The 72,089-nt window shown below is 35.7% G+C and overlaps 3 protein-coding genes across 3 annotated transcripts; all 3 read left to right on the top strand.

Moving 5' to 3' along the window:
- The first annotated feature begins 36,012 nt into the window (after positions 1 to 36,012).
- On the top strand, positions 36,013 to 37,746 carry LOC136025481 (uncharacterized). Its single transcript, XM_065701514.1, has one exon. It carries the CDS (start codon positions 36,013 to 36,015, stop codon positions 37,744 to 37,746), a length of 1,734 nt encoding a protein of 577 aa, XP_065557586.1.
- Positions 37,747 to 39,889: 2,143 nt separating this feature from the next.
- On the top strand, positions 39,890 to 40,702 carry LOC136025480 (uncharacterized). Its single transcript, XM_065701513.1, has one exon. The coding sequence runs from the start codon at positions 39,890 to 39,892 to the stop codon at positions 40,700 to 40,702; it is 813 nt and encodes a 270-aa protein (XP_065557585.1).
- A 5,593-nt stretch (positions 40,703 to 46,295) lies between these two features.
- LOC136024626 (uncharacterized) lies at positions 46,296 to 53,457 on the top strand. The gene is made up of 3 exons (XM_065700056.1): positions 46,296 to 46,526; positions 49,786 to 49,902; positions 53,254 to 53,457. Exons 1-3 carry the CDS (start codon positions 46,438 to 46,440, stop codon positions 53,351 to 53,353), a joined length of 306 nt encoding a protein of 101 aa, XP_065556128.1. The 5' UTR covers positions 46,296 to 46,437; the 3' UTR covers positions 53,354 to 53,457.
- Positions 53,458 to 72,089: the final 18,632 nt, after the last annotated feature.

The following is a 72,089-nucleotide window of genomic DNA, read 5'->3' as shown; positions in this document are numbered from 1 at the left end:
TAACGAAAATCACACCATCAGATTCAGCGTATCAGAGAACCCTATTGTAGAAGTTTCAAGCTCCTATCTACAAAAATGTGGAATTTTGTATTTTTTGACAGAAGGCAGATCACGGATGCGTGTTTATCTTTTTTTATTTATTTTTTCCCCAGGGGTGATCGTATCGACCCAGTTGTCCTAGAATGTTGCAAGAGGGCTCATTCTAACGGAAATGAAAAGTTCTAGTGCCCTTTTTAAGTGACCAAAAAATTGGAGGGCACCTAGGCCCCCTCCCACGCTAATTTTTGTAGCAAAGTCAACGGATCAAAATTCTGAGATAGCCATTATATTCAGCGTAGTCGAAAAAACCTTATAACTATGTCTTTGGGGACGACTTACTCCCCCACAGTCCCCGTGGGAGGGGCAACAAGTTACAAACTTTGACCTGTGCTTACATATAGTAATGGTTATTGGGAAGTGTACAGGTGTTTTCAGGAGGATTTTTTTGGTTGGGGGGAGGGGTTGAGAAGAGGGGGATATGCTGGGGGAACTTTCCATCGATAATTTTTCATGGGGGAAGAAAATCTTCATGAAGGGAGCGCAGGACTTACTAGCATTATTTAAAAAAAAACAATGAAAAAATAAATATGAAAAAGTTCTTTCAGCTGGAAGTAAGGAACAGCATTAAAACTTAAAACAAACAGAAATTATTACCAATATGAGGGGCTCACCTCCTCCTAATACTTCGTCTTTACGCTAAAGCATTTTTAGTAATTTCAACTATTTATTCTACGGCTTTTGTGATTCTGGGGTCATTCTTAATGAATTGGGACAAAATTTAAGCTCTAGTGTAAAGAGCGAGGATCTGACAAGGGGGCGAAACCCCTCATATATGTAATAAAAATATGAGAATACAAAAGTTCTTTACGTAAGCTAATTTATAAGTTACGTAAATCTTTTACTAATAAAAATATTCGTAAAAATTAAAAGTTCTAGTTGCCTTTTTAATTAACCAAAAAATCGGAGGGCAACTAGGCTTCATTCCCCACTCTTTTTTCCTCAAAATTATTTGATCAAAATTATGAGAAAGCCATTTAGCCAAAAAAAATATGCAAATTTCGTTTTAATTATTCCTCTGCGGAGAGCCAAAATCAAAACATGCATTAATTCAAAAACGTTCAGAAATTAAATAAAAAAACAAGTTTTTTAACTGAAAGTAAGGAGCGACATTAAAACTTAAAACGAACAGAAATTACTTCGTATATGAAAGAGGCTGCTTCCTCATCAACACCCCGCTCTTTACGCTAAAGTTTTTTACTGTTTTAAAAAGAAGAATTGAGAGAAAGAGTCAAACTTTAGCGTAAAGAGCGGGGCGTTGATGAGGAAGCAGCCTACCAAAAAAAAAAAAATTCCAATCATGAAAATCCGCATAATTAATCAGATGTTCCCTAAGACAAAAGTCTAAAAGAGACTTTTGCAGAGGATTTGCCGAGGCCAAGCCACCCAAAATCCCAAATTTTCCTGAATTTGAAAGTGTCTGAATTGAAAGTGTCTGCTTATGGTAGTTTTGCAACTTATAACAAGGTTTTTTTTTTGGCTAACTCTATCAATTCATATTTTATATTTTTTTTTCAAGACTATGCTTTTAATTTTCTCATAGTATTCAACACATGGAATAAGAGGTACACTGAACCGAAGAAGATCACTGAACCGAGACCGTAATTTGTTGCATTCATTTGTATGTCCTTAGTTTTCAAAAATGTATTAAAATAGCATTGCAATTATGGTGCATGATTTCAATAATTTTCTCAGATAGTGCGTGGCACCTCATTATAAGCCAAGAATGATCCTTGTCAATAGTAACCAATCACACAAAGATATTACCATATGCAAAAAAAGAATATTCATCTCATTGGGATTTTAAGTAACTACGGCTCATTAGAAGGATTCACCCTTCACAAGACTGAGAGCTGGAGGGAAGTCATTCATCCCCATGAGCATGTGTTTTTTTGCGGACTTGTCTACTGAAAGAATGTTTTTCTTCCTTTTTTTTGTCTCATCGGACTCAACGAAGTCATAGACTCATAAGACTCTCTTCCATTGGACAATACGAAGAACTCTACTTCACCCCTCCTGTAAGATCAGTGTAGGGTTGGATGAGGAAATTCCCTCATTTTTGAGGAAATCATTATTTCGAAGAGAATGGTCGGTAAAGATGGATTCAACTGCCATCGAGTTGAAAATGAGCTTTTAGATCTTGGAAAAAAATTTGAAAGACAGTTGGGTATCAAAACCGCTTTGGAAATCCTCTAAACATCTGATTTCTCCAACTACGGTACCTCTGCAAAATGAGATATTTTCAGAGAACTGGACTTTCTATATTGAACAAAAAATAGGTTTTTACTCCTGAAGTGATTTTGAAAGAAATTCTAGCATTTGAAGAGCTTTTATTAAAATGATAAAGTTGGAAAATCTACCCCAGCCTAAAAAAATATTTTGTATATTTGGTCATCTCTGATAAAACGGCATGGCATCCATAAACGTAATCCTATGGATTATTTATTCTAAAATCAATTGAACAATTTGTATGTACCTAGGCTACATACTCTACGAGTTTGGTGACTTGACTGGGTTAAGGATAAAAGATTGAAGCTAGATTTTCGCAAATTGCTCAATTCATGTCACCAAGTACGAATGAACGAGTCGCCACTTTTAAGAAGAAGTTTGGCTTTTAATCTGTTAGATCAGACCTAGCGACATCTGGGTTTGATCTAGGCCTGGGTTGGGCGGACATCGTTTCTTTGTCTTCTAAAGAACGGACTTCGCGTTTCTAATTGTTTAGTCTTTATTTGTTTTGTTTTTTTTTATAAGAAGAAGAGAGTATGCCTTTTTACCTTCTTTAAAAATTATTTGACGGTTTGTTCTTTGGATGGACTTTCTGCCTCTTTCTGGAAGATTTACGGACTTCAAACTCAACGACACTATTGTAAATATGGGTGGCCAAGGTAAATATAATTCTTTAAAGAATTGGAAAGATGTGGCTATTAAGGAATGTAAAGATAGAAAAAGATCCATCTGCTTCTATAATAAGAATCTATATCTGCACACACTGCGGAGCACACAATGAAATTGTCCTGCAGTTACAATACAGTTTGCACACAGTTGTACAGGCTCTATGTATGTGCATCTACTGTTAAGTGAGGTAGTGCATATATTTGTGTGGGATGGTGTGCCTGAAGCCTCTTTAGCGTAAAGAGCGGGGCGTTGAGGAGGATAGGCCTTTTCATATACGGAGTAATTTTTGTTCGTTTTAAGTTTTAATGTCGCTCCTTACTTTAATTTTAAAAAACTTGTTTTTTTTGTTTAATCTGGGTATTAAGCCAAGTCAGTTTGCTCCAATGTATACTAGTTTTAGCGGTTACCGCGCAACTGAAACCTCGTTTATCTGAACCCGTATATCTGAACTTCCGGTTAACACAATCCCTGTTTAATTTAATCCCCATTTAACTAAACCCCTGCACAACTGAACCGTCGTATACCCTAATCCCCTGTGTAATGGAGCCTTGGTGCAACTCAACCCCTTGTTTGAGAGAACAATTATTCAACTTAATTCCCGTGCAATTTAACCATTATTTCATTCAACCTTCTTGCAACACAACCCCCATTTAACCCAACCTTTTTTTACTCCCACCCATTCAGTTCAACTCTCCTAATATTAAAAATATAATTAGAAAGAGTAATTCAACCCGTTTTGTAGGAAGTGATAAAATCTGACGCGAATAGAGTGGTCTTCATTCATTGGTTAATTCTTATATAAGTGTTTTTAGGCTACTTCTATACAAAACTATTCCTCTGCCCTCTAAAAAACAATAATTTTTCCGTCTGTCTTATATATACGAAAATTTGCAGAACTATCCGGCGGAATCACGAATTCGGTTGAATATTTATTGTGGTGAGCTTGTGCACGCATTACGTCTCGCTGAACAGTCAGCTGTACCATTTAGACGGGTGTGGCCTGGTACCGAAGTACCAGGCTGGTCTGCAAATGTTAATCTTCAAAACGTGTGTAGTTCGGCAAAATTCTGGCTTTCGGTTTGGCGTGAGGCTGGATGTCCTCGAGACGGGTGGGTGAATAAGCTTCGAATTCATAATAAACGTGAATTCGCGAAAGAACTTTCACTACACCGTAGTGCAATTATTCGTTCTTCATCTCAGGCTATCCTTACCCACCCAAATAAACTTTGGTCTTCATTGTTTAAAGAAAGATCTCATGTAACAATGACCTCAATATCTTGAGATAATTGGGTTCAACATTATAGAAATGAATTTTCGGCTCCTGATATCAAGCTACAAAAAAGCTTCGGTGTGAAACTGGATGATTTCTTCTCACGAAAGCGAGAAGAAAACAGTCCGGGTGTTAAAATTACGAGGTGTTCTATCCGTTCTGCTATTAGAAAACTAAAAAAAAAGAAATCGCGTGGTTGTGATGGTATATCAATTCAGCACCTGCTGTTTTGCAGCGAGCTGTTCCTTGAGCACCTTGCCCTGCTTTTTCAAATAATTTTTAACCTGGGTATAGTGCCTGATTCTTTTTCAATAGGAATATTAACAACTGTGCCTAAAAAGGGAAAGCCACTTAGCCAGTGCTCGTCTTTCCGACCTATAACTGTGGCTACAGTTTTTTGTAAGTTATTTGAGGCACTTATTGTCGATGAACTGCGGTCGAAATGCACAGTCCCAGACCATCAATTCGGTTTTCAGCCTAGTCTTGGTTGTGGCCACGCTCTTTCCGCTCTTGTTTCGGCTCTGATAGATGCTGAGAAAAGCGGTGAGAGTATAGCTCTCGCTGCACTTGATGTCAGAAAGGCCTTTGATTCACTAATTCATGAGCAGATTATTTTAGATATGGGCCTAATAGGTGTTGATCCAATTATGTTAAACCCTTTATATGATATGTATAAAAATTTAAAAGCTAGGCTTAAGCTACCAATAACACCAAACCTGACAAATAACCCGGTACTCCCCGTTGAAAAAGGTGTAAGGCAGGGTGCATTGACATCACCTACCGCATTTAATAACAGTATCGTTAAACCACAATCTAAGTCAAATCTGACATACATTCTGAGAGGAATTGATCTATCGTTAATAAGCTATGCAGACGATGTACTTAATTTGAGCCGCCTCCTTCACGGTTTAGAGGAGAATTTTATCCAGCTTCAAGTAGAATATGGAAAAATAGGCCTTCAGTTTAACGAAAAGAAATCTGATGTGTTGTTATTTAATGCTAAGCAAGGGTCTGCTGTTGATGTTAGGCTGGGTGGTGCTACTGTTCAGCTTGCCGAACACATAGTTTATTTGGGGATCCCTATTGGTCGGTCTATGCTTGAAACACGTCATCTTCTGCAGAGTCATCTGCAGAAGCGGATCTCTTTAGCGTATAGCCATGTTGTATTTTATAAGCGTCAGTTTGATCGGCGGATTTTGGCCCATCTATATAATGCAATGGCACTACCTCATTATCTGTATCTAAGTCCCTTTTGGAGGATTTTCCAAAAGGAAGATAAGAAAAAATTGCGGTCTACATATTATAAATATGCAAAGTACCTCTTACGGCTTCCACCATGGACAAGTAACCGTATTGTGACAAGTCGGTATGGGATCATTAACCCTAATGAAGCAATATTAGCCCAGATCGCCAGATATAACTCTAATATTGTTACTCATCCTTGGGCAATTATTTTGAGGCAATAGGTATTTGTTTTTTGTAGTTAGATACTCATGTGTTCTTTATTTTTCTTGTGTGTTGTGTATTCTTTTGTAGTGAGTTTTTTTTTTTTTTTTTTTTTTTTTTTTTTTTTTTTTTTTATGGGAAATAAATATGCATGTATGTATGTATGTATTCCTGTACAGTGATATTTAAAGTTGTATGTATGCAAAAGCGGTTCAGTGCTTCATCGAATGTTCTTTATAAACTATTCCATTGTTGTGATGTTTCTTTTTTTTTTTTCTCATATTCCTTTTTTTTCTCATATTCCTTTTTTTTTTTGTCGTTTTGTCTGTATACTCCGTCTCTCTTTACTTTGTATTGTATGATGGGTTAGAAATAAAATAAAATAAATAAATATCATGGTTGAGGCAATGGCTGCAAACTAGCTCAAAGAAAACCAAGGCTCATAACAGCCAAGAGCTTAAAAACATGCTTAGAAAAATCTCTCTGTTGTAGGATAAATTGACGGTAATGCTGATTCAGGAATGATCGATATTATTTATATTCATCTTAGTAATATCAGTTGATTTACATGGGGTTGAATTGAATGGGGATACACCTGAGCGAAGGTTCAGTAGGGTCCCTCTCATCCACTGTGGTTATACCCATGTCACATATGGTAAGTTCACATTAGGACAAATTAGAAAAAAGAATTGTGACTTGAACTATGATTTTATTTCTGAAACTGCGAGCTGGTTGTCTGCTGGTTCAGGTTCATCTGATTTACCTCCTGGAAATCAGGTAAGGCCCCTTTCTCTGCTACCTTATAAAAGGTTTTAATTATATTCTTCTTTTTTAATTGCAGCCTGAGATCTACATACACTTCCACCACGCTCGCTCCAATTAATTTTTGTTGAAGCCCAATTATTTAGTATTGTACAGTAAAATTAAATATTCAAAATCTTGATTAAGTATTTAATATTCTCAATACTAATCCAATGAACTACCTCCGAGGCCTATACAACCACCTTTTCTATTCAAAAAACCTTATATGTCCCCAGGGCATAACTAACAGGCCTTGCTTTGAGAGCTGTGGTGAGGAAGGGGAGTTATCGTTCTCAAATACATATTAAATAAAAAAAAACAAGTTTTTTTTAGCTGAAAGCACGGAGCATTATTAAAACTTAAAACAAACAGAAATTACTTTGTATATGAAAGGGGCTGCTTCCTCATCAACACCCCCTCTTTACGCTAAAGTTTGACTCTTTGTCTCAACTCTGCTTTTTAAAACAGTAAAAAACTTTAGCGTAAAGATTTTTGAATCAATACTTGTTTTGATTTTGGCTCTCCGCAGAGGAATAATTAACACGAAACTCACAACTTTATTTATATAGGGCCTAGTCGCCCTGCGATTTTATGGCTACTTAAAAGTCAACTAGAACTTTTAATTTTTTACGAATGTTTTTCAAACAGTTCGTGGTAACGAAGTTTAGTAAGGAGCGACCCGGCTCAATAGTAGCCAAAACTCTAAAAAATGGAATTTTGATACCAATACCTACATCAAAAGAATCGTATTTTAATGCTGATTTTAAATATATAAGTTTCATCAAGTTTAGTCTTACTCATCAAAAGTTACGAGTTACTGAGAAAAAGTTACCTGAGAAAATTTGCGTTATTTTAGAAAATAGGGGGAAACGCCCCCAAGAAGTCATAGAATCTTAACAAAAATCACACCATCAATTTCAACGTATCAGAAAACCCTACTGTAGAAGTTTCAAGCTCCTATCTACAAAAATGTGGAATTTTGTACTTTTTGCCAGAAGGCAGATCGCGGATGCGTGTTTATTTGTTTTTTTGTTGTTTTTTTCCCAGGGGTGATCGTATCGACCCAGTTGTCCTAAAATGTTGCAAGAGGGCTCATTCTAACAGAAATGAAAAGTTCTAGTGCCCTTTTTAAGTGAAATTGGAGGGCACCTAGGCCCCCTCCCACGCTGATTATTTTACCAAAGTCAACGGATCAAAATTCTGAGATAGCCATTTTATTTTAAGATAGTCGAAAAACCTTATAACTATGTCTTTGGGGACGACTTACTCCCCCACAGTCCCCGTGAGAGGGGCAAGAAGTTACAAACTTTGACCAGTGCTTACATATAGCAATGGTTATTGGGAAGTGTACAGGCGTTTTCAGGAGGATTTTTTTGGTTGGGGGGAGGGGTTGAGAAGAGGAGGATATTCTGGGGAACTTTCCATCGATAATTTTTCATGGGGAAAAAATCTCCATGAAGGGAGCGCAGGATTTACTAGCACTATTAAAAAAAACAATGAAAAAATAAATATGAAAAAGTTCTTTCAGCTGGAAGTAAGGAACAGCATTAAAACTTAAAACAAACAGAAATTATTACCCATATGAGGGGCTCAGCTCCTCCTAATACCTCGCTCTTTACGCTAAAATATTTTTAGTAATTTCAACTATTTATTCTACGGCTTTGGTGATTCAGGTCATTCTTAATGAATTGGGACAAAATTTAAGCTTTAGTGTAAAGAGTGAGGTACTGACGAGGGGGCGAACCCCCTAATATATGTAATAAAATATGAAAATACAAAAGTTCTTTACATAAGCTAATTTATAAGTTACGTAAATCTTTTACTAGTAAAAAGATTCGTAAAAAATTAAAAGTTCTAGTTGCCTTTTTAATTAAAACATAAAACGAACAGAAATTACTTCGTATATGAAAGAGGCTGCTTCCTCATCAACGCCCCGCTCTTTACGCTAAAGTTTTTTACTGTTTTAAAAAGCAGAGTTGAGAGAAACAAACTTTAGCGTAAAGAGCGGGGCGTTGATGAGGAAGCAGCCTCTTTCATATACGAAGTAATTTCTGTTCGTTTTATGTTTTAATGTCGCTCCTTACTTTCAGTTAAAAAAACTTGTTTTTTTTATTTAATATTAGTAAAAGATAAACGTAATTTGTAAATTAGCTTACGTAACGAACTTTTATGATCTCATGTATTTATTACATATATGATGGGTTCATCCCCTCGACAGTACCTCTCTCTTTACACTAAAGATTAAATTTTGTCCCAATTCATTAAGAATGACCTCTGAATCACAAAAACCATAGAATAAACTGAGACTTACAGTTTATTCTACTGTAAGAGACTGTGGGGGAGTAAGTCGTCCCCAAAGACATAGTTATAAGGTTTTACGAATACGCTGAATAAAATGGCAATCTCAGAATTTCGATCAGTTGACTCTGGGAAAATAATTAGCGTGGGAAGGGGCCTAGTTGCCCTCCAGTTTTTTGCTCACTGAAAATGGCTCTAGAACTTTTCATTTCCGTTAGAATGAGCCATCTCGCAAGATTCTAGGACCACTGGGTCGATACGATCACCCCTGGGAAAAAAAACAACTAATAAAGACGCATCTGTGATCTGCCTTTTGGCAAAAAATGCAAAATTCCACATTTTTGTAGATAGGAGCTTGAAACTTCTACATTAGGGTTTTTCTGATACGCTGAATCTGATGGTTTGATTTTTGGTGCCTTAGAAACTGGAAAGAATTTAAAATTTAGCGTGAAGAGTGATATGAGCGCCTTTTTTTTTTTAGGGCACTTCGTAACAAATGAGTTTTCGTATAAACTTCAAGGCGCATTTGGTTGGATATTGATAGGGCTTGTACTTTTTTTTATGGCACTTGGTATTAACCAAGTGATATATAGCAATCACCAATTCTGTCGGTCTGTCTGTCGGTCGGTCTGTCTGTCGGTCCCGGTTTTGTTACTTTAGGCACTTCCAGGTAAGCTAGGACGATGAAATTTGGCACGCGTATCAGGGACGGAACCAGCTTAAATTAGAAATAGTTTTTTCCAATTTGACAATCTGGGGGGGGGAGGCCGGCTAATTCGGAAAAAATAGAAAAAATGAAGTATTTTTAACTTATAAATGGGTGATGGGATCTTAATGAAATTTGATTTTTGGAATGATATTGTATCTCAGAGCTCTTATTTTGAATCCCGACCGGATCTGATGACATTGGGGGGGAGTTGGAGGGGGGGGACCTAAAATCTTGGAAAACACTTTCCAAGAGTGTAGGGATCGGGATGAAACTTGATGGAAAAAATAAGCACAACTCCCAGATACATGATTGACATAATTGGAACGGATCCGGTCTCTTTGGAGTAGTTGGGGGGGGGGGGGTAATTCTGAAAAATTAGAAGAAATGAGGTATTTTTAACTTACGAACGGGTGATCGGATCTCAATGAAATTTGATATTTAGAAGGATATCGTGTCTTAGAGCTCTTATTTTAAATCCCGATCGGATCTGGTGACATTGGGGGGGAGTTGGGAGGGGGAACCTAAAACTTGGAAAACACTTAGAGTGGAGGGATCGGGATGAAACTTGGTGGGAAAAATAAACACGAGTGCTAGATACATGATTGAAATAAATGGAACGGATCCGCTCTCTTTGGGATAGTTGGGGGGAGGGTTATTTCTGAAAAGTTAGAAAAAATGAGGTATTTTTAACTTACGAACAGGTGATCGGATATCAATGAAATTTGATATTTAGAAGGATATCGTGGCTCAGAGCTCTTATTTTAAACCCGACCAGATCTGGTGACATTGGGGGGGGAGTTGGGAGGGGGAAACCTAAAACTTGAAAAACACTTAGATTGGAGGGATCGGGATGAAACTTGGTGGAAAAAATAATCATGAGTCCTAGATACATGATTGACATAACCGGAACGGATCCGCTCTCTTTGGGGTAGTTGGGGGAGGGGTTAATTCTGAAAAATTAGAAAAAATGAGGTATTTTTAACTTACGAAGGGGTTATCGGATCTGAATGAAATTTGATATTTAGAAGGATATCGTATCTCAAAGCTCTTATTTTAAATTCTGACTGGATCTGGTGACGTTGGGGAAAGTTTGGGGTGGGGAACCTAAAATCTTGGAAAACACTTAGAGTGGAGGGATCGGGATGAAACTTGATGGGAAAAATAAGCACAAGTCCCGGATACATGATTGACATAATTAGAACGGATCCGCTCTCTTTGGGGTAGTTGGGGGGGGGGAATTCTGAAAAATGAGGTATTTTTAACTTACGAACGGGTGATCGGATCTCAATAAAATTTAATATTTAGAAAGATATCGTGTCTTAGAGCTCTTATTTTAAATCCCGACCGGATCTGGTGACATTGGAGGGAGTTGGGAGGGGGAAACCTAAAACTTGGAAAACACTTAGAGTGGAGGGATCGGGATGAAACTTGGTGGGAAAAATAAACACGAGTGCTAATTACATGATTGACATAAACGGAACGGATCCGCTCTCTTTGGGATAGTTGGGGGGGGTCTTACATACGTTATTTACATAATTGGAACGGATCCGATCTATTGGGGGGGGGGCGTTAATTCTGAAAAATAAGAAAAAATGACGTATTTTTAACTTACGAAGGAGTGATCGGATCTTCATGAGATTTCATATTTAGTAGGACCTCGTAACTCAGATCTGTTATTTTAAATCTTAACCGGATCAAGCGTAATTGGGGGGGGGGCAGTTGGGGGGGGGGGACCGGAAATCTTAGAAAATACTTAAAACGGTGAGATCAGGATGAAACTGGATGGGAAGAATAAAAACCTGTCTAAAATACGTGACTGACATAACCGGACCGGATCTGCTCTCTTTGGTGGAGTTGGAGGAGGGTAATTTTGAAAATTGAGGTATTTTTAGCTTACGAAAGGGTGACCAGATCTTAATGAAATTTGATATTTAGAAGGATCTTGTGCTTTAAAGTTCCGACAAGATCCTTTGACGTTGGGGGGAGTTGGAGGGGGAAACTGGAATTCTTGGAAAACGTGAAAATTGGGGTATTTTTATCTTACGAATAGCTGATTGGATCTTAATGAAATTTGATTTTTAGAAAGAATTCATGTCTAAGAGTTCTTATTTCAAATCCCGACCAGATCGTTTGACATTGGGGGGGTTGGAGGGGCAAATCTTGGAAAAACACTTGGAGTGTAGGAATCGGGATGAAGCTTGGTGGATAGAATAAACAAATAAGTTTGATACGTGATTGACGTAACCGTACTGGATACGCTCTTTTTGGGGGAGTTGGGGGAGGGGTTCAGTCATTTGGCGAGTTTGGTGCTTCTGGACGTGCTAGGACGATGAAAATTGATAGGCGTGTCAGGGAGCTGCACAATTTGACTTGATAAAGTCGTTTTCCCTGATTGGACCATCTGAGGGGCTAAAGGGAGAGGAAAAATTAGAAAAATTTAGGTATTTATAACTTACGAGTGGGTAATCAGATCTTAATGAATTTTGATATTTAGAAGGACATCGTGACTCAGAGCTCCTATTTTAAATCCTGACCGGCATTAAGCCTCTAATTTTCCTTTTTAAATCAATCTATTGATTCATAGAATTTTGTTAGAGCTCATACCATATGATCTCTTGGCTCTTAGCTCTTCTCGCCTCGTCACAAGTGCCATATGAGCTCTTAGCTCTTTTTCAATAGTTAAAGGTGATTGGAGGACAACCAACCCCCCTTCCACACCCATCTTGTCTCCAAACACTTCCAGTCAAAATTTCTAGACAACCATTTTGTTCAGTGTGGTTGAAAGATCTCGATGATCAAAAAGTTCGTGGTAACGAATTGTAGTAAGGAGCGATCCCGCTCAATAGCAACCAAAACTCGAAAAAATGAAATTTTGATACCAATAGCTACATCAAAAGAATCACATTGTAATGCTGATTTTAAATATATAAGTTTAATCAAGTTCAATTTTACCCATCAAAAGTTACGAGCCTGAGAAAATTGCCTTATTTTAGAAAAAAGGACAAAACATCCCCTAAAAGTCATTGAATCTTAACAAAAATCAAACCATCAAATTCAGCGTATCAGAGAACCCTAATGTAGAAGTTTCAAGCTCTTATCTACAAAAATGTGGAATTTTGCGTTTTTTGCCAAAAGGCAGATCACAGATGCGTGTTTATTAGTTTTTTTTTCCAGGGGTGATCGTATCGACCCAGTGGTCCTAGAATCTTGCGAGATGGCTTATTCTAACGGAAATGAAAAGTTCTAGTGCCATTTTCAGTGACCAAGAAAACTGGAGGGCAACTAGGCCCCTTCCCACGCTAATTATTTTCCCAAAGTTAACTGATCGAAATTCTGAGATAGCTATTTTATTCAGCGTATTCGTAAAATCTTATAACTATGTCTTTGGGGACGACTTACTCTCCCACAGTCCCTTACAGTAGAATAAACTGTAAGTCTCAGTTTATTCTATGGTTTTTGTGATTCAGATGTCATTCTTAATGAATTGGGACAAAATTTAATCTTTAGTGTAAAGAGCGAGGTACTGTCGAGGGAATGAACCCATCTTATATGTAATAAATACATGACATCATAAAAGTTCGTTACGTAAGCGAATTTACAAGTTACGTTTATGTTTTACTGATAAAAACATTCGTAAAAAATTAAAAGTTCTAGTTGCCTTTTAAGTAACCAAAAAATCGCAGGGCAACTAGGCTTCCTCCACCGTTCCCTTTTTTCTGAAAATCATTCGATCAAAACTATGAGAAAGCCATTTAGCAAAAAAAAAAATATATATAAATAAAGTTGCGAATTTCGTGTTAATTATTCCTCTACGGAGAGCCAAAATTAAAACATGCATTGATTCAAAAATATTTACGCTAAAGTTTTTTACTGTTTTAAAAAGCAGAGTTGAGAGAAAGAGTCAAACTTTAGCGTAAAGAGGGGGGCGTTGACGAGGAAGCAGCCCCTTTCATATACGAAGTAATTTCTGTTTGTTTTAAGTTTTAATAATGCTCCGTGCTTTCAGCTAAAAAAACTTGTTTTTTTTATATAATATGTAATTGAGAACGACAACTCCCCTTCCTCACCGCAGCTCTCAAAGCAAGGCCTGTAAGTTATGCCCTGGGGACATATAAGGTTGTTTGAATAGAAAAGGTGGTCGTATAGGCCTCGGAGGTAGTTTGTTGGATTAGTAATGATAATATTAAATACTTAATCAAGGTTTTGAATATTTAATTTTACTGTACAATACTAAATAATTGGGCTTCAACAAAAATTAATTGGAGAGAGCGTGGTGGAAGTGTATGTAGATCACAGCCTGCAATTAAAAAAGAAGAATATAATTAAAACCTTTTATAAGGTAGCAGAGAAAAGGGCCTTACCTGATTTCCAGGAGGTAAATCAGATGAACCTGAACCAGCTCGCAGTTTCAGAAATAAAATCATAATTCAAGTCACAGTTCTCTTTTCTATATTGTCCTAATGTGAACTTACTACATGTGACATGGGTATAACCAAAGTGGATGAGAGGGACCCTACTGAACCTTCGCTCAGGTGTATCCCCATTTAATTCAACCCCATGTAAATCAACTTATATTACTAAGATGAATATAAATAATATCGATCATTCCTGAATCAGCATAACCGTCAATTTATCCTAGAACAGAAGATTTTTCTAAGCATGTTTTTAAGCTCATGGCTGTTATGAGCCTTGGTTTTCTTTGTGGTAGTTTGCAGCTATTGCCACAACCATGAGATTCAAGACGGGCATGGAAAGTTCTGCAAATTTTCGTATATATAAGACAGACGGAAAAATTATTGTTTTTTAGTGGGCAGAGGAATAGTTTTGTATAGAAGTAGCCTAAAAACACTTACATAACAATTAACCAATGAATGAAGACCACTCTATTCGCGTCAGATTTTATCACCTCCTACAAAACGGGTTGAATTACTCTTTCTAATTATATTTTTAATTTTAGGAGAGTTGAATTGAATGGGGTGGGAGTAAAAAAAGGTTGGGTTAAATGGGGGTTGAGTTGCATGAAGGTTGAATGAAATAATAGTTAAATTGCACGGGAATTAAGTTGAATAATTGTTCTCTTAAACAAGCGGTTGAGTTGCTCCAAGGCTCCATTACACAGGGGGATAGGGTACACGATGGTTCAGTTGTGCAGGGGTTTAGTTAAATGGGGATTAAATTAAACAGGGATTGTGTTAAATGGAAGTTCAGATATACGGATTCAGATAAACGAGGTTTCAGTTGTACGGTAACCGCTAAAACTAGTATAAATCGGAGCAAACTGACTTGGCTTAATACCCAGATTAAACAAAAAAAAGTTTTTTAAAATGAAAGTACGGAGCGACATTAAAACTTAAAACGAACAAAAACTACTCCGTATATGAAAAGGGCTTATCCTCCTCAACGCCCCGCTCTTTACGCCAAAGAAGCTTCAGGCACACCATCCCACACAAATATATGCACTACCTCACTTAACAGTAGATGCACATACATAGAGCCTGTACAACTGTGTGCAAACTGTATTGTAACTGCAGGACAATTTCATTGTGTGCTTCGCAGTGTGTGCAGATTTAGATTCTTATTATAGAAGCAGATGGATCTTTTTCTATCTTTACATTCCTTAATAACCACATCTTTCCAATTCTTTAAAGAATTATATTTACCTTGGCCACCCATATTTACAATAGTGTCGTTGAGTTTGAAGTCCGTAAATCTTCCAGAAAGAGGCAGAAAGTCCATCCAAAGAACAACCCGTCAAATAATTTTTAAAGAAGGTAAAAAGGCATACTCTCTTCTTCTTAAAAAAAAAACTAAACAAATAAAGACTAAACAATTAGAAACGCGAAGTTCGTTCTTTAGAAGACAAACAAACGATGTCCGCCCAACCCAGGCCTATATCAAACCCAGATGTCGCTAGGTCTGATCTAACAGATTAAAAGCCAAACTTCTTCTTAAAAGTGGCGACTCGTTCATTCGTACTTGGTGACATGAATTGAGCAATTTGCGAAAATCTAGCTTCAATCTTTTTTCCTTAACCCAGTCAAATCACCAAACTCGTAGAGTATGCAGCCTAGGTACATACAAATTGTTCAATTGATTTTAGAATAAATAATCCATAGGATTACGTTTATGGGTGCCATGCCGTTTTATCAGAGATGATCAAATATACCGAATTTTTTCAGGCTGGGGTAGGTTTTCCAACTTTATCATTTTAATAAAAGCTCTTCAAATGCTAGAATTTCTTTCAAAATCACTTCAGGAGTAAAAACCTATTTTTCTGTTCAATATAGAAAGTCTAGTTCTCTGAAAATATCTCATTTTGCAGAGGTACAGTAGTTTGAGAAATCAGATGGTTAGAGGATTTCCAAAGCGGTTTTGATACCCAACTATTTTTCAAATTTTGTTCCAAGATCTAAAAGCTCATTTTCAACTCAATGGCAGTTGAATCCATCTTTACCGACCAGTCTCTTCGAAATAATGATTTTCTCAAAAATGAGGTAATTTCCTCATCCAACCCTACACTGATCTTACTGGAGGGGTGAAGTAGAGTTCTTCGTATTGTCCAATGGAAGAGAGTCTTATGAGTCTATGACTTCGGTGAGTCCGATGAGAGAAAAAAAGGAAGAAAAACATTCTTTCGGTAGACCAGTCTGCAAAAAAACACATGCTCATGGGGATGAATAACTTCCCTCCAGCTCTCAGTCTCGTGAAGGGTGAATCCTTCTATTGAGCCGTAGTTACTTAAAATCCCAATAAGATGAATATTCTCTTTTTGCATATGGTAATATCTTTTTGTGACTGGTTACTATTGACACGGATCATTCTTGGCTTATAATGAGGTACCATGCACTATTTGAGAAAATGATTGAAATTATGCAACACAATTCGTTGAGTCCGATGAGAGAAAAAAAGGAAGAAAAACATTCTTTCGGTAGACAAGTCCACAAAAAAAACACATGCTCATGGGGATGAATGACTTCCCTCCAGCTCTCAGTCTCGTGAAGGGTGAATCCTTCTAATGAGCCGTAGTTACTTAAAATCCCAATAAGATGAATATTCTCTTTTTGCATATGGTAATATTTTTTTGTGATTGGTTACTATTGACACGGATCATTCTTGGCTTATAATGAGGTACCATGCACTATTTGCAAAAATGATTGAAATCATGCACCACAATTGCATTGCTATTTTAATACATTTTTGAAAACTAAGGACATACAAATGAATGCAACAAAGTACGGTCTCGGTTCAGTGATCTTCTTCGGTTCAGTGTATCTTTTATTCCATTTGTTGAATGGTATGAGAAAATTAAAAGCATAGTCTTGAAAAAAAAATATAAAAAAATGAATTGATAGAGTTAGCCAAAAAAACCTTGTTATAAGTTGAAAAACTACCATAAGCAGACACTTTCAAAGCATTTTTTCTGGGGTAGGGGTAATAATAAAAACATTTAAAATTTTATTATAGTATATGTACCCACTGAAAGTACTAAGAAATTCAGGAAACTTTGGGATTTTGGGTGGCTTGGCCTCGGCAATTCCTCTGCAAAAGTCTCTTTTTGACCTTCCCCCTGTCTTAGGGAACATCTGATTAATTATGCAGTTTTTCGAGATTTGAAATTAACTTTTTTTATTGTTAGGTTGATTCAGACCACCTTTGGAGAACAGAGGGACAAATTCCAGAAAGTTACCATTTTTAAAGTAATTTTTCAGGAATAAAATCCGCCAATAAAAAAAACTTAGGGGGTGTTTGAAAACCTCAAACTTCCCCCATTCCCCCTTCAAAGGACTTTCGCAATCTGTCTTTGCATGGTCTTCAAGCCTTACAATTAAAGAATAACTTAAAACGTACCAAACTTAAAGCGAACATATGTTAACATAAGCAATAGAAGGGTATGGGAGACAATCAGAGTCAAAATTGAAGTTGATCTAAAAGAAAAGAAACAAAAAACCAAGTCATCCTTAAGCTAGGAAAATCTAAAGTCCGTTTATTCTTATTCCGTTTTAATATGCAGTAAAAGCAAAATTGCTGCTTCTGCGGCCTTTTTAATGGGGACATGCTCTTTTGATGATTTTTGACTTTTGCTTATTGTGCTTTTGATGGGATAGAGATTTTACCATGGTAATTTTGAAACCAATCATGTCTTAAAAAGGCTGGGTTATTTGTCTTCCCAGAAATAAGAGACAACGTGGCTAGCTTACGAAAATACTTCACAAACGTGTACCAATGAAAGTAAAACACTCTTCAGCTATATATGAAAATAATCACTCTTTATCTCGTTGGCTAAACTGTCTATGTGGGCAGTATTGCTTTATACCTATTAAAGCCTCAAATATTCGATAAAATATAATTTCTTTTTTGGCTTGATCTGCCCTCATCCTCGATCTGCAGATCCTTAATGCCTGATTTGCCTTATCTGAAGATGGTATATTAAATCAAAAAGGGGTGGTCAAATGAAACTTAGAAGAGGCACATTTGACTGGAAATGTATAGTTCTAGTTCCCTTATAAGAGTCAAAAGTGATAAAGAGCAAATAACCCCCCCCCCCTTCACTGACATACTCTTTTCCTGAAATGCATTCAATTAATGCATGGTGGAGCATTAATGATCTGATGGAGCTCATCTGAATGGAAGTAAGAAGTCTTTGTGTCCTCGTTTACGAGTCGTCGGATGGTCAGAATGAATGGAGGGCAATCAGTCTCCCCCCAAGCCAATCATTTCCTAAAATACATCCGATCAAAGTTTTAAGTGCGTCTTTATATACAGACCGGGACACTGGGACACAAATGACGACCGGGACACCGGGACACAAGGAATATAAATGACGCCCGGGACACTCAAAGAGAAATCACAGACTGGGACACCGGGACACAAATGACGACCGGGACACAGGGAATATAAATGACGACCGAGACACAGGGACACAACTACAACGGGGACGCCGGGGGTCACATGGGGATATATAAATGACGACGGCAACAAAGGGAATGGTCAATTAGCAATCACCATCAAAATCATCAGGTATAGATCTGAATACGGATTGTTTTCCCATGGACCATAATATGTTGCATGTTCAAGAGTCGGTAAACCTGGCAATCTATTTATATGCAGAGACAATGGGACAGCAAAGAATGTTGTATATTTGCAAGTTTTACGTAGTTAAAAACACACACACACACATATATATATATATATATATATATATATATATATATATATATATATATATATATATATATATATATATATATATATATATATATATATATATATATATATATATATATATATATCTATATTCACAGGTGGGACATAGGGATACAACTACAATGGCACGTGACTAGTATGGCGCGTAACGACTTACGCGCGCAGGGGGGCTTGGGGGGGTGCGAAGCGCCATCCCAACAGCCAGTTAAAATATATATCTCTATTCACAGGTGGGACACAGCGACTCAACTACAATGGCGCGTAACTAATATGTTGCGTTACGACTTACGCGCGAGGGGGTCTTTGGGGATGGCGCGAAGCGCCACCCCAACAGCTAGTATATATATATATATATATAAATAAGTTGTATGTGTGTCTGTCGAGTGACGTCATGTCATCATATCATGTCGTCATGAAGTTAGTTGTCGTCATGTTTGTTATGACGATGACGTCATTAAAGGTATTTAGGACATTCGTTCACGGAAAAATGTTTAATTGTAAAATGACTGAAGAACCTACAATGGCAACAGCTTCGGAAGCTGCTCAAAGAGTCTATGCCAAAAAACTTGCTGCTGATATAGAAAGTAAGAAAAGAAAGCGTGCCGAGGAATCACAAGAACAGCAAGAAAATAGGCTTGCGGCTGATAGAGAAAGTAAGAACAGAAAGCATGCCGAGGAACTACCAGAGCAACGCGAAACCAGACTTGCTGCTAAAAGAGAAAGTGAAAAAAGAAGGTTTGCCGAGGAATCACAAGAACATCAAGAAAACAGGCTTGTGGCTTATAGAGAAAGTAAGAAAAGAAAGCGTGACGAGGAATCACAACAACAGCTTGAAATTAGACTTGCGTCTCAAAGAAAAATCACCAAAAGAAAGCGTGCCGAGAAATCACAAGAGCAACCCGAAAATTTTCGCCTAGCATTCAGGTACAGCCCACTCGATGAGGCTGTTTGGCGAATTCTTGCATTTCCGATACATGAACGTAGTCCAGCTGTTGTTCACTTAGCGGTACATTTACGGAATGGTCAACGTGTTTATTTTTCGGAATCCAACGTGCAACAAAGAGCCCTGAATTCACCGGATACAAAGTTAACTGCTTTCTTTTCGATATGAAAATATGACTCTTTTGCAAAAAAACTGCTGTATACTGAAGTGCCTTCCTATTGCACGTGGAATACTAAAAATAAAGTATTTGAACCTTGAAAAGAGGGTAAGTCAGTCGACGGCCAACCTATCATCTTCAAAGATACCACGATAGGAAGACTCTACACCGTTCGACCCAATCAACATTAATGCTTCTTTCTGTGCCTGCTTTTGGTGAATGTACCCGGTCCGACGTCCTTTGAGTATTTGAGAACTGTAAACGGTACTATACATGACATTTACCGTAGTGCATGCCAAGCTCTGAATTTATTGGAGAATGACCAACACTGGGATAACACTGGGATAGCTCCTACAGAGTTATGGGGAAAATATAAATTGAAAATGTCAGAAGGTAAAGACATTTATGATACAATAATGCATTATGTCGATAACAACGCTGGAGAAATTTCGTTTTGGATGCGCCAGGAGGTACTGGTAAAATGTTTGTGATAAAACTGATTCTGGCATCAGTTCGATCAAAAAATAATATAGCGTTGGCAATTGTGTCGTTCGGAATTCTGCAACATTGCTGCCTGGTGGAAGAACTGCTAATTCCGCTTTGAAATTTCCTCTGAATTTGCATTCTACAGAAACTCCCACGTGCAATATTTCTGAATCATCTGGGATGGGTAAGGTATTGCAGCAATGCAAACTTATTATTTGGGACGAGTGCAAAATGGCACACAAAAAATTGCTCGAGGCTCTGGATCAATGTTTGAAAGATTTGCGAGGGAATTCGTACCCTTTGGCATCACATTAATATTGCTTGCAGGAGATTTCAGGCAAACATTACCTATAATACCTAGATCAACCCCTGCAGACGAAATGAATGCTTGCCTGAAAAATTCTAATTTATGGGCACACGTAAAAACATTAAATTACCTACAAATATGCGTGTCCGATTGCAAAACGATGATTCTGGTCAAACATTTTCAGATCAATTCCTGGCAATTGGAAACGGAAAGCTCCCAGTAAACTCAATTTCAGGACGTGTACAATTACTTGCTGAATTCTGTAATTTACTGACGTCCAAAAATGAATTGATTGAAAAAGTATTCCCGAATATTCTAGATAATTTTAAAAATAATAAAAGGCTAAGCGAACGAGGGATTCTTGCACCCAAAAATATATATGTCCACGAAATCAACAATATTGTTTTGACCAAGATTCGAGACCAGGCAGTCCTTCACAAGTCAGTCGACACAGTTTTGGAACCAAATGAGGCGGTTAATTATCCATCTGGATTTTTAAATTCCGTGGATATTTCAGGGTTTCCACCACACGAGCTACAACTAAAAATAGGCGTACCAATAATACTGTTAAGAAATATCAATCCACCAAAGCTTTGGAATGGCACGCGACTCGCCGTAAAAAAAAAATGAAGAACGTAATAGAGGCCACAATCTTGACAGGGCCTTTTGAGGGTGAGACTGTTCTTATTCCTCGCATTCCCATGATTCCAGCGGATATGCCTTTTCAATTTAAAAGATTGCAATTCCCAATTCGATTAGCATTTGCAATCACCATCAACAAAGCTCAAGGTTAATCATTAGAAAAATGTGGTATAGATCTTAAGACTGATTGTTTTTCCCATGGATAATTGTACGTTGCATGTTCGAGGGTCGGTAAACCTGACAATCCATTTATATACAGTGGCAATTGAACAGCGAAGAATGTTGTATATTCGCAAGTGTTACGGGGGTTTTATTGAAATAAGGAGTTTGGTGGGAAGTTTTGCTTAAGGGGGGTTTTAGCCGTGAGGTGCTTGGGACTTTTCTAAATCTTGGTAGCTTAATGTGGATAAGGGATGGTGGAGCTAAATTACTAGCAGAACAAAAAGGCCTTGTAGATAATCCCCAGTAACCTGGGAGACAGAATCATCTCGTGATGTTCGAGGTCTCCTGAAATAATATAGATTCCCTTGGGATCGTACCTGAAGACTAAAGGAACTGTACCTGATGCCCTAGTACATAGAAAAAGATAATTAAGAACAATTAGATTTTATTTACTTACAGCATACAACTCTGGGTAAAACAATTCCAACAATTTATAGCATTAAAGGGTGCACATGAGCACTTGAACTTCACTATCATAAGATTTTCATAAAACTGTACTACCAATTGCCTGGGTCGAGCTAATATACCTCCAAGACTTAAACCAGAACTTTGGGGACGATTTCTGCATCTGACCTCTCCTACGGATGTCGCAATACGACTGGTATTCCCACTTGTGAAACAACCAGTTTCTACTCTCCAGAGATAAAATAGGAATGTTTTCTTTTTGAGTTCAAAGTGACATATGAATCATTGATAGACTTGATTTCGATTGGTGGAAAAAAGAAACATTTCTACTCTTTGTTTGACTTGTGTTTAAAGGCACGTAGCCCATAAGGCATTGCATAACTGCTACAGCATCAGAATCATGTGACTAGTCTCAGCTCCCTGAAGTTGTTTTCGTAACAAGGATTTCCCTTCTGGTTTAGAGTTGAAAGTGCAAAGGCTAAATAAACCAGTTTGTTGGTTTCATAAGGAACATTCGACTTGTGTCTAAAGGCACGTAGTCCACAAAGTATTGAATAACTGCTAAATTCTATAAGATTTTATTTTAAATCTTTTTCTAATTTGAAATTTATTAAACGGGTATGACTGAGAATTTTTGTCCTGAACTTAAGAATTTCTGGAAGAGTATGGATGAGAGATTTGGTCCTGTATTTGAGAATTTCTAAGGGTGTATGAACGAGAGATTTGGTCCCGAATTTTATAGAGGGGGGGGGGGGCTGGTCTATATGTTACATATCCCCCTTCCCGTTGTGGATTGATGTCCCCATCAATCAGTCTAATCCCTTTCTTTAAACATTGCATTTAATCCTTATTGTCTATAAACATTTTATTATAATTCCATAACCTTATAATGATGATTTAAAATTTTAGAAATATTTTCCTTCACCTTTTATATATTTATATCCTGCACCTAGCACTAAAAAAATTTACATAACAGCACTTAACATTAACTGTTATTACACATGAATACCTGGTTCCAATTGTTTGTTTTTATTTGAAGTACAAACAATTTATTTAACTGTTATATTTAATCCTCAATTGATCCCAGGCATTTTAACAATAAAGTGTAAAATATACAACAATATACAAAAAGATTACCACTGGTACTTTTATTTAATTTAAATTATTAATTCACTATTTGGCACTTTTAATTGTTTATCACTTATTATTTTAGAATATTATTTTCACACCAATCACAATTTTCGTGTTCTTGCCCTATTTACTGATTGAACAATATAATGTTATTTTCTAATCTATCACCTTTAAGTGTTTTTGCTGCTTAAAAATTTAACGATTGTAAAGACTGTCTTGTTTTTACGCTTTTATAAAATGGGAAGCGCGGGACCCGGAATCACCTATCCCCAGCAGTTTAAGTACAAAAGTACCGCCGGTACTACGTCTCTTCCGTCCCGTTCCCGCTCTCTTCTGCATTTTAAGCGTTATCTTTGTTGATTTTAATTCAATCGACTGAGGTAGTATCTAAAACCTTACTTTGTAGTTGATTTCAAAGTCTTTAAAACTAGGATTTAGGATGTTCTGTTCTAAATCTTCATCTAGGTCTGTGACGTTGCTGATATGGGTTTCCATATTGAATCAGGAAAACATCTATGGTGTCTTTGTGGGAATATTGTGGTTGTCCTCGCTGGCTGGATGTTATGTCTTCTCTAGTACACGGCGTTCAGTCAGAAAGATGAATATGATTCCAGTAAATAGTTGGTGCTATTTGGGATTTCACTTTGGTGATAGCATGTTTGGTTGAATCAGATGTGTTTTTCGGGCATTCTTCGGCGGTTGATAAATCATGATAGGTGCTAATCCAGTCTTTGACCATGACGTTCGTTGGCCAATGTCAAGAATATGCCAAATTCTGTAATAAAAATTTTCCAAGCAGAATCATGTTGTCAACATATAAAATGATACTAGTGATACGATAACATGAAGCACTGTTGTAACATAAAATTGCATAATAATAACATATAATTGCATAACAGTAATATTGTTTTTAAAATTCAAAGGGAAATTGAATGTACAATTTCTTGTAAGAAATTTTAAATTCTAATAGTTTTCAGGTACATTCGAAGTAACGTGAGGTATATGAGTTTATATAGTAATTAAGGATATTTTTATGGTTATTACACTATTACTATATTATTATGATGACATATAAATATGAATAAACTGAACAAAAGAGGGTGGTTGAATATAAGATTACATAGAGGTCTTAATTTATTCTGGATCATACTTTAATCCAAAAGAAATTTGAACTTCCAATGCGTGATTAGTCGAAAAGTAATATATATTGCATCATAGCCTTTCAATCATCACGCCTTGGAATATTTTTAGTTTGAAAATTGAGTAGTAAAATTACAAAAGACGACCTCTTAAATCTCTTGCACATAAGAAAAGAAAGGAACGAATTTTTCGTACTTAATGGAGGTGTATATTTACATAAGATTTTCTGCCAAGAGTATTTCTGATTTATATGCCAAAAAATAATACAATATGTTGTATCATAGCCTTTTAGTTGTTAAACACCAATAATATTTCCTACAGTAGGGAAAAGATATTAACGTACGAGAAAATACCTCTCAATTTTCCCGGATTATTACATCTTCCCTGTTAAAATGGCTTAAATATCATCAGGAGCAGTAGGGTTCAATTGATGCATCTCTTGTACTTCAATTGCATCATTATTTATCCTTTTTCGCTTCAGGAGTTTCCCATAGTTAATTGTTAGTAGCGCTCTTATTGTTAGTGAAATAAGAAATACCATGAATATAGTGATTATAATATTATACCATGAGTTTGGTGAGAACAACCTGTATTGGCTCTCCACATATTTCAACCTTTGGTCTTCGTCAGTGAATAAGGGTATTTGCATATATAACGCTTCCTTTATTTTTGATAATTACATTGTACCTTTAATCTTTTCTATTTTTGGCCATATGAATGTTTTAGATTCCTCATCATTTATATTCGGAATCGTAAAGGAAAAGTTTATTCCTTGAAAATTTATTTTTTTGGGCTCATGACGTTAGTGCTGGTTGTGATTAGAGGTGTTTGGACAGTTGTTTCTTTAGTTACGAGTCTGCAACCTTGTTTGATTGTAATAGTTCCAACATCTTGTAACAATATTTCGGTTCGATAGCTGGGGTCAATTTTTTTTGTATTGTTATAGCAGGATAGGGTTCCTACCGTCTTTTTAGGTACTGTAAATAACCATAAATCGATCCGTAAATTAATGAAAGTTTCTCTTTTGGTATTTCCTATTAAGGCTTCACAAGAATCTGGGATATTTTGTTGCTGTGATTCCTTTAGGAACAGATCTAGCATACAAGATCCCATCTTTACGTTATATATATAGGTAATGTTAGTTGGCAGACCAAATTTTTAAATGACACGCACTCTTTTAATTCTTCGGCATTTGCTAGTGCGTATTTTCTTCTGTCCTGATCTATTAACATATACTCAGCTTCTGGAATGATGCTCATGAGGGAGTTTGTCTCTTTAATGTTGATGGGGAAGGTAGATATTTTGTACAGGTCATATATGGATTGTTGATTAATTAATGTAATTGTGACTACTGCAAACAGTTGTTCATTGATCTCGGTGATATGCACCTGTAGTTTGGTATAATATAAAAACAAGTTAGCTACTTCTGGTTCTACCGGTAAGTGGAGACCAAATGTTAAGTGAGTTTTTATTTCGCTTAGGATGTTCTTAACGTCCGACGGATCTACTAAGTCGTAAGAAAGGGATCCTCCTGTTAATTCAAATAACGCGAATTCAAATTTACTGACATCAGTTGCCAAGTTCAACAATGACATAATAACTATGTCAAGTGACACCATTGTTAGGCTTGAATCAGAGATTACTCTATCTACTTCATTTTTTAAGTAATTCATTGTGCTGACCGTTCTTGAGATTTTCTTGGATATGGCCTCAATTTTGTCTTTTTGATAATTGGCGATACTTGCTTGTATTTTTTGTACATGTAGTGTTGTATTCATGGCTGTGTTAAGCCTTTTAACATTATCTCTTAATATGTTTAAATCTTCTTCGGTCGACAAACCGAATAGTCGAGAATCAAGCTCCCTTACTATTGGGATTAAACTTTTTGATCTTTTATATTTACTCCTCCGGAAAAATACTTCAAATATACGTGTTGTGCTTTGTTTAAGTTTTTGTATTTCTGTATTGAATAGTTCAAATAACGATTCCAACCTTTGTCTATATAATATAAGGTGTGCCTGATGAGTTGATATTTTATGAGCATTTTCCATAGTTAATTCCGGGAGGGGTTCTAATTCATTCTTTGCTGGTTCGTCAGCCATGGCCAGTCGTGCACAAGTTTTTTTACCGTCTATAGTCCAAAATTCTCTTCTGTGATACTGATCTTGGCATATTTTGTCTCCATTTATGCATTGAGTTCTACCATAGTAAGCGTCAACAAAAGGGATTTGCCATCTAACTTGTATTCTTCCTTTCTTCGTTGACGTCCATACCCAGCTAGTTGATCGATATGTTTGCCTCACTGTTATTAAAATTTCATCGTGGTTATTTGGCATTAGTATACCAGGGATAGTTTCTGTAGTAATTTCTGACATTGAGGTGTCTAACTCAATTTGTTGTGGGTCAGTAGTTGTGGGGTTTGACGCGGGGAATGTTTCTTCCACTTCTGTTACTGGGGTATGTTCAGTTTCGATTGTAGTTGGAGTAAATTCAGTTTCTGCTGTGGTTTCCTCGTTCTGAGTATCATACTTCCAGAAGGTAGTCGTTTCATATTTTTTTGAGGTGCTTTTGGAGATTTCCATTAATTCGTTTGTGTTTTCTTCGGTATTAGAAGTAAGATGTGGAATATGAGGGGTCGTATTGATTTTAGTAGCTTCTGTTGTAACGTTTATTATTCTACAAAAGTATTGGCATTTAAATTCGTATTTCGGTTTGCTGGTACCATTAGTGGAATTTAATTCCTACTTCAATATTTTCTATACCCCTTATTATCTCTGGTATTTTATTTGTTCTTGTTACTAGGTCAGATACAATGTTTGTTGTTTGTGTTTCAATTGTAGCGGTTTGTTGTGTGTTTGGGGAAATATTTATTATGTTTATCGTTTTGCCTTCTGTTGGCTTTATTTCAGAGATTCATTTCCTCTTGTACAGCTTTCTCAGCTTTGTTAGCTTGTTATGGTCCATTCCATAGTTCTTTGAAGAAATTCCATAATGTGGGCAATTCGTTTAATAGTGCTTATTGCCCATCATAAAATTTTCTTTGTCTGAGTTGGGTCTTAATTGGTTTAATTATATTTTGGGCCAATTTATCGGAATCTGAGTTTTGGTTTTTGTTAATTGATCTCTTTTTTCTCTTTTCAATGGCTTTCCCGAGTCCTATAGCTTTGTCAATTTCGGCCATTTTTGCATCAAAATCATCAACTATTCTTTTTATTTTGATTTTGGGACAGGTAGGGGATAGTATGTCTTTCTTTTTCTTATGGTTGCTTTTGCTTGCTTGTAGTCCCTTGTCTGATTTTAAAAATTGAAAAATTGATTCTTTTAGGTTATATGTATTCCTCTCCAGTCTCATAACTTATTGGAACAATGTTTCAAATGGTTTAGGGTCTAGCTTAATAAATATTTTCCAAGCGTTGTTACTAGTTAGAAGTGAATTTTCGTGTTTGAATATTATCCCATGTTTTACGACATCTTGCGTACGAGCATTTATACACATGGTCATCAAAAATGTTAAGATCATCATTTCTTATCTGTAATTAATGTTTAATTAATTATCTTTTGAATAAACCTGGTAGGGAAAAAATGAATTGTGTTACAATGAGATTGATTAAATAGTATTTGAATTGCTGAGCATAGATTAATCTGACGGGCTAATAACCTTGTTTAATTACCAACAAATAATGTTAAAATAGTTAGTTTAAAAATATCAACAAATATCAATCGGGGCTGAGAACGGAAGTGATCGTTTTTTTCATAACACTAATCAACAATCAAGCAGTTCGTGGTAACGAACTGTAATAAGTAGCGATCCGTATCAATAGTAACGAAATTCTAAAAAATGGAATTTCGATGCTAAAAGACAAAGTAAAAGAATTGAATTTTCAATCTAATTCTCTATATATACGTTTCATCAATTTTAGTCTTTGTCATCAAAAGTTACGAGGCTGAGAAGAGGTGCCTTATTTTGGAAAAATAGGGGGAAACATTTTCTAAAACTCATAGAATCTTAACAAAAATCATACCATTGCATTTGGCGTATCAGAGAACCTTATAGCCGTAATTTTAAGCTCCTATCTTCAAAAAATTGGAATTTTTTGGCAGGAGATTAGTCACGGGTGTGTGTTTTAGAAGATAAAACAATAATACTTTGAGGTTGTACTCACTGGGTATTTTAATACGTACCTTGTCAACAAATTAAAGAACGAATTTGAGACTTACTAATAATTTATCAGTGACTTTCTTGAAATGGTTTGTTTTTGGGCCTGGGATGGGGTTAACTCAAGAACTACTTTATGTTCATTACTCGCTACTAAAAGAGAGCTTAGGGGGAGATGGATAGTATTTTGCAACATTTATATTAAAGTTATTTTATTGTTTATAAAAATGCCTGGATATTGAAGAAAATAATAGCATTTGCGTTTTGAGAGGATCGCCGTTAAACTTCTTCATATTATTAAGCAATTGAGAACGAAAATTATTTAAAATTTTGCTAAACAAGAGGACAATTTTTCTTACAACACATATCTGATAAAAGTATGAAATAATTTATTTGTTTGATTTTGCCTGAAGCTTAAATTACTAATTATGTAGTTGTAATAGGACGGTGGGCTTATTTTATTGTTAATGTTTTAATTTATGGTTTCGATTAATTGGTTAAAATTTCGTTATGGATTGGTTAATGCAGTTTAAAGTTTAAAATTAGGAATTATTATTATATTATAAGATTATAAGGCCTAGTAACAATGTTTCAAAGATCACAGCCTTTTTTTTGTATGCACTTTGAGAAATAATCATAGCTATTCCAAAATTGGCACGAATTCGCTGAGGGTGTCATATTGAGGTAAAATAGTTTGACTTTCGACAAGTTAAGTGTTCTTTTGCATTTGAACTCCTTCCAGCTCAAAATTAAGTAGCTTAGTTGTTAAAACAAATAAAATAAAACCTTTGACCTCTATTTAAGTTGACCTATAATTTAAATTTAGTAGAAATTTAGTTTAACTTAAAGAATAAGTCGTAGGCTATTATTCTTCTAATATAAGTTTATATTGTCTCATAACTAAGAAGAGGTTGTATTATAATTGTTTAAGAAAAGTTAAATTATTAGACTAAAAATTTCGAAAATTTTACAACTTTCTACCATTTTTTTTTTTTTTTCTAAGAATATTTGTTATAAATCATATTTTTCCAGCCAAGTTTCAGACAAAGAGTTATTTAAACTACTCTGTTTTGTAGAATATTGTCGGGGAAGGTAAGATATATAATTTAAATTTATACACATACATATAATAATAATAATAATAATAATAATATTTATTACCCACAAAGAGAAAAAATTAATAAACAAAGCAAAAACAAAATTACACGTAACTCAACAATGGCATGCACAATAAATCTAATATAACAAAGAAAAACAGTATAATAAAATAGACTAACAGATCAATTGAACAGACAAAGTAAAGCTGCATTGATAACTAGAAATATTTAGAAACACAGTATAGACCGCCACTCATGTTTTGCATTCATCAAGTTCATCATTTATTATTAACCCATAAAGATAACCCTACGGAGAAAAGAAAAAGCAAACGAAATTAACAAAACGACCAAAAAAAAAAGAAACTAAATACTTATCCTACATAATACATAAATAACAAGAGAAAATATAACTAAACTAGAAAGATAACTTATAAGAAGAAGAGGATTATGGCAGCATCGCCCCATACAGGGAATTATTCATGCAGAGAGATCGGAAATAGCGAGACAGCCGATATATACATACATACATACATACATATATATTTATTTCCCATCAAAAGAAACAGATAGAAAAAAACTCACTACAGAAGAACACACAAGAAATGTTTCAAGCATAGACCGACCAATAGGAATCCCCAAATAAACTATGTGTTCGGCAAGCCGAACAGTAGCACCACCCAGCCTAATGTCAACAGCAGGCCCTTGCTTAACATTAAACAACAACACATCAGATTTCTTTTCGTTAAACTGAAGGCCTATTTTTCCATATTCTACTTGAAGCTGGATAAAATTCTTCTCTAAACCGTGAAGGAGGCGGCTCAAATTAAGTACATCGTCTGCATAGCTTATTAACGATAGATCAATTCCTCTCAGAATGTATGTTAGATTTGACTTAGATTGTGGTTTAACGATGCTGTTATTAAATGCGGTAGGTGATGTCAATGCACCCTGCCTTACACCTTTTTCAATGGGGAGGACCGGGTTATTTGTCAGGTTTGGTGTTATTGGTAGCTTAAGCCTAGCTTTCAAATTTTTATACATATGATATAAAGGGTTTAACATACTTGGATCAACACCTACTAGGCCCATATCTAAAATAATCTGCTCATGAATTAGTGAATCAAAGGCCTTTCTGACATCAAGTGCAGCGAGAGCTATACTCTCACCGCTTTTCTCAGCATCTATCAGAGCCGAAACAAGAGCGGAAAGAGCGTGGCCACAACCAAGACTAGGCTGAAAACCGAATTGATGGTCTGGGACTGTGCATTTCGACCGCAGTTCATCGACAATAAGTGCCTCAAATAACTTGCAAAAAACTGTAGCCACAGTTATAGGTCAGAAAGACGAGCACTGGCTAAGTGGCTTTCCATTTTTAGGCACAGGTGTTAATATTCCTATTGAAAAGGAATCAGGCACTATACCCAGGTTAAAAATTATTTGAAAAAGAAGGGCAAGGTGCTCAAGGAACAACTCGCTGCAAAACAGCAGGTGCTTAATTGATATACCATCGCAACCACGCGATTTCTTTTTTTTTTTAGTTTTCTAATAGCAGAACGGATAGAACACCTCGTAATTTTAACACCCGGACTGTTTTCTTCTCGCTTTCGTGAGAAGAAATCATCCAGTTTCACACCGAAGCTTTTTTGTAGCTTGATATCAGGAGCCGAAAATTCATTTCTATAATGTTGAACCCAATTATCTCGAGATATTGAGGTCATTGTTACATGAGATCTTTCTTTAAACAATGAAGACCAAAGTTTATTTGGGTGGGTAAGTATAGCCTGAGATGAAGAACGAATAATTGCACTACGGTGTAGTGAAAGTTCTTTCGCGAATTTACGTTTATTATGAATTCGAAGCTTATTCACCCACCCGTCTCGAGGACATCCAGCCTCATGCCAAACCGAAAGCCAGAATTTAGCCAAACTACAGGCGTTTTGAAGATTAACATTTGCAGACCAGCCTGGTACTTCGGTACCAGGCCACACCCGTCTAAATAGTACAGCTGACTGTTCAGCGAGACGTAATGCGTGCACAAGCTCACCACAATAAATATTCAACCAAATTCGTGATCCGCCAGATTGTTCTTAGAACTAACCATCAGCAGATCAAAAGGAACGCGGATTTTTGAAGCAAGTTCATCACAAGTCAACTGAAATGAACTCATAGACGCACGTTTCCAATCACAAACAAAATACGGACGCTTCTGGAGCCTTCCAGGAGGAGGCGGAACACTACTATTTAAATCAATATTGAAAAACAATGGAAAATGGTCAGATGTAAAATTTGAATCAGAAACAAGAACCTCACTCGGTGTAAGTGATCGAGTGTGCATAACATGATCTAGGTTTGACATACTTCCCGAATTATGGTTATATGAAAAATTCTTATTCTTAGACGCGAGCATAAATTCATCACCTAGCATACCGAGTAACAAATTAGCACGATTAGAACTTGAACTGTTGTTGCCACTCGGGTTTTCAAGATCAAAGTTAAAGTCACCTTTTATCAGACACGAAAATCCATGCTTTTTTATTTTATCAAGACATTTGGATAGCCTTGCAATACTTATGGCAAACTGTCTATCTGATCGATCCTCACGATAGTCCATAGGGAGGTAAACATTCACTATAACCATATCTTGGATTTTGATAGCGAGAAAGTCCAATGCTGAGTCAAACATAGAAGTGGATAGAGAGGATCTAACGTAAGTCGCAAGGCCGCCAGATGGCCGGCCATGAGTGCGAGAGCATTTGGCTGCAACTGTAAAAACTTGATGGTTTGGTGACAGGTTCAATAACGGAAGGCTGAGAGAGGTTGCAAAATGTTCCTGCAAACACAAAATATAATATCTTGAAAGAAGGTCCTCGATAAAAATAGACCGGTTAAGGATATTTCCATTTAAATTCCACGTTGCAACTGCATGCTTAGCACAAGCGGGTTCTATATTCATTGTGGTAGGGAATTCATATTGATTATCGCTTTATTAGCTGGACATCTTATAGTGCACAAATTGTCCTTCGTGGATGTGTGATCAGAAGCACCACAACGACCACATATAGGCGTCAATACGCAATTAGTCGCTAAGTGACCATTTCTATGGCACGAATAACATCTTTTTGGGAGAAATTTTAATTCTTCAGAAGGCAGGTTCTCATAACCTATTTGGACTGAGACTGCAAGAAAGTGTTCGAGATCCTTACTGGTCCCGAAGTACAGCTTGAACACTTTGGAGCGCTCAAAGCTACCGATTTCTATTGCTTTTAATGCACATGGAACAAGGGATTCTATATCAGTCTGGGTCATACTAGGTGGAACCTTTTTCAAAACAGCAATAAAAATTTTCTCTTTGAGCATGGCAGAGACCTCAGGCTTACTAACTTTCATTTTCTCAACGATCTTTTCAGCAAAAGATTTGGACTTGACGAATAATTTCCAGTCCTGTCTCACCTTTTTTAGCTCACTCTTCGGCTGAGTTGGGGCAAATGGTGTCCAAAAACTGCTTGCGAGCAATGGGATTATCAAAAGACTTTGGCATTTTAAGAACAATGGCATAGGATGTCTGGGGATTGACTGTTACAGGATTGGCGGGGCCTGGGACACTACTCGCTGAAGGGCAGCAGAGGCTCTGTACTTTAGCCGTAGACACAAATTTCTTAAATTCTAGACATAAATCATTTACCTTGCGGGTTAACGTAGCACTTGCCTCGCCAGGAACTGTGGGGACTTCGTCCGGTTCGTATATAACAAATTTCGGCAGTTCCACTGAGTTCTTATCAGAGTAGTCTAAAATTTTCTTAATGTCTACAAATTTATCAGCAACTTTCAGCCTTTCACTTGGTCGAGTAGTATAATTCGCCACAGACCAAATTTTTTTCTTCGCTTCGCTCACCAGATTGTCGGCGAAAAAATCGCAACCAGTTTTAATAATATCGGCATTTACATTACCTTTTGATTTCGCCCGCAAGGCAAAATTTAGTATAGCGTTACGTATTAGTCTATTCGGCTGCATCCCATGAAATGAATGTGTATTAAACATGTAGTTTAATATAGCCTATAGTTTAAAATAATAGCATTCATGTTTAATTTAGTATTTAATATTATAGTTTAAAATAATAGCATTCATGTTTAATTAGAAATTCTTTAAATTTTTAACCAACGGAGTTGGTTATGGGTTTAATGTAACACCAAAGAGATGGTCTATATTACATTTAATTGGTTTCCTATACACAATTGTGATTTATAATCTTAAGGAGAATTAAGTTCCTTACTCTCCAACAAGAGTTTTGCTATTGTACTATTTGTTTAGGTTGAAAGGAAATTAAATTACTTTATTAATGTATGTACATTTTTTCAGCGCATAGTGCAGTTTGGTAAACACTTTTTTTTATGCAGCACATCGAATTTTAGTTCTATACGGCACGTAGCGTAGCGCATTGTGGTACATCTTAGTTTTAGTTAGGTTTTCTTTTTTATGGGACACAGCACAGCGCGATATGGCGCAATTTTATACGGTTATTATTTTTTTTTTCCATTAATTCATTTCTTGTATAAAACATTTTGGTTAGTTAAGAATTAGGTAAGTGTGTTGTTTTCAACTTGACTGAATAAAAAAAAAACGCATTTTTCCATTAGGTGGAATTACCTTCCTAGCGCAATTATTTATGTCGACTGAAGATGTGCATTATAATTACAGCATCTTCGAAATACCTTTAGATTTGAAGTGCTTGCTAATCAGATAAGACCTGAATATTACACAGGTTTATTATATGCGAAATTTACGACTTGTCATTTAGGCTCATAAACAAGTTTCTCTTGACTTTTCAGAAAATTATAATTGAAAGTTTTATTAGTGTACGCTATGGGGAATGTACCAGGATGTCCTTTTATTGTTTTGGAATTTAAATTGAGTACAATGTCCTACATTGTAAGCTGATATATGCAATTTCTCGATAGGATAAGGCAACAATGTTGACCTTGATATTAAGGGTTCATCTCATTTGTCGTAATTATAAAAGTCGTTGTCTTACCGTTCATTGTTCAGTTATCAAGATGGAAACATTATGGTTGATATATAAGTATATCTCGTGGACATTTTCTTATCCATTATAGTCATTGTGTTTTGAAGTTTTCTCAAAGTTTGGACCATGCTATGAATCCATGTAGACTTGGACAAGGTAAGAAGTTGTATTTTGTTAAATGTATTTGGTACTTTTAAAATTAATGAAAAAAATGTTTTTCCTTTTATTACGCGCTATGGTTACACATAGTTGCTCCGCCTTCTTTTTTCCTTAGCCAATCAAATCTTACCGATGATTAGGCTGTATTGTTTAGAGAAAAAAAATTTGACTTAATTTGAGGGAATTGGAGTGAATTAATATATATATCTATATATATATATATATATATATATATATATATATATATATATATATATATATATATATATATATATATATATATATATATATATATATATATATATATATATATATATATATATATATATATATATATATATATATATATGTATATATATATATATATATATATATATATATATATATATATATATATATATATATATATATATATACATATATATACATATACATACACACATACACACACGTATAAGTTATTTTTTTTCCTTATAAGCGGTCAATAGGCTAAGCGTTAAGATTAGATTTTCCGAATGTGGTATATTCTGACATTTATGTATAATGGCCTGTAAAATCCTTACAAGATTAGCAGTTTTGGTAATTTCAAAAATATTTAAATTATTATAGGCATATGGATAAAGGTAGTTGTATGGAGGTTATTTTTTTGTTTTAGCAATGTTAGTGTTGGTAAGCAAAATTTATTTATAAATTTATTACCTTGCGAACATATTTCCTGTTTCGTTCTCTTTTCCTTTTCCTGAAACGTTTTTTTTTCAAATTTAATCACTTTTAGGGGCTTTTTTTCAGATGTTATTTCTGATATTATTTCGTAATAATTTTCTTTGCTTTTTGCCCGGATTCAAGACGCACAAAACTGCTTAGACGAAATATATGATACTTGTCACGAGATGATAATTACTGAAAAAGATAGTCATAAATTTCAAGAGACTAATTGTGGTATATGTGAAAAACCCCTGAACGAAAAACCGAAAAAACTAGGAGATACAACAGTCAGACATCACTGCCATTATATTAAAGGACCGAATTTTGAATGTTTAGCTCACACGACATGTAACACCGTTTTAAGACATAAGCGGTATATTCCAGTTGGGTTCCATAGTTTAAGTCACGACGTAAAACATGTTTTGGAAGCCCTTTTACAAATTGAAGGTTTTAATTTACAGTACGAACCATTGGCTAAATCAAGCAAAGAATTTCTCACCTTAAAAATTAGCTGGTCCCGCAACCTTGAAAATAACCAAGAACGCCGCTATTCAATTATCTTCTTTGACACTTTTGCATTCCTGCCAAAATCCTTGGAAAATTTGATTGCTGTACAAAAGGCTGAAGATCCACAGTCTTTCGAAATCCTACGATAGAAATTTCCAAATGATCATCAATACAATCTACTTACACAAAAGGGTGTTTTCCCGTATAGTTATATGGATGAATTTACACGGTTTGAAGAACCAAGTTTACCATCTCAAGCATCTGTTTATGATGATCTCAACCAAAAGGATATAAGTACAGAAGAATACGCTCTTGCGCAAGAAGTTTGGGATGTCTTCCAGTGCAAAAATGTTAGTCATTATTGCGGAGTTTATCTTACATCAGATGTGTTAACTCTAACCGATGTTTTTATGACCTTTATGGAAGATGTACTAGATCTTTATAGTTTAGACCCAAATGCATATTTTTCAACACCATCTTTAGCATACCAACTAATGCTGAAATTTGCAGCTCCATATAAAATCCACTTAATTGAAGATTTAGAAATTCATCTTAAGATTGAAAAAGCTATATATGGTGGTCTGGTATTCCATAATGATCGGTACATTCAATGTGACCCTATTCATCCGGATAATCCGAGCTACGGTTTGTGTTTAGATCATCATGGACTATATGCAAACTGCATGTCAAATTATAAAATGCCCATTGGTGACTATAAAATTTTAGAATCTCAGGATTACCCCGACTTTTCTACTATAAAAGAGAATGGAGAGTATGGCTATTTTGTGACAGTTTGTGGAGAAATTCCACGAAAATTCCACGACTATTATCAAATAATGCCACACCCTATTTCCAGACAGAAAATCCGTTTTGAAGATTTATCCCCATACAACCAAAAACGCATAAAGGAAGACAAGAGCCCATGGACGTCAACAAATAAATTGCTCGCATCTTTTGGCTACAAAAACAAAATTACCCTACACCATACATACTTGAAATTCATACTCAATCATCATTTTCGTCTAGATCAGATCCATAGTGTAATTCAATTCAAACAGGAATTTTTTATGGAACCGTACATTGACCATTTTATGGAAAGAAGATCACAAACAAAATCTAAGACGAAGAGTGAGCTCTATAAGCTATTTAACAACACTATTCTTGGGAAATCGGTAGAGCAAGAACGAAAAAGGACATCGTGTATAGTTACAACAGATCTGAAAACTACAAGACGTCTGGTTGGAGACTGTAATATATCTTCTTTCTCAATAGTTAATGAGAATCTTGCGCTGATATTCAGACAAAAGAGACATGCCCTCCTGAACAAATATATTGCAGCTGGTGCAGCCATCTTATCTATATCCAGAAAAATTATGGCTGAGACATATTGGGACAATCTAGTTCCATATTATGGTGGGCCTCTTTCTGGTAGTATTTATTTAGCTTATTCAGATACCGACTCAGTCTTTATTAAGATATTTACAAAATATTTAGTCGGCGATTTGACATCCCCAACCCTCCGACCTATCATAGACTTTTCCAATTGGGACCCCATCATATATCCCCATGTGGTAAATAGCCAGAAGAAGAATGAATTTGGCAGGCTTAAAAACGAACTAGGAAGCGATACGTTCATAGAATTAATCGCCGCGTCGCCTAAATGCTATTGTGTTGTAACGCAGAACGAGAAATTAAAGAAGGTGGCCAAAGGAACATCAAAACGTCCGATGAAGAAATATCTAACGACGGAAAGATTTAAAGAAGCTGTTTTTGAAGGAAGGGTCATTAGAACTACAACAAAAGCCATAAGATCTCTCAAGTTGAAATTATATACAATGGAAATTGTCCGTACTGCCATCTATGGTGTTTCGGACAAAGTATATATTTTTGATGATGGGATCACTACCCTTCCTCTTGGACATTATAAAATTGAAGAAATGGAGTGATCTCAGATATGATTCACATTTTCAAAAACAAATTTAGTATTGTATAGAAAGTGCTAGTGAAAATATGTATACTGCAGTTAGTTTTCTTTGTGAGTGTTTAGAAATCCTATGTCAGAATTTTATAGTAAGATATAAATACAAGTGTAAAACATTTATGGACTATAACAATTGGAACATTTTAAATAGTTGAGTGTTTATTTCATGCAATTATTTACCTGAGCTACAGATAAGGCTCTTAGAAAACGGAAGAGAATGTAAATGCAGCAAAACAACAATTTTGGACGTTTTAACGTAGGATACAAAATTAGCAGGCTATAGTAGCCATAGCGGGATATGTGACATTGAAGATGAAGATGAAGATGAAGATTGAAGATTTAAAAATGAAACTACCTTTCGGATGATTATTGCTGGCCCATCTAAATTAATTGAAGAAAACGAAAAACTATTTGAAAAGCCTCCAAGAGAAATTTACTATTGTTATCGAACATGGCAGACAATATATGATAAAATAAAAGAAGAAATGCCATATGTCCATTTTATTCAGAACTTCGAGATTCTTGAGAACCTCAGGTCAAATTCTTTAGTGATTTTTGATGACCTTGCAACGCATATGGAAAAGCACTCCTCAAAGCTGTTGGATTTATGGACAGTCGAATCTCATCATATGAAAATTTCAGTGATATTAGTATTGCATAATCTTTTTCAACAAACAAAAAGTATTCGAACGATAAGCTTAAATACAAATATATTTGTATTATTTCGACAAGCACGAGATCAATCCTCTATTACAACTTTAGGGAAACAAATGTTTCCAGGAAACTCTCGCTATTTATTGGACAGCAATAAAATGGCAACCGATAAACCTTTTGGATACTTATTTATAAATGTGAATAGCAAGGATAGAAATCTTATGCTAACAAGTAACATTTTCGAAAAAGAAGCAACAGTACATACACCACACGCATTGAAAAAGTGACACTAGTCTTGAAGATGGAACGAATGGAGCAACTTCATCCTTTTGTAGAGATTTTAGCTAAAGCTAAACCCAAGCTAAGACGTGCTTTATTACAAAATTTGGACAAGGATATTGTGAAAGCATTTTCAGAACTTTGTTTAAATATCACCAATTCAAACATTTCGATGCCATTATGTCAAAAGAAACGGTGCTGTCAACATTGTAAAATTATTCGTGATTTATCAGTTAAAAAGAAGAATATTAAACAGAAGAGCCGGAAATTAGTGCAACAAGGAAGTGGCTTTTTTTGGTGTATTATTACCAATTATTGGAAGTTTAATTGGATCTTCACTTACCAGAAATGGCAGCAGTTCGACCGTACAAGCTCATTCCACTGGAGACAGCTATTCAGCCAAGGCAGAGCTTTGAATATGAGATGGCTGATTTCTTGAATAACGATTCCAAATTTGATTCTAAAAAATTACTTTTATTTCAATCTGCAATGTCTCGCCTTCAAAAGTGTCGAAGTGATATGACAAAACCAATTAAAGTGGAGGTTGTTTCAAAACCTAGCCTACCCTCAGAACCGCAACCCAGCGGACCGCTAGTATCATGACGGGGCCCAACCGCGGTAAATAAGAATCTGGGCCCGTACGCTGCGCCGGTAAATAAAAGGCACGTCCAGGCAGGGCGGAACCTTTTTCACCACAGGCGAGCACACAAGAGTATGAAGGTCTTTTTGAAAAGCTCCCTTATCCTACCGACAGTTTGCACAATTATTATATCATCACTTGCATGAACTGGATGGATTTGAAAGTGAACGTGGATTTAACAATATAAAATTCATGATAAGCTCTATAATGCAACAGATTTATTAACGGACCTGATTTCGAATTGGAAGTCACAATATGCTATTGATTCAAACATTTTAAACTTTTTGGCTGACAGCAATATCCCCCTCAGTCTAATCAGAAATAAAGGCATTTTAAAAGACGTGCAAAATTTAAGAAGAATCAGTTCAGAACAAGTCACTGACAGTGGTGGATCTTTTGCAAGTGTCAACTCTACAGTTCTCGAGTCACCAAGCCAGTCACCAATCAAATCGAGACAACGATTCAAGACTGGTACTTTTAGAAGTCATTATCGACGACCATCAAAAAGCCCAACACAGATTTCGTTACTAAGCAAATGGCAAAAAATTTAAAGCAAGTCTATGAAAATATTGGCAAGTTTGGTGCTCTTTCCTCACCACGCCATCTTGCATTGGCTGCAAATAAATCTCAACAAGAAGCTCAAAAGTTTTTGGAAAAGCAAGAGTCCTATACTTTGCATAGAAGAGCTGTTAGACCAAAACATTTTAGAAAAACTATAGCACTCTACCCCTTTGAGATTGCTCAAGCAGATTTGATGAGTTTGGATGGATCCTATGCCAAGCATAATGCACCGTACACGTTTTTACTGGTCATTATTGATATTTTTTCACGCAAACTTTTTGTAAAGCCACTGAAAAGTAAGCATGGAAGTGAAGTTACAAAACAATTGGAGCAAGTATTTTCTGAACAGACATTTAAAAAGATTCACGTAGATAGAGGAAAGGAATTTTTGAATCCAAGTGTGAAAAAGACTCTTGAAAAGTATCAAATTGAACTCTATCATACCCATAGTCACCTGAAAGCTACAATAGTTGAAAGAAGCATAAGTGCACTTTGTTCTCATCTAAGTGCATTTTGTACTCATTTTAATACATTTTCTTTTGTACCAAGACTTGACTTAATTGTTTCTCAGTATAATGATTCACCGCATCGTAGCCTTGGAAATTTAGCAACGAATCAAGTAAACTTACAAAATACACCTTATATTTCTGATTTTATGTACGGAAAAAGTGAAAGCAAGCAAAAAAGGCTTAGGAATCAATTACAAGTTGGACAAAGTGTTAGAATCTTACGTGGTAAAGGAATCTTTGAGAAAGGACAGTTTAATTTTAGCAAAGAAATTTTTTGAATTGCTAGTGTTCAATCCACAGATCCAATCACATTTAAATTAGTGGATTTGTCAGATGAGCCTGTTCTTGGATGTTTTTATCAGAGGGAACAACAAAAGTTCAAGAGCCCGATGAATACGTTATAGATAAAGTACTTAAACAGCGAACATATCGTGGAATTAAACAGTTGCTTGTCAGTTGGCTAGGATACCCCACCACTTTCAACACTTGGATAAACGCAGATCAAGCTAGAAATGTCGATTGAATCCTTCTATGTTTCGTTTAGTTCGGATGTCCCAGACCATGTTTATGATCAAACAAACAAGATTGCAGATTTCCTGACAAAGCTTAACCACCCGATTGTGCTTCAAGGATCAGAATGGAAAATGGTCTTAGTATCCCTCCATTTAACCAACTCTTTCGATTCTTTGAGACAAGATCAAGACTATTTTTTCAAATTGTTTCGATTTGTTGGTGATAACAAAGACCCAAGCAAACGTTAAGGCACTAAAATAACGCTTCCAAAGAATAAGCGGTACAATACAATTCCGGAGATTATCAAAAACATGAATACTTTGGTTTATACCGGCAAAGACTCAGTTGATTTTCACTACAATAAACTATATGATCGAGTCTATATACTGGGACTAAAAGTCGGCGAATCCTGCTATCTTACTGATGGTTTGCGAGAAGTTCTTGGATACAAAGAAAACATTATTGAGCCAGGATTGGATGATAATTTTCACCAGACTTATGGCATTGAAGGACCATTAGTCCCAGGACTTTACTACCAGTGGAATTCAATCTTTGTGTACACGGACATCGTTCAGCGTTCATGTATAGGAAATACATCTGCTCCCATCCTAAGAATTCTCCCGAGAAAAACGACAAACGAGGAAGTGATCAGCTATTCGTTCCAGCCACTTATTTATTTAGATATAAGTAGACAAAACATTGAAATTGTTCATTTTAGTTTTAGAACTGAAAAGAATAACATCATGCCCATTAATAGAGGACTAATCTCGCTAACAGTCGAATTTAGAAAAGATGAATAGCCGTAGACAATTTGTTTGTCCCTCTGTGGACTGTTTTGTGAAAACAATACAAAATGGAGGTGGAATGGATTACTATCAAGGAAAAGCTACACCTATGGTTGGATATGGTGCCTTTAGCCAATTTTTTGGAAAAATGATGCGATTTGCCATACCTCTTTTAAGAAAATTTTTGTTTCTGTTGCGTCTAATGTTGTTGGCAATACAATCACTGAGTTTGAAAAAGGACAAGATTTTGGTTCATCCTTGAAAAAAAATATACAAAATAAAGTACATGACATTACGGAAAGTATTAAACAACGTGGAAGTGGTATAAGTAGACCACGCAAACGAAAATTGATCAGTTTGCATCGATCCAAGGTGAAAGCAAGACCTATCCAGAAAATTAAGCGCTCAAAAGCAGATTTTTTGGCGAAAAATGAGTTTACTTCCAACCGAAGACAGTGTGCCCTCAGTTAGTTCAGCCATCAGCTATTTTCAAAGCCCAAATGTTGATGTATCTGTCAAGTCTGCATATTTTGATCCAATCTACCCAGTAGTCCCTTTATCAGATGGCTCACCTATTCACTTTCGCTTTTCAAGCAACGAAAACTATTATTCTGATATCCGAAACAGTATTTTAGAGTTAAAAGTCAAAGTTTTTAAATCAGATGGAAATCCTGTAACAGATAGCGACAAAGTTTCATACGATGATGGGCATTATGAATACTTTATTCCAAAAAATTCAAGTATTTGTCAATGATACGCTTGTATCGAGTGGTAATTCGTTAAGTACCTACACTTCATTCGCATCGTATACATTATTAAGGCCAAACAGTAAAAAAAATCGCGTGGTTCAAAGTATGGTTTTTACACAAAAGAAGATGGTACTTTGGATCCTAAATTGGCAGTACTCGCCACTGAAACTTTACACCTTGCTGCGCGATCATCGCACGATTTCTTCCAACTAAATCAGTTTATACCACCTGGATTAAAAATTGACATAAGGTTTTTCCCATCATTGCCTAGATTCGTTTTTCGAAAACTCGAAAAAGCTGCTCCTGATGTTACAGTTACAATAAGTGAAGCAGTTTTACATATTCGAAAAGTAAAAACTGTATCCTCACTAGCATTGGCAGTAGAAATGGTCAAAACAAGCGGAAGTAATCTAAAAATTATGATTCCAAAACTGGTGCCTACACCAAGAATTATTCCAACTGGAAGTCTCTCTTTTGCTGAAAGTTCATTGACGACATATGGACATCTCCCTTCAAAAGTTATTCTTGGCCTTGTAAAAACGTCGAATCAGCTAGGAAGCTACGAATCCAGCCCGTTTAAATTTGAGCTTTTTCATCTATCTTCTCTGCATCTTAAAGTGAATGGACAGCCAATTTATTCACTAAGCTTTTCTGATCAGAGTTTTAGACTTCTTTACGAAATGAGCATGCGAACTTTGGGAGGAGACGAAACAACTTTTGAAAATGGACTATCATATGATAAATGGATATGTGATTCTTCACTTATATGCTTGGATGTTTCTGGAACTCCAGATCTATGTCTTAAAGACGGAACACTACGATTAGATCTCACTTTTTCACAAGCTACAGATGCGTCTGTTAGCCTCATAATTATCGGATTTCAAGAGACATTTTTGGAAATTGACAATTCAGGAGCTGTATTTCTCCAGATTGCACCATGAATACGACACAAGTGCTAGCTGTTTTAAAAAAGGACATTGCTGCTAAACAATACAAAAGTTTCTGCTTACCTTCCGACTTTCTTGATCATCTTACAATCACAAGTTTCCCGACAATCATCGTGGTGAATACCAGTCCATCTAGGCTGCTTTTGGCCATTGGGTTGGTTTTGGTACCTACGGAAGAAATTATTCTGAATGGAAAAATATTGGAAAATTTGTAGGCAAATTTGAAATAGTGACTCAGAATCGAAGAAAAATTCAAAATACAATGACTATGGCTTGTGGATTTCATGTTTTAGTGTTTATTCTTTTACGCTTACAACGTTATTCATTTCAAAGTATTGTTAATATTTGTACACCTAATTCGTTGTGGAATGATTTTTTAAGTGAGAATATTATTGTGAAATTCTTTAATGTTGATTTTAAAGCATTGTCTCCGCTCTGTATTGATAATTATTGTGAACAAGTATCACTTTCTTATTAAGTTTTTGTATCGATCAGCTTTGTTCAATAAAAATTTTAAACTGAAAAATGTGCTTATAGAAAGTTAGACATTTGAGACATCAAAGTATAAACATAAGTGGTTGAAAACTGGACCTTTTGCGTACTTTTCCATTGGAGGATCGAACCAAATTACGGTATGAAAAGTTGGATATGCAAGTCCAACCTAGAAAATAAAGTCCAAATTGTATCTAGCCTAGGTAGATTTCTCTATTCAGACTTTGCATGTCTATAACTACAGGTACTAGTTGAAGTACAGCATAATTTTCTAAGACCTACCTACACTAGAAAACATAATGTAAAAAAAAACTTACCTCTTTTGAATGCAATCTTTCCATAGGTCTAACACAAAAATGTTGCAAACCTGCATTTCACAATAAATCCAACGTATGAACAACGTTTTGGTTGCAAGCTTTACACCGCTAGCTGTGTTGAAACAAACGTATGAGCCAACAATTAAGCGTTGCCCGGATTGACCGCTATCTGCGTAGAATCTAGTTTAATTTAAAGTTGTATTGGGTCACAAGTAATTTTTCCAAGTCTTTAATTAGGAATACACGAATAAGAAATAAAAATTAAGAGCAATGTGGGGAAAAGGGGTGGAGAATGGAGGATCATTTAGTATAGGCTTAATTATACCTCCAAACTACTTATGCAATATTATAACCTTGAAAAAACCTAGATCTACTCTTAGAAATATTTTTAAAAGAATTAAAATTCATAATTTTACTAGCCTAGACTATATTGTGTAATAACCACCTGGTTCGTAAATACCTACCTTTGCGACATCGCAATGTTGCGTCATTTGCACCTGGAAAGACTTTTGATTCCAATAATGGTGCAAAGCGCCACCCCAACAGCTAGTATATATATATATATATATATATATATATATATATATATATATATATATATATATATATATACATATATATATGTTTTTAACTATGTAAAACTTGCGAATATACAACATTCTTTGCTGTCCCATTGTCTGTACATATAAAGAGATTGTCAGGTTTACCGACTCTTGAACATGCAACATATGCCCCCCTGCGCTCGTAAGTCGTTATGCGCCATTGTATTTGTGTCCCTTTGTCCCACCTGTGAATATAGATAGATATATATATGTTTTTAACTACGTAAAACTTGCGAATATGCAACATTCTTCGCTGTCCGATTGTCAGTGCATATATACAATTGTCAGGTTTACCGACTTTTGAATATGCAGCATTTAATTGTGTATAGGAAAAACCATCCGTATTCGGATCTATACCTCATTATTCTAATGATTGCCCTTGAGGTTTGTTGATGGTGATTGCTAATCGAGCATTTCCAGTGTCCCCGTCGTCATTTGTATGTGCCCCTGTGCCCCCGGTGTCCCCGTTGTAGTTGTATCCCGGTCCTCATTTATATTCCCGGTGTCCCCGTCTGTAATCTCCTTGTCGTCATTTATATTCCCTGCGTCCCGGTGTCCTGGTTGTCATTTATGTCCTGGTGTCCCGGTCTTTAATTTCTCTTCGAACATTCCCTGTGTCCCGGTCGTCATTTATATATACCACCTGTGCCCCCCAGCGTCCCCGTTGTAGTTGAGTCCCTGTACCTGCAGGTTATTTATATTCCCTGTGTCTCGGTCGTTATTTGTGTCCTGGTTTCCCAGTCCGTAATTTCTCTTTGAGTGTCCCGGTCGTTATTTATATTCCCTGTGTTCCGGTGTCCCGGTCTGTAATTTCATAAGTTAACAAACATGACGTCAGTCTACAAACAACTTCATGACGACATACAGTGCAATCCTTATAATGACGTCAGTCGAAAAACATGAGGTCAGTCGACACACAAACATGACGTCACTCGACAGACATAACCCATAGACAACATATTTTTATAGATATACTGGCTAGGTATAGATATACCTAGTTGGTGGGGTGCTTCGCGCCCCCTCCCCCCTTCCAAGCCCCCCCCCCCCGCACGCGTAAGTCGTTACGCACCATATTAGTTACCCGCCATTGTAGTTGTGTCCGTGTGTCCAACATTTGAATATATATATATATATATATATATATATATATATATATATATATATATATATATATATATATATATATATATATATACATATATATATATATATATATATATATATATATATATATATATATATATATATATATATAAATAAGCTGTCTGTGTGTGTGTCTGTCGAGTGACGTCATGTTTTCGACTGACAAAATTAAAGACCGGGATGTATATTGTATATTTAATATTTTATATTTATTTAAATATTATATATTTATATATATTATATATATATTTTGCACGCCAATGTATAAAAATATTAACAATACTTTGAAATGAATAACGTCGTAAGCGTAAAAGAATAAACACTAAAACATGAAATCCACAAGCCATAGTCATTGTATTTTGAATTTTTCTTCGATTCTGAGTCACTATTTCAAATTTGTCTACAAATTGTCCAATATTTTTTCCATTCAGAATAATTTCTTCCGTAGGTACCAAAACCAACCCAATGGCCAAAAAGCAGCCTAGATGGACTGGTATTCACCACGATGATTGTCGGGAAACTTGTGATTGTAAGATAATCAAGAAAGTCGGAAGGTAAGCAGAAACTTTTGTATTGTTTAGCAGCAATGTCCTTTTTTAAAACAGCTAGCACTTGTCTCGTATTCATGGTGCAATCGAGAGAAATACAGCTCCTGAATTGTCAATTTCCAAAAATGTCTCTTGAAATCCGATAATTATAAGGCTAACAGACGCATCTGTAGCTTGTGAAAAAGTGAGATCTAATCGTAGTGTTCCGTCTTTAAGACATAGATCTGGAGTTCCAGAAACATCCAAGCATATAAGGGAAGAATCACATATCCATTTATCATATGATAGTCCATTTTCAAAAGTTGTTTCGTCTCCTCCCAAAGTTCGCATGCTCATTTCGTAAAGAAGTCTAAAACTCTGATCAGAAAAGCTTAGTGAATAAATTGGCTGTCCATTCACTTTAAGATGCAGAGAAGATAGATGAAAAAGCTCAAATTTAAACGGGCTGGATTCGTAGCTTCCTAGCTGATTCGACGTTTTTACAAGGCCAAGAATAACTTTTGAAGGGAGATGTCCATATGTCGTCAATGAACTTTCAGCAAAAGAGAGACTTCCAGTTGAAATAATTCTTGGTGTAGGCACCAGTTTTGGAATCATAATTTTTAGATTACTTCCGCTTGTTTTGACCATTTCTACTGCCAATGCTAGCGAGGATACAATTTTTACTTTTCGAATATGTAAAACTGCTTCACTTATTGTAACTGTAACATCAGGAGTAGCTTTTTCGAGTTTTCGAAAAACGAATCTAGGCAATGATGGGAAAAACCTTATGTTAATTTTTAATCCAGGTGGTATAAACTGATTTAGTTGGAAGAAATCGTGCGATGGTCGCGCAGCAAGGTGTAAAGTTTCAGTGGCGAGTACTGCCAATTTAGGATCCAAAGTACCATCTTCTTTTGTGTAAAAACCATACTTTGAACCACGCGATTTTTTTGTACTGTTTGGCCTTAATAATGTATACGATGCGAATGAAGTGTAGGCACTTAACGAATTACCACTCGATACAAGCGTATCATTGACAAATACTTGAATTTTTTGGAATAAAGTATTCATAATGCCCATCATCGTATGAAACTTTGTCGCTATCTGTTACAGGATTTCCATCTGATTTAAAAACTTTGACTTTTAACTCTAAAATACTGTTTTGCATATCAGAATAATAGTTTTCGTTGCTTGAAAAGCGAAAGTGAATAGGTGAGCCATCTGATAAAGGGACTACTGGGTAGATTGGATCAAAATATGCAGACTTGACAGATACATCAACATTTGGGCTTTGAAAATAGCTGATGGCTGAACTAACTGAGGGCACAATGTCTTCGGTTGGAAGGAAACTCATTTTTCGCCAAAAAAATCTGCTTTTGAGCGCTTAATTTTCTGGATAGGTCTTGCTTTCACCTTGGATCGATGCAAACTGATCAATTTTCGTTTGCGTGGTCTACTTATACCACTTCCACGTTGTTTAATACTTTCCGTAATGTCACGTACTTTATTTTGTATATTTTTTTTCAAGGATGAACCAAAATCTTGTCTTTTTCAAACTCAGTGATTGTATTGCCAACAACATCAGACACCGCAGGAACAAAAATTTTCTTAAAAGAGGTATGGCAAATCGCATCATTTTTCCAAAAAATTGGCTAAAGTCCATTTTGTATTGTTTTCATAAAACAGTCCACAGAGGGACAAACAAATTGTCTACGGCTATTCATCTTTTCTAAATTCGACTGTTAGCGAGACTAGTCCTCTATTAATGGGCATGATGTTATTCTTTTCAGTTCTAAAACTAAAATGAACAATTTCAATGTTTTGTCTACTTATATCTAAATAAATAAGTGGCTGGAACGAATAGCTGATCACTTCCTCGTTTGTCGTTTTTCTCGGGAGAATTCTTAGGATGGGAGCAGATGTATTTCCAATACATGAACGCTGAACGATGTCCGTGTACACAAAGATTGAATTCCACTGGTAGTAAAGTCCTGGGACTAATGGTCCTTCAATGCCATAATTCTGGTGAAAATTATCATCCAATCCTGGCTCAATAATGTTTTCTTTGTATCCAAGAACTTCTCGCAAACCATCAGTAAGATAGCAGGATTCGCCGACTTTTAGTCCCAGTATATAGACTCGATCATATAGTCTATTGTAGTGAAAATCAACCGAGTCTTTGCCGGTATAAACCAAAGTATTCATGTTTTTGATAATCTCCGGAATTGTATTGTACCGCTTATTCTTTGGAAGCGTTATTTTAGTGCCTTAACGTTTGCTTGGGTCTTTGTTATCACCAACAAATCGAAACAATTTGAAAAAATAGTCTTGATCTTGTCTCAAAGAATCAAAAGAGTTGGTTAAATGGAGGGATACTAAGACCATTTTCCATTCTGATCCTTGAAGCACAATCGGGTGGTTAAGCTTTGTCAGGAAATCTGCAATCTTGTTTGTTTGATCATAAACAGGGTCTGAGACATCCGAACTAAACGAAACATAGAAGGATTCAATCGACATTTCTAGCTTGATCACTTTGTCCAACTTGTAATTGATTCCTAAGCCTTTTTTGCTTGCTTTCACTTTTTCCGTACATAAAATCAGAAATATAAGGTGTATTTTGTAAGTTTACTTGATTCGTTGCTAAATTTCCAAGGCTACGATGCGGTGAATCATTATACTGAGAAACAATTAAGTCAAGTCTTGGTACAAAAGAAAATGTATTAAAATGAGTACAAAATGCACTTAGATGAGAACAAAGTGCACTTATGCTTCTTTCAACTATTGTAGCTTTCAGGTGACTATGGGTATGATAGAGTTCAATTTGATACTTTTCAAGAGTCTTTTTCACACTTGGATTCAAAAATTCCTTTCCTCTATCTACGTGAATCTTTTTAAATGTCTGTTCAGAAAATACTTGCTCCAATTGTTTTGTAACTTCACTTCCATGCTTACTTTTCAGTGGCTTTACAAAAGTTTGCGTGAAAAAATATCAATAATGACCAGTAAAAACGTGTACGTTGCATTATGCTTGGCATAGGATCCATCCAAACTCATCAAATCTGCTTGAGCAATCTCAAAGGGGTAGAGTGCTATAGTTTTTCTAAAATGTTTTGGTCTAACAGCTCTTCTATGCAAAGTATAGGACTCTTGCTTTTCCAAAAACTTTTGAGGGTAGAGGGTAGGCTAGGTTTTGAAGCAACCTCCACTTTAATTGGTTTTGTCATATCACTTCGACACTTTTGAAGGCGAGACATTGCAGATTGAAATAAAAGTAATTTTTTAGAACCAAATATGGAATCGTTATTCAAGAAATCAGCCATCTCATATTCAAAGCTCTGCCTTGGCTGAATAGCTGTCTCCAGTGGAATGAGCTTGTACGGTCGAACTGCTGCCATTTCTGGTAAGTGAAGATCCAATTAAACTTCCAATAATTGGTAATAATACACCAAAAAAAGCCACTTCCTTGTTGCACTAATTTCCGGCTCTTCTGTTTAATATTCTTCTTTTTAACTGATAAATCACGGATAATTTTACAATGTTGACAGCACCGTTTCTTTTGACATAATGGCATCGAAATGTTTGAATTGGTGATATTTAAACAAAGTTCTGAAAATGCTTTCACAATATCCTTGTCCAAATTTTGTAATAAAGCACGTCTTAGCTTGGGTTTAGCTTTAGCTAAAATCTCTACAAAAGGATGAAGTTGCTTCATTCGTTCCATTTTCAAGACTAGTGTCACTTTTTCAATGCGTGTGGTGTATGTACTGTTGCTTCTTTTTCGAAAATGTTACTTGTTAGCATAAGATTTCTATCCTTGCTATTCACATTTATAAATAAGTATCCAAAAGGTTTATCGGTTGCCATTTTATTGCTGTCCAATAAATAGCGAGAGTTTCCTGGAAACATTTGTTTCCCTAAAGTTGTAATAGAGGATTGATCTCGTGCTTGTCGAAATAATACAAATATATTTGTATTTAAGCTTATCGTTCGAATACTTTTTGTTTGTTGAAAAAGATTATGCAATACTAATATCACTGAAATTTTCATATGATGAGATTCGACTGTCCATAAATCCAACAGCTTTGAGGAGTGCTTTTCCATATGCGTTGCAAGGTCATCAAAAATCACTAAAGAATTTGACCTGAGGTTCTCAAGAATCTCGAAGTTCTGAATAAAATGGACATATGGCATTTCTTCTTTTATTTTATCATATATTGTCTGCCTTGTTCGATAACAATAGTAAATTTCTCTTGGAGGCTTTTCAAATAGTTTTTCGTTTTCTTCAATTAATTTAGATGGGCCAGCAATAATCATCCGAAAGGTAGTTTCATTTTTAAATATGTTGACTGATTGCTTTTCTTCTTTAAACTGTCACTTTTCAAGATTATCCACTCCTCTTATAGATTATCTATATCCAGTTCCTTGAAGAGAAAAAAAGTGTTGGTTGTAAATGTCCTTTAGAAAGTTCTTGCAGTCTTCACAACAATGGATTAAAAGATTGTTCCGTTTTTGAATAATTGCTCGAATATCTTGAGGTTGTCTTTCTTTTTTATCAATATAGTATAACACTGTGTTCTGTAAACAGTCACTGATTGCATCTTCAATGTTACATATCCCGCTATGGCTACTATAGCCTGCTAATTTTGTATCCTACGTTAAAACGTCCAAAATTGTTGTTTTGCTGCATTTACATTCTCTTCCGTTTTCTAAGAGCCTTATCTGTAGCTCAGGTAAATAATTGCATGAAATACACACTCAACTATTTAAAATGTTCCAATTGTTATAGTCCATAAATGTTTTACACTTGTATTTATATCTTACTATAAAATTCTGACATAGGATTTCTAAACACTCACAAAGAAAACTAACTGCAGTATACATATTTTCACTAGCACTTTCTATACAATACTAAATTTGTTTTTGAAAATGTGAATCATATCTGAGATCACTTCATTTCTTCAATTTTATAATGTCCAAGAGGAAGGGTAGTGATCCCATCATCAAAAATATATACTTTGTCCGAAACACCAGAGATGGCAGTACGGACAACTTCCATTGTATATAATTTCAACTTGAGAGATCTTATGGCTTTTGTTGTAGTTCTAATGACCCTTCCTTCAAAAACAGCTTCTTTAAATCTTTCCGTCGTTAGATATTTCTTCATCGGACGTTTTGATGTTCCTTTGGCCGCCTTCTTTAATTTCTCGTTCTGCGTTACAACACAATAGCATTTAGGCGACGCGGCGATTAATTCTATGAACGTATCGCTTCCTAGTTCGTTTTTAAGCCTGCCAAATTCATTCTTCTTCTGGCTATTTACCACATGGGGATATTTGATGGGGTCCCAATTGGAAAAGTCTATGATAGGTCGGAGGGTTGGGGATGTCAAATCGCCGACTAAATACTTTGTAAGTATCTTAATAAAGACTGAGTCGGTATCTGAATAAGCTAAATAAATTCTACCAGAAAGAGGCCCACCATAAGATGGAACTAGATTGTCCCAATATGTCTCAGCCATAATTTTTCTGGATATAGATAAGATGGCTGCACCAGCTGCAATATATTTGTTCAGAAGGGCATGTCTCTTTTGTCTGAATATCAGCGCAAGATTCTCATTAACTATTGAGAAAGAAGATATATTACAGTCTCCAACCAGACGTCTTGTAGTTTTCAGATCTGTTGTAACTATACACGATGTCCTTTTTCGTTCTTGCTCTACCGATTTCCCAAGAATAGTGTTGTTAAATAGCTTATAGAGCTCACTCTTCGTCTTAGATTTTGTTTGTGATCTTCTTTCCATAAAATGGTCAATGTACGGTTCCATAAGAAATTCCTGTTTGAATTGAATTACACTATGGATCTGATCTAGACGAAAATGATGATTGAGTATGAATTTCAAGTATGTATGGTGTAGGGTAATTTTGTTTTTGTAGCCAAAAGATGCGAGCAATTTATTTGTTGACGTCCATGGGCTCTTGTCTTCCTTTATGCGTTTTTGGTTGTATGGGGATAAATCTTCAAAACGGATTTTCTGTCTGGAAATAGGGTGTGGCATTATTTGATAATAGTCGTGGAATTTTCGTGGAATTTCTCCACAAACTGTCACAAAATAGCCATACTCTCCATTCTCTTTTATAGTAGAAAAGTCGGGGTAATCCTGATATTCTAAAATTTTATAGTCACCAATGGGCATTTTATAATTTGACATGCAGTTTACACATAGTCCATGATGATCTAAACACAAACCGTAGCTCGGATTATCCGGATGAATAGGGTCACATTGAATGTACCGATCATTATGGAATACCAGACCACCATATATAGCTTTTTCAATCTTAAGATGAATTTCTAAATCTTCAATTAAGTGGATTTTATATGGAGCTGCAAATTTCAGCATTAGTTGGTATGCAAAAGGTGGTGTTGAAAAATATGCATTTGGGTCTAAACTATAAAGATCTAGTACATCTTCCACAAAGGTCATAAAAACATCGGTTAGAGTTAACACATCTGATGTAAGATAAACTCCGCAATAATGACTAACATTTTTGCACTGGAAGACATCCCAAACTTCTTGCGCAAGAGCGTATTCTTCTGTACTTATATCCTTTTGGTTGAGATCATCATAAAAAGATGCTTGAGATGGTAAACTTGGTTCTTCAAACCGTGTAAATTCATCCATATAACTATACGGGAAAACACCCTTTTGTGTAAGTAGATTGTATTGATGATCATTTGGAAATTTCTATCGTAGGATTTTGAAAGACTGTGGATCTTCAGCCTTTTGTACAGCAATCAAATTTTCCAAGGATTTTGGCAGGAATGCAAAAGTGTCAAAGAAGAGAATTGAATAGCGGCGTTCTTGGTTATTTTCAAGGTTCTGGGACCAGCTAATTTTTAAGGTGAGAAATTCTTTGCTTGATTTAGCCAATGGTTCGTACTGTAAATTAAAACCTTCAATTTGTAAAAGGGCTTCCAAAACATGTTTTACGTCGTGACTTAAATTATGGAACCCAACTGGAATATACCGCTTATGTCTTAAAACGGTGTTACATGTCGAGTGAGCTAAACATTCAAAATTCGGTCCTTTAATATAATGGCAGTGATGTCTGACTGTTCTATCTCCTAGTTTTTTCGGTTTTTCGATCAGGGGTTTTTCACATATACCACAATTAGTCTCTTGAAATTTATGACTATCTTTTTCAGTATCATCTCGTGACAAGTATCATATATTTCGTCTAAGCAGTTTTGTGCGTCTTGAATCAGTAATATCATGCCGTCAATATGGCAAGTTGGTCCATAGGTTTCTTGGTATTGCTCAAGTTTTTTACCGTATTTGACGACGGCATGTGCGTACGCTGCTGGCCGGTGCTCTGAAATTATTCCTTTTCGAATAGGTTCGTCAACTTTTTTGATGATTGACTCGAAATCTGCGAAAATTCTATATTGAAATGGCATTTTATTATAGAAATCCTTAAATTCGATTATTACTTTTTCGCCCTTTTGCATAGATACTGTTTGTAAACCGTGAGAAGAGCAGGCTTCGATATGGTGTTTTAATTTATCCTCAGTCCTTGATGGTGACAGGCAGCATGGGCAATAGAATCTTGCTGTTTTTCTTGAAGATAGTAAACGAATTAGATTTATGATAGGCCAAAAATTAGCGAAGTCTGCATTATCCGACTCTCCGTAGAGTAAATAGGCATAATATTTTACATTGGAATTAGATGGAGCACGAATTGGACAAATTGCTTTCTCTAGTTCATTATAATGTACTACGCATATCCCTACTGAGGTGGAGGCGTTTTCTTGCTCCCATTTTGAGATATCGTTGATTTTGATTGGCCATTTTCCCTCAAAACAGTCGAATGTAACGGTTGGAAAAATACCGGGTTCTCCATGACTTCCTTCTAGCCCATTCCTATTTAACTCTAGTAAATTAGACTGACTAGAATTGTCTTTTAAAACTTGATGTCCCGCTGCTAAGACCGACCATTTGAAACATTGTAATCCTTGATCGAACCGCATTTGTAAAATTCGTTTTATGCTAGCAAGGGCTTGCGGAACTGCAGGACCGTTCCGGCCGGCAGGAATGGGAAAATCCCCGTCAAATTTTGCAATATGAATGTCGAGACTCTGGATTCCTGTAAGTGAAAATTCACTCCCATTTTCTGCATAGTTTTCCGCCAATTCATTGATTTTTGTGATGCATTTGTCAATTTCTGTATCTATATCCCCACCTCTATTAAAACGTTCCATGTACGAAAGCAAAGGGACAGTCCTATCCTCTTCATCTTCCCGGCTAAAAATTGCATTATCTGCCAGTCGAGCTCTTACCCTAGTACGTTCTTCTTCTTGAATTTGCCGTATTATTCCACCGATAGTTTGGTGCAAAACATTGACTAGTTCGCCAGATCTTTGGGTCTTAAAGGCGACATTGGATTTAAAGGTATAGGATCTTAAGCAATTGTGAAAGGCATGATCTTTCAATTCAAATTGAGCTGCTCCAAACTGATTAGAAGGACCCGGTTGATCTAAATCTACTTGTAAGAAGAGATCATCGTCGTTATCATTTAAAAATTTTGGACTAGCGAGTTTGCGTGTCGCTACCATTCAATTCAAATTGAACCCCTCCAAACTGATTAGAAGGACCCGGTTTATCTAAATCTACTTGTAAGAAGAGATCATCTTCGTTAGAATCCAAAAAATTTTGGACTAGCGAGTCAGCACTGTTTTGTGTGTCACTACCATTAATTGAAACTCTATCTTTTTGCTGGTGGTTCTGAAGATCCAGAACCCTGACTACTTCCACTGTTTAAATTTTCATTTTCCATAATAAATCACTGAACACTTTCTTATCGTAAGCAAAACTGTAACTGATGCTATAATCTTTAACCCTTGCCTTTTATAGCTTTTGCTCAAGATTATGCAATATTGTGAAATTTGGGCAACATTGGGAAATCCCCTCCTTTTCACAATTCTGATTGGAAAATCCAATGACCTATTGGAATGCTGAAATGTCAACAATTGCAAAACATGTCTAACCCTGCTTTCAATAACACCTTTGTTTACCGACCATCGAAATGTAGATACCAAGATTGCCAAATAGAATGTAACCCCCTTTTTCCGCAATACCTCTCTTAATTGCATTTGTACAAATCATTAATATTCTTTTTCTATACAGGGTTCTCCTTCAGTATTCCTGAATTTCTCACAAGAAAACTATATTTATGTATATATTTTATTTAATTTGTATATTTTTATTCTGTGCAATAAATTTTTATGTGTCTACTTCTTACTCCAAACTACTTATGCCATATTGGAAGCTAGAAAAATCTAGACCTACTCTTAGAAATATTTTTGAAAGAATTAAAATTACTAGCCTAGACTATATTGTGTAATAACCACCAGGTTCGTAAATACCTACCTTTGCGACATCGCAATGTTGCGTCACTTGCATCTGGAAAGACTGTTGATTTGAGGATTGGGGTGGGGAGGGGGCGGGGCTTGAATTGCCTAACCTTGTCGCAGAAACTGTTTACAGCCTATACTACTAAAATTGTTGACTTATTTAGAGACCAAAATACAAAAAATACAAAATCATGGTTTTCAGGCATGAATAGACTTGAGATAAATCCATTTTTTAGATACATATTTTTAGATTATCATAATTGTGCTTTTTATTAGCAATTAACTCACTATTGGAATTAAACTCCTCAATCAGACAATGAATATTAAAAGAACATTTTAACTTAGACCCTTTGAAACATATTCTGACCCACAAGAAGAAACAAGTAAGCAAGCAAAATCAGTAATATTTAAGAATCCGCCAAAAAACTACAACTAAAAAGTATGTTAAATATATAATAGGCAGTAGCAGTAATAGCCGGGAACTAGTATAGTTGCCAATGACAAAAAATAGAATTGTTTATATCATAATAATGTATAAATAAACAATCAGATAAAGTGGTTACAAGCAAAATTAAATATAAAATCAAAGTTTTCTTGTGAAAGTAAAGAGCAACATTTATACTTAAAACAAAAAATTATTCCCTCTGTGAGGGGGGTGTATGCTTCTCAATCTTACACTCTATAATTTTCTGCCCAAGGTTTTTCTGGTACATAAAAAATGCTCCGATTCTTTTGTTTCAGGAATCTTTGTTAAAGGACTGGGACAACAGCTCGAACTTTAGCGTAAAGAGTGGAACACTGTTTCTTTTAAGTTTTGATGTTGATCCTTGCTTTCTTTAGAAAAAGCTTGTTTTTCTAAATTTAATTTCTTTTATTTTTTCAAATAATGCCAGGAAATCCATTCTCTCCCTAAAAAATAACCCTCACGAAAAATTCGTTTATAGAAAGTTCTTCCCATGTCAAATTTTTTGCTCCGACAATACTATCCTCATTGCAAATTCTCCTCCCCCAAGAGAAAGCTTCTTGCTTACGATTCTGCATAAGATACTCCCTAACTTAATTTTACCAAAAAGAAACAACTTATTTTTTATTTCATATCTGAAAAGTAAACCAGTAAACCAGAAATCTCCCCCGAAAATTCTCCTGCTAATTTGCCGGGAAATTTCTCCTGGTATTAGCTCCCCCTGGTTAATTTCTCCTCTGGGAAATCCCTCTCCTACGCAAAAATTCCCCCGAAAATTCAAACTCCCCTGAAACTATTCTCCCATAGAATCCTCACATGTAAAGGGGGTCATCAATGAGAGAGTGCGACAAGTAAAAAAAAAAATGTGCATTGTAACTTCGGGTAAATTCCCCTCGCTTAAAGTTTTCCCTGAATAGTTCAACCCCAAAAATTCATCCCAATATGTGAGTCTCCCAATAGAAAATCTCTCCTGAAAATTGTCGATATACTCCCTTATAACAAATACCACACCATATGGCTCTATCTCCAGCTGTTTTGGAGGTCACGCATTCCCAAAGACATAGTTATTAGGCCTTCCAGTTATACTGACTACGCCCGATAAAATGGTTGTAGCAAAATTTTTAACCAGACAAATCTACAGAAAAAGCCATGGGAAGGGGGGATACTTACCCTCCAATCCTTTTGGTATTTGGAAAGGGTCATTAAGAAATTTACTTTTTGCTCAAACGACTTTCAACATTCTAGGACGTTCTGGTCCGATACGATCACCCTTAGGAAGAACAAAGGGAATAAATAAATTAAAACGCACACATGACTTTTCTTCTGGCAAAATGCATAATTCCACATTTGTAGAGAAAGGAGCTTAAAAATTCAATAGTGGAGTTCTCTAACTTGCTGAATCTGATAGCGTAACTTTCAATGATATTTTTATTGGGAACATTTCCTCCTTTTTCAAGAATCTGGCAAATTTCTCAGACTCGTAATTTTTGATGTGTAAGATTAATCCAAAATAGTCCTTATAAAAAAAAATATTATTACAATATACAAAAAATACTTAACACAAATCCAAAGTGGTTCTAATAGAATAAAAATGGTACCTACTTGATAAAAAACACAAAATATCCAAAAAAATCCAGAATACCTTCTTAAAGAATGCAAAAAAGTTCCAACAAAATCCAAAATAGTTCTTGCAGAACAAAATTATTCTTACAAATACAAAATAAAAAGATGACCGTTGGAATAAAGCATGAAAAATAAACCCTAGAAAATGCCAAACCCAGACACAATGACCAGATCCAGACACAGGTCCATCAGACGTCAATGCCACCTATAGAGAGGATGAATATAGGAATTAGTACTAACCTGCTGTGTAAAAAGCGGGGTAGTAAAGTAGCAATACTTCTTGGCAGATTTAAAAATTGTTGGCAGATTTTGTCTCAAATACCATTTTTACATAAAAATAGTTTTTGCTCAAACAAAAACGGTTAAAACACAAGCTGTGCTCCACCAAGCAAAATGTGGGGTATCGTAGTAGCAAAGCTACTTGGCAGTTTTCATGGCCGGGTAAAATTTGTTGGCTGATTTTGTCTGAGTATCCAGTATCCCAGAATTTTTAGGGATTTGCCCAAGAATCTGTCTTATCGAAAAATAATCGGTTCTTCATAATCCCATTTCACTCAAGGTTGCCACCTCTTGGGATGTACCACAATTTTTAGGGATTTACCCAAGAATCTGTCTTCTCGAAAAATAATCGGTTCTTCATAATCCCATTTCACTCAAGGTTGCCACCTCTTGTGATGTATCACTAGTGACAATCCACGCCTAGTAACTATCACATTTACTTAACATGACCTAATTTTCCACTACTTTCCAAAGTTTTTTCTCAATTATTTACTACACATCAAAAATCACACTCCTGGTAAAGAATTTCATTTGAAACACGTTAACGTTCAGTGTGATCCGAACATCAATGCAAAGAGGGTTATTTTAGACAGCTGTTCCATGAGTTTAAATTTGATTAACCTTGGCTATTCTGTTTAATTTGCAAACATCCAAAAATATAAGAGAGTTAGATTGAAAATTATCCTAAAATCAAAAAGGGAAAGCAAGGTACCTAAAAGACAAAGAGGCATTAGAGGATTCCGTGATAAATTTTGCGATATTTTTATTATCGAGCTATAAATTAGATGAGCATACCACTCGAGACCTGTTAATAGATTAATCTTAAATATGTAGTATTAAATTAAAGTGTACTTGTGTATTCTACTGCCAAAACTTAAGCTTACGCTGCGTAAAACTCGAGAACAAACCGGTTTATCTATCTGTATTAAGAAACAATTAGTTTACGCTCAGTGTAAAACAAGTGACGGGTAACCAAATACATTGGAACTATATAAGTTGGGCTATATATTTGCACATTAGGTAGGGGGAGGGGAGGTAGGTTATTTCAGGTCAGGGTACCAACCGCCAACCCCTCCAACCCATAATTTGCAAATATATATCCAAAATTTGTTTCTAAAGTACTATAATTTCATCATGTTTCGGTAATTTTGATTAGGATTAAGCTAACTTCACTTTTTGAGCACTGGTTGTTAAATTTATAAGTACCGGTTAAAAGATTGATACCAGGAATCTTCACCATTTGAAAATTTGTTGAATTTTATTTGTTAAAATTTAATTACTTTTCTTTTTCCATCTTCAAATGCATTCCCCCCTCCTCCCCTCACTATTACTACTCTGGCGCCATCTCCACTGTAATATTTTTGACGAGCATCCATGCTTGATCAAGTGTTTCAACTGCAGTCTAGGATCTTTCACGGTCTAGGAAAGTTGATAAGTAAGTGAATGAAATTTCATACCTAGGCCTACCTCCAAAGCTTCTGATGCTTGAGCAATTATTTACCCTGTATGAAGGCAAGCCCTGCGAAAAAAAACGGAAATAAAAATAAGAGCTCATATAACACTTGTGACGAGGCCAGAGGAGCTAAGAGCTCTTCCCAAACTGTTTAATCAGCTCTCAAGCTGTTTATTCGTCTGTTGAAAAGATCTTGAAAGGACCCGTACTTATCATGGTGTACACACAGTTAAAGCACGTGATGGGAAAGGTGGAACGTAGAAAATTAGCAGCCAAAACAGCCATGCTACAATAAAGCAGCAAATATCACAGCTTCATAATGCACATGACTGCCAGTTTAAGGGTGTTAAGTGGCCTTATTAAGTTATTTTTTTTATAAATTTTTTTATGAATAAATAAATTTATTTATAAATAATTTTTTTTATAATTTTTTATAATTTTTTTTTTGTTATTTTAATTTATTTTTTGAGCGACTATGGCATGTTAAGCGTGTTTCTTTTGCAGCGTAGAGTTGCAAGGGGATCAGAAAGATAAGGTCAATCCCATGTTAATAAGCCCTCAGGCAAATACTTTCGTAAGCCCACCAAGTTACTCCATTCATAGTGTATAAATATATCCATTTTATTCTTTTAAAACCCTCCTCCCTCCCAAATCAGTGGCAAAATTTAGTTTGAAGAAGAGCTCCCAGATTATCTCTACTCTTACCTAAGTTGATGATTTAAAGACCTCATATGTTAGTGATGCAGTCGAAGTAAATTGGAGGCAAACTAAATATAATTTACCCCCCCCCCCCTCGAAATCAATCAGCATGACAATCTAATTCTTTTTATACACTAATTATTATTTTTTTATTTTTGTTTGCTATTGATTGAAGTCAAGCAAAGAGTTTGATTATGTAAAGGAGTGCATACTTGCGTATCAGCTAGTATAAAGTACCTCTGATAAATATTGTCACTTCTGGAAAGAAAAGTGCGCCTGAAGCCTTAAAATGTATAATATTTTTCTAACATCTTTGCCGTTTCATATGCCTGCCGATTAGTTGTCTAATATATGTGTAACTTTTGAAAATATAGGCGGGGGGGGGTCTTTAAGGAATTATTCTGTTCCATAGAGCATCCATAAGTATCAGGCATTGAATACAAAAACTATCAGATCAAACGCCTGTCTTCTCAATTAATCAAAAAACAGTAAGAAAATTGCTTACCTTCTACTTTAAGGAAGAAATCATAAACTTCACTTTCCAGTCCAAGCGCTTTAATGACCACAAAGCAGAAAAGCAACAATACGATGGTAATGGCAATGATTGCCAAAATTGATTCAATCAGACATCCACGTTCCTCAGGCACCGGAGGGGAATTCTGCAAAAGAAAATTACGTTAAACAATTACACATCTTTCCGGAGATTTCAACGTTGAACTAAAAATGACTTAGAAGAGGTAAAAAATGATGACGCAAGAAGGGGGAGATAGCAAAGCATGTTAGTACGATTGATGAAAAACCATGTAAAAGTGTTAGTTTTTGTGGATTCAGACGATATTATTTTGTCATGATGTCATCTTGTGCTTTTATTTGGTCCCATTAATTTCAATCAATTATTACCATTGATCAAGTAAAATGGTTAAAAAAACGTATATAACCTTTGCATATAAGAAATATACAAAGGTTTTTTTTTAATTAAACCCGATTGAACCTTGAACCTAACCTTAGAAAAGAACATATACTTATTTCATCAATAGAGTTCTTCAGAGATGAAGACACTCATAACTATGAGTCACAGTGTATCTGTTGAGATACAATTCAACAAAGGGGTAATTGCAGAACTACAGTTCTCAAAACAAGTCAGTTCTCATAAGGTTCTCAAGGAATTCAGTTTCTGTAAATTAACTCCTTTAATATTTGAAGTTTAGCCATACTCTGAAAACTCAAAGAAAAATAACTAGATGCTGATTCACTAATAATACATTTATGACTAAAATAGGAGACGAACATAAAACTGAATGAGGCCTTTGTTTTTTGCGAGTTAAGGTGAACATCAGTATTCTTCCCTGGCAACTTTACTAGTTACTATGATAAAAAAAAAATAACCAACAGGAAACCCACTATCTAATTAAAAGAAAAAGAAAAAATGAAACGAAATAAAAGAGTAAAGAAGGAAAAATACCAATCCACTAATTGACTATTCACTGAAAACTTCATCGGATTACAGTGCCTTGCTCTGTAATAGGGTTGCCACCATGGTCTGTTATGAGAACCCTAAAATAGCCCAAATTTGCGTGCTGCAGTGGTTTTTGCTGCTATTGTGGAAAAAATCTTGCCGTGCATTCTCACGACACGCTCAAAGTCCTTCTAAGTGCACTTAGGTTTGTTTTATGAAAAATTTTAATCAGTTTCAATGTAAACAGAACAATAAATGTATTCTGATCTGATCAGTGTTGAATTGGGAAATATGGGCCTATGTATCTATAAATATATCTATATAAATGTATCCATCTTATTGCATTGCACAAAAAAAATATTAGTTTATATACTTTGATGCAAAACACACCATGTAATTGAAAAAACATACCATGTAATCTATAGGGCGTCCAGACTAACGTTTTTCTTGATTAAATAACAAGAGCTAAGAGCTCATATGGCACTTTTGACAAGGCAAGAAGAGCTACGAGTCAAGAGCTCATATGGTATGAGCTCTAACAAAATTCAAAGAATCAATAGATTGATTTAAAAGGAAAGTCAGAGGCTTAATGCCGGTCAAGATTTAAAATAAGAGCTCAGAGACACGATGTCCTTCTAAATATCAAAATTCATTAAGATTTGATCACCCACTCGTAAGTTATAAATACCTAATTTTTTCTAATTTCCTTCTCCCTTTATCCCCCCAGATGGTCTAATCTGGGAAAACGACTTTATCAAGTCAATTTATGCCACTCCTTGACACGACTTCCAATTTTCATCGTCCTAGAACGTCCAGAAACACCAAAATTGCCAAATCACTGAACCCATCCCCCCAACTCCCCCAAAGAGAGCGAATCCAGTACGGTTACGTCAATCACGTATCAAGGACATTTGCTTATTCTATCCATCAAGCTTCATACCGATTTCTCCGCTCCAAGTGTTTTCCATGATTCCCCCCAACTCCTCCCAATGTCAAAAAATCTGGTCGGGATTTGAAATAAGAGCTCTGAGACATGAATTCCTTCTAAATATCAAATTTAATTAAGATCCGATCACCTATTCGTAAGGTAAAAATACCCCAATTTTCATGTTTTCCATGGATTCCGGTTTCCCCCTCCAACTCCCCCCAATGTCACAGAATCTGGTCGAAATTTATAATTAGAGCTTTAAAGCGCAGGATCCTTCTAAATATCAAATTTCATTAAGATCTGGTCGCTCTTATGTAAGTTCCAAATAGCCTACCTCAATTTTCAAAATTATCCCCCCCCCAACTCCAACAGAGAGAGCAGATCTGGTCCGGTTATGTCAGTCACGTATATTAGACAGGTTTTTATTCTTCCCCTTCAGTTTCATCCTGATCTCTTCGCTTTAAGTATTTTCTAAGATTTCTGGTCCCCACAATTGCCCTCCAAATGACGCTGAATGCGGTTGAGATTTAAAATAAGAGATCTGAGGTACGAGGTCCTTCTAAATATGAAGTTTCATAAAGATCCGATCACTCCTTCGTAAGTTAAAAATATGTTATTTTTTCTACTTGTTTATAATTACCCCCCCCCCCCCCTCAATAGAGCGGATCAGTTCCAATTATGTAAATCACATATCTAAGACTTCTGCTTATTTTTCCCACCAAGTTTCATCCCGATCCCTCCAATCTAATCGCTTTCCATGATTTTAGGTTCCTCCGCCCTAAACTCCCCCCAATGTCACTAGATCCGTTCCGGGTTTAAAATAAGAGCTTTGAGACACGATATCTTTCTAAACATTAAGTTTCATTGAGATCCGACCACCCATTCGTAAGTTAAAAGTACCTCATTTTTTCTAATTTTTGCAGAATTAACACCCCCCTCCAAACTACCCCAAAGAGAGTGGACCCGTTCCAGTTATGTCAATCATGTATCTAGGACTTGCGCTCATTTTCCCCAACAAGTTTCATCCCGATCCCTTCACTCTAAGTGTTTTCCAAGATTTTAGGTTTTCACCTCCCAACTCCCCCCCCCCAATGTCACCAGGTCCGGTCGGGATATAAAATAAGAGCTCTGAGACACGATATCCTTCTATACATCAAATTTCATTGAGATCCGATGACCCGCTCGTAAGTTAAAAATGCCTCATTTTTTCTAATTTTTCAAAATTAACCCCCCCCAACTACCCCAAAGAGAGCGGATCAGTTTTAGTTATGTCAATCATGTATCTAGGACTTGTGCTTATTTTTCCCGCCAAGTTTCATCCAGATCCCTCCACTCTAAGTGTTTTTCAAGATTTTAGGTTCCCCCTCCTAACTCCCTCCACTGTCACCAGATCTGGTCGAAGTTTAAAATCACAGTTCTGAAGCACGATATTCTTCAAAAAATCAAATTTCATTCAGATCTGATCAACCGTTTGTAAGTTAAAAATACTTCAATTTTTCTATTTTTCCGAATTCACGGGCCCCCCACTCCCCCCAGATGATCAAATCGGGGAAACGACTATTTCTAATTTAAGCTTCTACCGGTCCCTGATACACCTGCTAAATTTCATCGTCCTAGCTAACCTGGAAGTGCCTAAAGTAGCGAAACCGGGACCGACAGACCGACAGCATTTCGGTTTTTTAACTGGAAGTTAGGAGCGACACTAAAACTTAGTCGAATAGAAATTACTTCGTAAATGAAAGGGGCTGTTCCCTTGTCAACGCCCCGCTCTTAATGCTAAAGTGTTTTACTATTTTAAAAAGTAGAGTTGAGAGAAAGTCAAACTTTAGCGTAAAAAGCGGGGCGTTGAGGAGGAAAAGCCCCTTTCATATACGAAGTAATTTCTGTTCGTTTTACGTTTTGATGTCGCTCCTTACTTTCAGTTAAAAAAAACTTATTTTTTTTTTATTTAATTTCTGACCGTTTTTGAAGTAATGCATGTTTTGATTTTGGCTCTCGGCAGACGAATAATTAATATGAAATTTACATATTTATATTTTTTTTGGCTAAATGGATATATAGAAGGATCTTATGTCTCAGATGCTCCATTTTCTACTCGAATCGGATCCAGGGATATGGGGGGCTGGAGGGGGGAAACAGAAATCTTCGAAAACGCTTAGAGTGGAGAGATGGGGATGAAACTGATGGGATGATGAAAGATGGGATGGGAAGAAAAATAACAAGTTCTAGATATGCGATTGACATAATTGAAACGGATCCTTTGTCTTTAGAGGAGCTGGGGGGTGGTTAATTTGGAAAATTAGAAAAATTGAGGTATTTTAACTTAAGAATGAGGACCCATCTTAATGAAATTTGTTATTTAGCAGGAAATCATGTCTCAGAGCTCTTATTTCAAATCGCGACGAGATCTGTTGACATTGGTGGGAGTTGGAGGGGGAATCGGAAATCTTGGAAAATGCATAGAGTGGAGGACTCGGGATGAACTTTGTGGGTAGAATAAGCAAATATCGTAGATACGTGATTGACGTAACCATACTGGATTCGCTCTCTTTGGGGGAGTTAGGGGATGGGGTTCAGTCCTTTGGTAAGTTTCGTGCTTCTGGACGTACTAGGACGATGAGAATTGGTAGGCGTGTCAGGGAGCTGCACAAACTGATTTGATAAAGTCGTTTTCCCCGATTTGACCATCTGGGGGGGGCTGGAGGGAGAGGAAAAATTAGAAAAAATGAGATATTTATAACTTACACGAGCGGGTGATCGGATTTTAATAAATTTTGATATTTAGAAGGACATCGTGACTCAGAGCTCTTATTTTAAATCCCGACCGGCATTAAACCTCTGATTTTCCTTTAAATCCATCTATTGATTCTTAGAATTTTGCTAGAGCTCATACCATATGAGCTTTAAGCTTTTGGCTCTTCCGGCCTCGTCACAAGTGCCATATGAGCTCTTAGCTCTTGTTTTCTTTCAAAAATATCTGAACAAATTTATTGGCTGCCCTCGGACTTTAACCAGGATTTTTATTTTGAGGAGAAGAATTTTCAGAGGGAGTGGGTTACAAAGAAAAATTCCAAAAATACGCATTAAAATTTTTTCATAAACATTTTTGTCACGTTTTTATGACTCGGACAAAAATTTTGATCAGAGGGAAATTCGAGGCAGTCTAGACTTACCGGGTGTTTTCTTAAAGAATGTTTAAGAGGTGTTTTCTAAAGGTGTTTTTATTTTGGGAGAATTTTCTCAAGTAGTTTGAACAGAGAAAATTCTAAAATTACTTAGCAAAAATTTTTTTTATGAATTTTTGTCACGTTTTTACAAGTCATACGAAAAAAAAAAATTGGGGGGGGGGAATCAAATATGGCTTTAGAAACATTGCATACATCCCTGATTATTGAAGATAAATTTTCAAACCGCATTGGCAACCAAACGGTAATTAAAACAAATAAAAATACTGAAGAAAACACAAAAAGCGAATATTTCGAGAGATTTCTTTTTTAGGAATTTTCCTTATTTTTTTTTTCTCGCTGATGAAGAGAGGCAGTTTTTCTCTCGAAATATTTGCCTTCTCTATTTTTCTACACTTTCGTTTGATCTTTAGAAAACTCATTTTAGATCGTTTTCTCTTTATCCCTGGGTATTCCTCACCCAATCTGTTTTTTTTTCTGAGCCAATGGTTAAAATGAACAGTCATAAAGCCCCAGTGTAAACACCTACGACACCCCACATTATCGGTTATGTGTTACTAATGAAAGACGTGCCGACGAGGAGAACAATTTTGTTGATGGGCCACGGGTCTGTTTATAGCACATGTTTTTGCACTGATATGCTGATTTTGCTGTTTTAAGCAAGCTAACGTCCTAAATAACTAACGTTCTAACTCGCAGCAGTTTGATAATTTATTTGAAAAGGCTTAAAACGATCGAAATTTTACCCTCATTTTTATTTATACATTGAGATTATTAAATAGTTCGTTTTAATGAACTTAGTACGGGTCGACTAAGGTAAATAATAACCAAGACTCTAAAGGTCGGAACTTGGATAACAATAGACAGATTAAGTGAGTCAGCTTTTTGTCCTGATCAAAGCAAAAAATTCTACTGAAAGTACAGAGCAACATTATACCTTAAAACAAATATTAACTAAATACATGAGAATTGAGGCGTCTAAGAGATAAACAATACAGCAATTAAAAAATGAGATTAAAGGTCAAACTTTAGACCAGCATTACGACCAGGGTATAGAGAAGGAGACAAACCCTTCATTTTCAAAAATAAAAAATCAGTTCGGGCTAAGTTTTAGTATTGCTTGTCAATTTCAGTAAAAAAAAACAACTTGTTTTTTTTTAATTTCTTATCTTATTCAAATAATCCCAGGAGTCGTTTCTCACTACAGAGGAAAAAAATTTCCTTGGGAAGATTCTGCCTTAGCATACTTCTATTTGTAAAGAATAGTTATTTATTTGATTTCTAATCGTTTCTCAGGTCATAGCAAATCAGATCCAGTTTGAAAAAAAAATACAGAAATCCCCCTCCCAATGTAACTTTTTCACCGTGAAAAAATTCTATCTGAAGAGGTTCTAGTGATAATTCCCAAATCACACGTAAAACCCCCAGAGAATTCCAACTTTGCTCTAAACTCGCCCCAAAAAATGTATGATTGCTTTTCAATAACAAAATACAGCATGTAAACGATGGCCAAACTTCAAAGCTTGCAGTCCTTCCTCCAGCAGTGGTGGGGGTTATTTTATAAAAAAAAGAAACAGTTATTGGACTCAACTGTTCTGAACAAAACTATTTTCTCTATATCTTAATCAGAAAACTTTAATAAAAAAAGGCGTGGGAGGGGGCTAGTTGCCTTCCAATTTTTTATCACTAAAAAACAGCACTAGAAATTTTGGTTTTTGTTCAAATGAGCCTCTTTCCATCTTGAAGAACCTTTGGTTCAAAAATCATCCCTGGGAAGAACAATGAAAAAAAACCATCTTTTCTTCGGACAGAAAATACCAAATTCCACACGTTTCAAACTTTTTGATGAATAAAAGAAACTAGTTTCTTTTGACGCATACATTGTTATTAAAATTATGTGTTTAAAGTTTCGGTTACTACTAGGCCAAGTTGTTCCTTGCTTGCAGTTCGCTACAACGAAATATTCGGTTGAATATATTAATTGAAACCAAAATTTCTGAAAAAGAGGTTTTTGAAAGAAAAGTAAAGGTCACATTAAAGTTAAGATCAGCAGAAAAAAAAGTAGACAAAATCTTGTTTGTAGTTATTTTTCTTTGTTTTAAGATTGATCTGCATGTTCAATTTATGTTTTACCTGTTTTAAGATTCATTTATATTAGTACCTGTTGTATGTTTGTTGTTATGATTCTCTGTTCAATTTTGACACTTAAAAGGAAACTTAATATATTGGCTATAAACCTAAGAGCGTGAAGACGGAAACTTCAAGGGAGATTACGGGGTGAGAATTCGAAGTGAATCTAAGCGAAAGGTATGTAAAAAAGTAAAAAGAAAACCTTAGCAACAACATTGTGTGTGAAGGTTAAACTTACAGGGCTTTTTTAGAGGGATGTTAGACAAACCAAGAAGCAACATCTTTATCATACTACTGATGCTTCTACTGCTATTTTTAATACTACCACTGCTATAAAAATAGAGCTAGTCCTAATTGTACTGCTGATATTACAGGTAATATATATATACTACTATTGATGATAATAAATCACCGCAGCACCAAGCCGCCTGAGGCCAACAAAGCCACCCACACTCCTCCTTCAACCCAATCCATTCAAAGCCTACTTCTTCAAACCCTCCCAGTAAGTTCCCATTTTCTCTAAATCTTTATTTACGACACCGTCCCACCTCAGGCGAGTATGACCTTTATGTTTAGCCCTAGAAGGTTGCCCAAAAAGGACTATTTTCGGCAATCTGTCACTCTTCATCTGCGGAACGTATCCTACCCATGTCAACCTTTCTTTCATTATAGCCCTACAAATTAGGGTTGAGCCACATTTTTCGTACAGCCAACTATTTAAAATAAGTGGCACAGCGTACGATACTACTTATATAGCCTTTGAAAAACGTGCATTCACGAAGTTTCTCTGGTCTATTCAACCCTCTCCCCTCCAAAAAAAACATGAAAAATTTTACGTTGTTCCCCTAAGGTTAATTAGTTACAACAATCTTAAAAGCAGTAAGCAGTATAGTCTCCATGCATACAAGCAGCGCCCTGACCCGGTGTATTAGGACCAAATGGAGTTCCAAGCCCTCAAAAACTTTTTTCGATAGATGTTCGTTAAGAATTATTTTCTAAATTCTTAAAAAGTTTTTAAAAAATCTTAAGAAGATGCTTCAAATTCTTAAGATGTTATTACTCCTTTAGGAATAAGGTTTACTAGCGCAGTCACATGAGTGCAATGGAAGCATTTTATTTTGCTAATCTCTTTTGGCTCTAGCTGTCGAAACCAATTTTCAATTAGCCGGGGATCTTATTGATTTTATTTTAAGCCAGTGTACTTTTTAATGAGTAAGAGTTAGACGGATGCGATGGAGATTTAAATGTATTGTTATGATACGACATTGGCAAGGTCACATGCTAATGACAATTTAAAGACCTTGTGTTTACAAGAATATAAGTGCCTATGGCAATATACTTATTGCTATTGCATAATTGAAGAAAAACAAGTTTGAGATTTTTCAACCTCCAAGTAGCTTCTGATGATATGACAAATTTGAGTTCAGAAAGATTTGAACATGATCCCAAGATTTCCTATGATAAATGGATGATACGTTTGCCAAATGAACTATCAAGCTGATAATAATAAATTGTTCTTAGAAACATATTCTAGGCAAAACGTTTCATCATAAAGAACTTGGCACACTATGAGTCGATTAATATGGGATTATGATACGGAGTCTATGGTCCTCCAAACCCCCCTATTGTGAGCCAAGACCCTCTTCGAGAGGAGAAGGTCATTTCTCCTCCTTCCGCAGTTTTTTTCAGTCTTTTCTTATGTATTTTTATTTATTCTCTTTAAAGCCAAATGTGCATAGTAATAACATAGTTTTGTTATTAAAAAAATACCTCTGAAGTATGAAATGAAAATGACATACAAATTTTCATGTTATTTTTTTCCTTGTTAACGATAAAAATAATTTTTGTCGGGTGTTAGTTTATTTGTAATCAACAGTGTGTGAGTCATTTTAAAATGAATGATGCAGAAACAAAAAAGTAAGATGTCTTGTTGCTTTGATAAAATGGTTGAAATTAAATGATCAATTCCAGTGGTTGTTGTCGCTAAAGAGGATCTTCAGTCAAAGAAAAATTAATGATAATACGAAACAAGGCTCTTCACATTATTGTAGGATTTTTGACAAAAGTACCGAAATCGGTTTCAAGCAAATGTATATGAGATTTTCATCGTCCACAAGCTATTTGGGACTCCCCTTTCAGGTATGGAGGTAGATAATTGATCACGTCTAAACTTTACCTGTTTTTATGCCATTAATCTGTTCTAACTGGTTATTTCAAAATTTAGGTCTAATCAACACATCGATTCTCTGTGGGAAGTCATTTAAAAAGTTTGGTAAACTCACTTGGTAATGCTAAGTCATTAACACAGTCTTTCGGCTTTTTGAACACCGCGTTCTATGATCCCCTTACAACCTTCAGTGTCTTCTTTGGACCATAATCAAGGCAAAAGTTCTGTTACCATGAAAACACAGAACCTCTAAAACTATAAACAAACGATGTTTCACTTATTTTACGTTTTCAATCAGTTCTGATAGCCCACAGATAGAAAACACATGCATAGCTTATTGTGACAAACAAGAGGAAATACATCAATATAAATGTACACGATAGAGTTATCATAGCGCTAGATACTTGTAAACGCAAATATTTGAGCAATGATAGAAGAACAAATGGAAACATTTTAGAAACGTATGCGTCCGTTGCCTTAAAGGTAAAAGATCAAATATCCTTAGAATGGAGCAAAAGCTCCGTCGGCCAAACAGTCACCTTTGAAAGAAACATTACCTGAGAAACTGGTCCTCAAAGTTAGTCAAGGTCTGCAACTAATAGATGAGCAGGAGGGTAAGATCTTTGCTTAAAGCTGTGGCAACAGATTACCAATTGATTGATCATACTGCGAAAACATTTCGGTAACAGTGTTTTAAAACGGCGTGGAAGAAGTCAGTCAAGCCGGCATAAGCAATTTTACTAGCCATATATTGTTTATGGGTCGGATCTACGAACTATCAAAAATAACCTAGTAATAGACATTAAAATCGAAGGGTAAATAGAAGGGCATTGATAGATAATAAAACTAAGGAATATAAATAGGAATCAATGATATAATAAGAGTTGAAATGCATGACGAGCTTCAATGGGAAGCTGCGTTAAAAACTGTGTGTGATTCAAAATGGAATAGTGAATATTTGATGGTTACGAGTAAAGAAATGAGAATAGCTGCCATGTCAAGTGAGAACAAGATGAATTATTTTATGGAAAAGATTTGAAATATTCAAAATTGTTGAAGATAAAATATTTCGAAAAAAGTGTGTCTACGTAAGTACTATTATCGTATTTACGATAGACTCTCATGTGAAGTGAGAGCATTTCCAGAGAAGCCAATGCTTGAAGATAATGCGAGTCGAAATATATTTTGTTGGAGACAAAGGCAAGCCCCTTACTACTGTTTGTGGTAACATGTTTCCAGTTGATAAATCTTATTACCCAAATTTTGACATTCAAAAGAAGAAGTCATGCTGCTGTAGTAATGTCATAGGCAGTATCTTATGTATGCATCGAAACCGGTACGAAAATGACTGAATATGGTTAAAAAATACTGTTGTTTTTTTTAAACACAAGTCAAAGGACCTTAAAGCAAATTTCTATTGGAAAATAGATCTTGTTGCCCTGTCTCCGACTCTTGGAAAAATTGCATTCTGGCGTGGAAATTTTCGGGAATTTCACTGGAATTTAATGTAACACCGTCATGACAGTGCATACGCACGTTTTCTATAATGGCTCCACTAGCACTTGTCTTATAGTTCAAAAATTCGTCTTTAAGAGCTTGCGATACTATGATTTCACTAGCATGTACATAAATATTTTATCCTTAAAATATTTCAAACTTCCTTGAGATATTTCACCTCAAACAACTTTGGATGTTTCGAATCCGTTTCGTCATATTCTTCCTTGACAGGTCAGTTTTCTCTTCTCTTTTTTCTTAACCAGTAGAATGTTTACTATTCCAATCTAAAACATACACAC

Source organism: Artemia franciscana, chromosome 3 (genome assembly GCF_032884065.1).
Source record: "Artemia franciscana chromosome 3, ASM3288406v1, whole genome shotgun sequence".
Lineage (NCBI taxonomy): Eukaryota > Metazoa > Arthropoda > Branchiopoda > Anostraca > Artemiidae > Artemia > Artemia franciscana.
Note: the sequence above shows the minus strand (reverse complement) of the source record. Positions and strands in the feature narration are given on the sequence as shown.

Coding starts and splice junctions, on each gene's coding strand:
- LOC136024626 (XM_065700056.1), top strand. CDS start 46,438: ATGGCCAAAAAGCAGCCTAGATGGACTGGTATTCACCACGATGATTGT. Junction 46,527..49,785: donor ATAATCAAGAAAGTCGGAAG/GTAAGCAGAAAC, acceptor GTAATTTTTTAG/AACCAAATATGGAATCGTTA. Junction 49,903..53,253: donor TCGAACTGCTGCCATTTCTG/GTAAGTGAAGAT, acceptor TTTCTATCGTAG/GATTTTGAAAGACTGTGGAT.
- LOC136025481 (XM_065701514.1), top strand. CDS start 36,013: ATGGATGAATTTACACGGTTTGAAGAACCAAGTTTACCATCTCAAGCA.
- LOC136025480 (XM_065701513.1), top strand. CDS start 39,890: ATGGCAAAAAATTTAAAGCAAGTCTATGAAAATATTGGCAAGTTTGGT.